The sequence below is a fragment of the Barbatula barbatula genome (genome assembly GCF_947034865.1).
Source record: "Barbatula barbatula genome assembly, chromosome: 9".
NCBI classification, from domain to species: domain Eukaryota; kingdom Metazoa; phylum Chordata; class Actinopteri; order Cypriniformes; family Nemacheilidae; genus Barbatula; species Barbatula barbatula.
The window spans coordinates 8943197-8999098 of NC_136772.1; the positions used below are offsets into that span (position 1 = coordinate 8943197).

The 55902-nt window shown below is 38.3% G+C and overlaps 5 protein-coding genes across 13 annotated transcripts; 2 read left to right on the forward strand and 3 right to left on the reverse strand.

Moving 5' to 3' along the window:
- Window positions 1-429: 429 nt before the first annotated feature.
- On the forward strand, window positions 430-7962 carry LOC306898251 (uncharacterized protein). The gene is made up of 7 exons (XM_079463571.1): window positions 430-1812; window positions 3536-3600; window positions 3686-3920; window positions 4080-6307; window positions 6388-6597; window positions 6897-6999; window positions 7079-7962. Exons 1-6 carry the CDS (start codon window positions 1491-1493, stop codon window positions 6996-6998), a joined length of 3162 nt encoding a protein of 1053 aa, XP_079319697.1. The 5' UTR covers window positions 430-1490; the 3' UTR covers window position 6999; window positions 7079-7962.
- On the reverse strand, window positions 7947-13015 carry acp6 (acid phosphatase 6, lysophosphatidic). Of its 5 annotated transcripts, XM_079463573.1 has the most exons (12): window positions 12809-12886; window positions 12596-12729; window positions 12149-12317; window positions 11825-11953; window positions 11319-11449; window positions 10638-10717; window positions 10476-10563; window positions 10236-10368; window positions 10046-10146; window positions 9862-9954; window positions 8557-8722; window positions 8013-8342 (listed from the first exon to the last, which is right to left on the reverse strand). In XM_079463573.1, the coding sequence occupies exons 2-12, from the start codon at window positions 12601-12603 to the stop codon at window positions 8208-8210; spliced, it is 1233 nt and encodes a 410-aa protein (XP_079319699.1). In that variant the 5' UTR covers window positions 12604-12729; window positions 12809-12886; the 3' UTR covers window positions 8013-8207. The 5 variants fall into 5 exon arrangements, 4 of the variants coding, with proteins under 4 accessions (XP_079319700.1, XP_079319699.1, XP_079319698.1 ...); XM_079463574.1 differs by lacking the exon at window positions 12596-12729 and having other exon boundaries at window positions 7947-8342; window positions 12809-13015; XR_013787098.1 differs by lacking the exons at window positions 12596-12729; window positions 12809-12886 and having other exon boundaries at window positions 9862-9950; window positions 12149-12440.
- A 248-nt stretch (window positions 13016-13263) lies between these two features.
- Window positions 13264-25019, reverse strand: gja5a (gap junction protein, alpha 5a). Its single transcript, XM_079464951.1, has 2 exons — window positions 24754-25019; window positions 13264-15734 (listed from the first exon to the last, which is right to left on the reverse strand). The coding sequence occupies exon 2, from the start codon at window positions 15717-15719 to the stop codon at window positions 14532-14534; it is 1188 nt and encodes a 395-aa protein (XP_079321077.1). The 5' UTR covers window positions 15720-15734; window positions 24754-25019; the 3' UTR covers window positions 13264-14531.
- Window positions 25020-34287: 9268 nt separating this feature from the next.
- On the forward strand, window positions 34288-38186 carry gja8a (gap junction protein alpha 8 paralog a). 2 transcript variants are annotated; one of them, XM_079464570.1, is made up of 2 exons: window positions 34288-34558; window positions 35646-38186. In XM_079464570.1, the coding sequence occupies exon 2, from the start codon at window positions 35659-35661 to the stop codon at window positions 37636-37638; it is 1980 nt and encodes a 659-aa protein (XP_079320696.1). In that variant the 5' UTR covers window positions 34288-34558; window positions 35646-35658; the 3' UTR covers window positions 37639-38186. The 2 variants fall into 2 exon arrangements, with proteins under 2 accessions (XP_079320696.1, XP_079320695.1); XM_079464569.1 differs by having other exon boundaries at window positions 34288-34466.
- Window positions 38187-49767: 11581 nt separating this feature from the next.
- Window positions 49768-52892, reverse strand: LOC306898269 (E3 ubiquitin-protein ligase TRIM58-like). Of its 4 annotated transcripts, none has more exons than XM_079463609.1 (11): window positions 52770-52892; window positions 52536-52660; window positions 52389-52433; window positions 52178-52282; window positions 51954-52088; window positions 51766-51870; window positions 51525-51659; window positions 51239-51290; window positions 51100-51129; window positions 50969-50995; window positions 49768-50836 (listed from the first exon to the last, which is right to left on the reverse strand). In XM_079463609.1, the coding sequence occupies exons 1-11, from the start codon at window positions 52783-52785 to the stop codon at window positions 50307-50309; spliced, it is 1305 nt and encodes a 434-aa protein (XP_079319735.1). In that variant the 5' UTR covers window positions 52786-52892; the 3' UTR covers window positions 49768-50306. The 4 variants fall into 4 exon arrangements, with proteins under 4 accessions (XP_079319735.1, XP_079319734.1, XP_079319737.1 ...); XM_079463608.1 differs by having other exon boundaries at window positions 52383-52433; XM_079463611.1 differs by having other exon boundaries at window positions 50023-50836; window positions 51100-51158.
- Between the last annotated feature and the right edge of the window lie 3010 nt (window positions 52893-55902).

Here is a 55902-nt window from a genome sequence, read left to right on the forward strand (position 1 = left end):
TGAAGTTTTAAATGGCAGGAGTGCGAAAATTGTGTTGGTTTCCTTCTAGAATTAACATTTGCAATCCTTTTTCTTTATACATTTAGTTAAAGATACGACATTTGTGCATATGTTGCACAATTACTGCATAAATGTTAACACAGAAGATACTCTGTCAACACCCAAAACATTTAGACAAACACTAGAATATTTTGCATCATATCAGTAAATATGGACGGCAGAAATGAAAATCTGTCTAAACGCGACAATAATTTTCGGGTTATTGTCCGTATAATTTTAATAAACTTGACACTAAGTAAGGTACAGCTGACGTCAGCAACCTATCATCGTAGGGGAAAAGTAGGGAAAACAAACCAATGAGTGGCAGCCGAAAGGACCAATGGCAGCGTTCGCAGTCGCCGTTCTTTAAAGAGTTCACCAATAGGTGTTGCCGAGGGGAGGGGGTGAGGCAATTTGGCGTCGAGGCGAAGTTAGGTTGACGAATGGCAACCAACAGAGGGCTACGAGTTAAAAATTGGATTATTTGATCATCTGACTGGCTTTAACGTTACACGAACGGACACGGAGCGATTGAAGGGCAAACCGTGGACGATATTGTTGATTTTAGAGGCCGTTACGCATTTGGATGGGTTTCAGGAAGACCCCCTCGTCTCGCGCGACAGATTAGCTGCGGCGTGCTGAGACCCGAGTTCAAGATATCACAAGTTGCACGCGCGAGAGGAAGACCCTCGCGAGCGATCGTTACTGGATATATTAAGATCGTTTCAATGGATCTGATATGACGTAGTTGGCGTTTCGGCGTCACGTGCTTGCCTCAAGTGTTGTTAAATTTGACAAAAGAGGCCCCTGAAGTACCTGGATAGATCATATTTTAATATTTATGATTGGCAGCCGCGCCACTGCGTATTTGACAGCGAGGGGATGCAAGCCGTTTGACACACCGACCGTTGAATTTTGTGTGATCGGTTTCACAGGACGGACAGCCGGGCACTACTATGGAAAAACTTTGAAATAGCCAGCATTTTAGCAGTCAGTTTATGTGAATTTTGTAAGTGTTCTGGATCGACTTATGGCTTTTGATAGTGGAGATTGTTCTTCGGTGTTGAACTCCCAGTCACATGGATTAGTCGCCGTTCTTGGCGTTTGGTAGGATGTGATAAAAATGTCTGGCACCAAAGATGATGGACTTGCAAAGTACTTCAGCTGCTACTCCAGTGCTTCTTATTAATAACAAAACCCATCCTGATATCTTATTTATTGTCGATTGTCGTTAATTTATTAATATTAATTACGGTTGATACTTAAACATCTAAATTGAGGATTGATGTGTCTGCTTGTACTAGAATTGATAGACTTATTTAGAGCATCCTTGATTCATAATCGTCTCAATGTCGGTGGATGAACCCAGTCTGAACGGTTCTGCTTTTTAAACTTGGAGCAAATAAGCAGCACTGAAAGTGAAACTGTCAAGGGAAAACATTCCGGTAAAAATGTCTAGCGAGTGGACCTATAACGCGCCCTGTAGTACCGATGACACCTTTCGTAATAAACTGTCAGTGCACGAGCAGCGGGAACGCGCGGGGTTTGCGAACGGTGGCGGCGCACCAGTAAAGTCTTCTGCTTTCTTCGAGATCATCGGCGGCTCTCTTTACCGCAAAAAGTTGGAGAAAGGTTTCATCCAGTACCGCGAGGTGCTGGCTGAAGATAAGCGACTTCAGTCCATAGCCACCTTTCACGAGAAGAGACAGGGAAAGTCGCACCACACCCTGGAGGACACGTACAGACTGGTGGCCGAGCACTATTGGTGGGAAGGTTTGTCATTTTCTGTATTACAATTTATTTGATTAATTTCTTTAGAAATAATTTACACACCAATTTATTTTATGTCTTGTAACGTTAGTAACTTCAACAGAAGTTGTTCGTGTTCTGGTTAAAACGTTTATCCTGCTGTATGCATCTTATCGACCTCAAAATCTGATGACTATGTTTGTTGCTTACTATCCGGTCTTTAGTTGTCTTATACTCAAAATGTGGCGCAAAGAGGACATAGAAATAACAGTAGTGGAGAAAATCGTTGGGCTCTGCATAGTCCAAATTTTGTCAAAACATTGTCTTGTGTATCGATCTACAAAGACACGTAGAAAAAGTTGAATGCAGCTGTGTCGTTGCTTGATATGTAGATTGACTCTGAGTGTCGCCTTTTACAATCTTATGCAAATTTTAAAATAAATTATAAATGTAGGAAATACAATTATTAAACTATTTGTAGAAAACGTTGCGCGATGAATCTCCATAGAACTGCTCATGTTGAAATATTTTTATTTCGTATAGGGGCATCAACTTTAAATCTGTCCATCTATTCAAATGAAACTAAGCATTTTAGGTGTTTTATGATGGTAAAGTTTAGTGCTTGCCTTAAGGTTTGTTTATTTTTAACACAATCATTGGTGTAGTAAATTGCATAAGTTTAGTAGTGTAGTATTAAACTATAACTTGGGTTATGTCCTTCATAGTTGTTCTCTATTAAGATGCTATAGGGTTCGTAGATGCAAAGTAGCATACTTTATAATCCATAAAATACAATCGCTTTACAATCAGTTCCGAAAATACGCCTTTGCATTTTACCTATGAAAGAAGCTCCTACATTTCCTCCGACATTCTACTTTGTACTGTGGTGTATGTCATTGAATTGGTGAGAGCTTTGTTTGTAAAAGTCCTGGGCTGTTAACTAATTTAGGCTATTGAACAGTCAGATTGTAGGCTCCGATGGGGTCATCGATGAACTATCACCATTGTGTAGGACACCTTATCTAAGATTAGGATAAATGAAGCTTTATTGATTATCATTACAATTATTAGAGGTGCAAAGGACATAAACCATCTTTGCAAGCATTTGGCTGCTCAGATGATTGATTCATTTTCAGATAAAAAGAAACTAACCTGCAGGTTTCTTGACATTGCAACAATTAATCTTCATCCAGATGTTTGTAGGTGGCAGTAATGATTCCAGCTCATTGTGCTCTTCATACAGTAACAACAGTCAACAGTCTCCCTGTTGTCATCTGTCTGTAAGGACTACTTCTGAATGATGTTTGACCCTGTAACCTTTCAATTATAAGCTTTAACCACTAAGCTACACCAATCCACAGACATCTGAGAGCTGATTAAAAGGTCATAAATAAGAACTTTATTATTTTAAATGACATACTTATGACAACAGGTGACGTGAAGATGCTTTACTTTCCATGTTTTTTTCTACTTAAAAAAGCCAAGGCATGCTATATTAAACCAAATAATACACAAGAACAGTTGTTGTTTTTTTGTCTCATTCACCTGAAATCTTCCAAATTTGATAACCAAGGTACTACACAGGGCATAGTAGAATGGAGCTTGTAATCTTAAAGCAAGATTATGAATAAGAGAATGATTGATATACACTGATGTTACACATTAGGATTTTTGATTTAATGTCAAATAAACAAAATCCCTATCATTTTAAAGTTTGTGAAGGTTGTTGGTTTTCTTTTCCTTTCAGGAATGTATTTTCAGGTTAGAGACTTTGTTCTCAATTGTGAAGAATGTCATTCCAAGAGGTCAGAGGTAAGAACTTCAGACAGGATTATTAGTCCTTGAATGTTTTCGATTGTTTTTCTCACACATCTATCATTTGTGTATATATCTAAAGTGTTCAGATGTGGGACTCGTTTCCAGGATGGTGGAATCGCATAGTCATGAAATTTTAAGTAAGCTAAATAGTCAACGGGAAGCAGGGCTCTTTTGTGACATTACACTGAAAACCGGTGGTGGCCACTCCTTCGTCGCTCACAAAGCCGTTCTTGCAGCAGTAAGCGAGTACTTCCAGGAGTTATTTACTGAAATGGACTCCGCCACTGACCCCCAGTCACATGTTGACCTCACAGGTATGGCTACAATGAAATCTCAAGACAAAGTTTATATCTTTTTTCAAAATCAGATCTAAGAAAAACCCTCTAAACTAGATTTATCAGTTTTTAAGGTTGATTCAAGTCATTAACCAGTTTTTCATTCTTGAATCATAATGATTTTTATTTGTATTTTAGGTTTCAGTGAGCAAAGCTTGCTTGCTTTACTAGAGTTCTCTTACACTTCTACTCTAAACCTGAATCTGGACAGTTTAACAGAGGTTTGTGCCATGGCCCATCATTTACGCATGTGGCCTGCCCTTGAGGCCTGCTCTGCTATCAAAAAAGAGCGAGAGACCTATCAGCCATGTTCCAAAATGCACTGTACTGCTGGTGATCCAAATTCAATGCCTGGGCCTTTCAGGAGAGACCTGTCTTTGACTCCACAAAGAAAGGTAGGACTGAAGAAAAGGAGAGAGGATGAACAAGAATGTGTGTCTGGGTCTTCCTGGAACACCCAAGTGCAATACAGAGAGCATATTGTTGATAAGATGTCAGAGAAATCTGGAACAGAAATATTTAATCCTCAATTGCAATGCCAAGCATCATCCAGTTTTCATGTTGAGGAAAATGGCTTTCCATGTAGTCCAAATCGCAGAATGAAGCTCATGGACTTCAAATCTCCATCCTGCAAGAAAAAGTTGTCCTCTCGACATATACTTTCAGTCATCTCATCCTCTCCATGCACCTCAACTCGTTCTTCTTCTCCATCACGCCGCCTACTTCGTTCCTCACCTGGCGCTGCCCTTGCTTTGCGCAGACTCCTGCCTAAAATTGACCTCACTAACAAGAGAAAAAGAAAGTCCTCTTCCTACCGAACATACAAGTCCCGATCTGAATTCTCAGTGACTCAGTCCCGATCTCAGGCAAGCCATGTAACCTCTGTAATGGTGAAAGAGGAGGATCTGGAGGAAGACGTATGCAACACAATCCCTCAGGATGAAGTACACAGCCCCCGTGCACAGGAGAAATACAAACTTCTCAGTTTCCTAGGCTTGCAGAGGAAGTCTCTAGTGCCTGGTCCTGAGGAACTGTCTGGTTGGGGGCAGAAGAAACGGCTTAGGAAGTTAAAAGTCAGCAATTATTCCCTCACAGCTAGACGTAAACCTCGTTCACAGGGTGTCACATTGGGACTTGGGCCCAGTTTAGGGGCATTTGCAGCAGTAAGTCCATCTTTGTCCCTCTGTGACATGAGCAGAATGGACTTATTGAACAGACCACTGAAAGCAGAGCCCCAAGACTCATGGAGCCATGAAAGTTCAAGAAAGAAGAGACGTGCTGCAGGGCAAGTTGTTCAACCAAGTACAAGGACTACACGTAGCAGGTCAATGCTCCAGACAGATTCCAGCGGAACTGATAGAATGCTCAGACGTCACAATAGAAATCATGACCAAAAGCAGCCTGCAAGAAGAGGTAGGCTACCCGTCCATGATGCTTATTCCACTTCAAAGAGGATGCTCAGGATAAAACAGGAACCTGCCGATAGTGCTATTCTACAACCTATTCAGCGGCGAAACACTGCCTGCCACCACCAGGCAGCTGTAAACCCCCCTGATGCAAGAGGTCCAGCACGTAGGGGTCGGCCACCAGCGGATCGGACTGTTAGAGCCACAACAAACTTGCAGCAAACAAAGCAGTACAAACTCGGGCGTCCCACAGTAGAAAAACCAAAAAGTTCAAAACAAATTGAAAGCAAAACAAAATGCAACTATGCTACAGGAATGGCACAAGCAAAGCACAGCAGAACTAAAAAAGGAACCCAGGTGAAAGAGAACAAAAAGTCTAAAGCACTTACCAATAGAAAAGAGAACTCTGAAGTTCAATATGGTGTTATGAACTGGGACATTTCCAATACAAACCATCAGCATCTTCAGAGCCATCCCCTTTATAAAACCATAAAGGAGGAGCCAGCAGACCCCCTGCCACTAACCCAACCATTCCCGACCTCAGATTCCTCTGATCTAGGTAAGCGTCAAAGCAAACCACCTGTCAAACTGCTGGATCAAGGGTTCCTCTTCGGTTTCTGTCGGCCAGCAAGTGGCATCAAACAGGAGGAGGAGAGTGTGGACATCTACCTAACTCGGTCAGTCTCTCATGCAAGCTGTTCCCATCGGGATTCGTCACCCAGTCTGGTGAGAAAAGAGAGGGTGAAGGCCAGGATTAAGCCTGATCGAACAGGTCTCAATGGGCCTCACTGGGCTGGACTTGGCAACAGGTCGACGCCGTTTTCTCAAAGGCTTGCTATTCAAGTGAAAAATGAGAGAGATGAAACAAATGTGTCCCAAAGATCAAGTGGTGTTCGAGTTAATAAAAACCCCAAAGTCAGCAAGAGTTCTAAGGTCAAGAAAGAACCTACAAAGACAAAGGTAATGTACATCTTTGTGTTGCACTTAGGGAAAACTAGTGGAATCGCATTTGAAGTCTTTGATCTTTTTTGTCTTTTTAGAATGTAAACAAGCTGCTTCCTCTGAGCAGTCGTCGTTCCGTCCTACTGGAATCCATCCGACGGGCACGTCTCAAACAGCTACAGGACCCTAAAGGTCAGGAGTTAAGTGGAGCACATGCTTGTCTGCAGTGCAGGGCCTCCTACAGGGACTGTGATGCTCTCATCATGCATCGTATGAGGCACATTGAAGGCAAACACTGGCCTTGTCCGGTATGTATCTCTATGAATTTTCCTTATGTTGGAACTGTGGCCTAGCAGTAGTTCTTCATTTGACACATTTTCTTGTGGTGTTATGCTTCTGTATGGGAGTTTTGGCCCAGATCGTGACATCTCCTGAACCGTTATTCTGTCTCATAATTTTTTGTTTTCCGTTTACTGTTAAGTAATAACGGCGGAAGTAATAAACAAAATCACCGCAGTAAACTAACTCGCTTTTTGCCTTTACCACTCTGGCTTTCTACTCCCATATCTTGTTTCTTCGTGTTTAATTATTTCGATTTCTCTTGCAGTTGTGCAGTAAGACTTTCTTCAGACAGAGAAATGTAAGGAATCATATAAGGACACATAATCCCAAACTTTACAAATGTTGCCAGTGTATTGCTGCTCACTGAGGTAACGTACACACATTTATACAGCCTGTAATGCACATCAATACAATATTATATAATTGACAACTTGTTTTACATTTTAGGGTAAAATCCACATGGTGTAATGAAGAGGCGCAAACCTTTTTGTTTCTTTAATTGTTAACGCTGTAAATACCAAGAATCTGTGATGTATGATAATGAGGGTCAATTTAAAAATGTAAATAATATTTTGTTTTAAATGGTCTTTTTCCCTTACAAAATAATTATTGTTATTTAAGTAACTAAGCTAAAGTTGCTTTGCAATGTGGTGAACCAGAACTTGAACCCATGGTGTTTTTCTCAGGGGGCGGAAGCTTGTTGGTCAAGGTGATATATGTATAAGGAGATTTGTGTAGAATGCTTTAAATTTGTAACTACTAATGTAATTACTACAATTGTTATTACTATTGTTATGATCATTTTTCAAAATGGCATAATCTTGAGTGCACTTAATGTTAGCTTTGTTTTGAAACCTAAGAAAGATGCGATGTACTGGGATGTACTTGAATGGAGTGGAGTTGGTGAACTGCCCTCAACGTGTGGCTGTCTGGCAATGTTTTAGAAAAAACAGTAACAGAAATGAAGTCACAGGAATTTTAAATGAAGGTTAGGTATATGGGTTAGTTATCCTAGGGATTATGAAATGGTTAACCTGCATTGGTGCAATGCCATAGGAGCCATTTTATGAGAACATCTCTTTTTGACTTCAGCTTTTCAAAATGAAACGGTGACTGTCGTTCAGATAAGGGAATCCCAAAATGTTTAATGTGATTTTCTTTTCTCCTCCTTTGGATAATTCCTTGTCAAATTTGTATGCATATCTTTCTTTAATATAAAATGCAATGAAATTATATGAAGTTTTAAATGTTGAAGTGTGTCTGAAAAGACAGTTTAAAATGTAGAACGACCAAATAGCCATATAAATAAATTTTGCATTTTAAAATTTAAACCGTGTGTGTGCTTTTTGGACTTCACAACCAAATTAAGAACAGGTCTTTTAAAACATCTCAGGAGGGAAGTTTTTATTGTATCATGATTTATTAGCATATTGTACTAAATATAAAAGATTCAAAGGCTTTAAGTTCCACTTTCTATTATAACAGCAATTTAATGTTAACATCTGATGCTGTTCAATTTCGAGAGCTTTAAGAGCTCACACTGATGGACAATATCTGTGTTTTCTGGAGGAAAATATCACTGCTTGAGCTGGTCCACAGTACTGTTGCAGAGGGCCTGGTACCTCTCATCAGGTAGAGCATGAACAGCCAGTGCCTCCTTAAACTCATTCAGCGGGCAGTACACGTCACTGCAACCTGGGATTTTTTTATCCTAGAGGTACAAACAAGAACAGCTACGAATTACGACGTCATAAAAATGGAATACATTAATGACATGACCCTAAACATACTATGCCACAAGCAGGTCTATTCTTATCAACATACTAAAGAAAACAGCATCTGCTAACTGCTACATACAGTACAACAGATTTACAGGTATTTGTAACGTGCCTTTAAATGAATGATTTCTGTGTGAACCACCTCACCTCGCCAATGTAGGAAACTTTAACATAGTGGTGTTTAGTTTGCCGGTGCTGATGCAACTCCAGTGTGATGTCAGCAGCATAAGGAGGCCATTGCATGTCAAAAACTCCCATAGCCATGAGACACGGCATCAATGTGGTGTCATGCACAGAGTACAGGAACAACTTTCTGTATCCGTAAAAAAATGAACACACACAGCATATTTAAAGATCTTTGTTCAAGTTCTTGATTTATATATCTGACCACTGTGGGGCAGCACCTCTCAAAGGTGAGTGTGTTTGCATTACAAAAGCAATACATTTTAATAAAAGGACTAAAATATTGTTGTTGATGGCTTTAAAATATAAAGCAATACTGTTAAAATTAATGACAAAGTTTAGTTTTCATAAGTCTATAATTAATGTAATAAATTGCATATGTGTTTACTCTGCTAGGACATCTTTGTGAACTTGGGAGGAATTATTAACCCAGAAGTGAGGGAAACTCAGGGTTTTCCGTTTCAGAATGTAAGGTATGTCAAACCCGAGAAAGAGGGGTAACTCAAGCCCGTTTCTGAAAGAGAGGTAACTTATACCCAATCAGTAACTATGGTAACTTACTCTGTGAACCTAACCAGGTCTGGAGCAGTTTTTCTTTGGTAAACCCAGAGTTTATTTCGATCTCCTCACCATTTAAAGCGCAATTGGTGTACATTCATTAATATAGTCATTCATGGCACACATTTCTCAATGACTAAAATGTCATATTTGCTTTTATAGAGGATTCAGTACATGAAGAGGCTGCATTAATTCATAGGAAAGTACTTTTGTCATTTCCCTGTGCATTTTCATTAAAACTGTACCGTTTTTCTTTAAATGCATTACATCAGAGCATAATTTTCTATGGACGATGAGAAATGACTAAATACAGAAATACACGCAGAAATGAAGCGATAAAGGTAATAAACAGCCGCCATGTTCTTTATTTTGGGGCAGTTTCCATGGTGAAACGTAATATCGGAGCTCTATTGATAAACCTACCCAGAGTAAATTTAACTAACTCAAATACTTGTTCTGAAACTCAAAGTTTCTCATTTCCAAGTAAACCAACTCTGAGTTCAAGGTTTAATCTAGAGTTGGTTGTACCTCCTTATTGAAACTGGCATCATTTGTTTCCAGATGATAAAACATTTGATGTTATTCATGACAATGAGACTCAGATGTCCAGTTAGCAATGTTGATGATGCTCTTGTGTTGCTCTTGCCGTTTGAGATGGTTTCTTATGTGTGTGCGATCTGTGATTTCTAGGGTGTAAGGACTTTAACTCACCTGTCTGGGTAAGAGGTAGTTCCCTGTACTTTGTCATCAATGTTGGCCAGTAGTATGTTAAAAAAAGGACCCACACACATCTGGACAATCTGCCTGAAGACAAACACATCTTAAAGCCTCCAAACATGAGCTTCTGTACATTCTTCCGCCGACATTTCAATAGCAGGATCACATATTCCTTCACCTCTTACTGGGCTCATAGATGTGACAGATCATATCTACTGCTCTCTTTTCGACTGTATTTCTCCAATGCTCAAGAGCCGTAGGAACCGGCAGGCCATGAGTCTAGGATTAATAATAAACAAAACACTACTCAACAAACCCAACAGTGCTATATCTGTACAATGCTTCCTATCACCAGAGGGCTGCTTTACCTCTCTTGCCACCATGTCATCTCTAATGAGGATGAAGTCGAGGTGTTGATGAGGATCGACCCCCAACGCGCTCTGGATGCTTCGCAGGTCTTCGGCGATGTCTGGAAGAGTGGATGATTCTTTCCAGCGAGGACTACGTGTCATGCGCCACAGCCAATCACAGAGACATGGTGTTAACCAATCACAAATCAAATTACAAATATTGATCATTTACATCACCATGGTAACAAGCAAGTTTACCCAGATAGCAACTTCAGCAGTTTGCATCCATAATAGTTGGGGTAGAGGACCTCTTTCTCTGCCTTATCAGTGAGAATGGGCACAACACCTTAAAGGGAGAAATATTAACATTTTATTGACTATTCTACCACGCTACACAGAATAATTGAGTTGCCGTTTTACCTGCTTGTTCCTGTTGGAACAGTCCTGCCACCAAACATTTAGCAGACTCAATAGTCCGTACGATGTTGGTTGAGCGAATGCTATAAAAAATAACAGAGCATCCATTTTACCGGTTCACTTTGATGATGCACGTTCATTAAGATTATTGTTATTATCAAATTTATTATATAATAATTCTATTTATTATCATTATAGTTTAGGGTGATTTATAAAAAATATGAATAAGAGAAATGTTGATCCGGATTGGTTTTACTGATGGTTTAATACTATTCTTACGTAAACTTGTTTTTACTTCTTCTGAAGAAAATGCAATTAGTTCTTGTCCTTGTAAAATGTACTATCATTAAGCTGCAGGTGGTTGCCAGGATTTTTCAAGTGTTCAGTTTGGTTTCTAGGATGTTGCTTGTTTACTGAAACTAAGAGTCCAACTATCTGGATATTGCAAGATATTGTTAGGGTTCCTTTATCAATGTTAGTCTATAGGACATTTTTGATACATTTATTATCTGAATTAGTCTGAACCTGTACACTTTTCCTCAATATTTCATAGTTTTATGATATGATTCATGCAAAAGTGATGCACGACTCCACACAGTTGAGTTTATAGTTAGAGCTAGGGGTCTATTCAAATCCCGGAGGAAAGTCATTGTGATGCTATCCAAAGTCTTGTTGTCCACTCACTAAACTTCTTTGGGACTGAAAGAAGATGTGAGGAACGGCACGTCCTCTATGTATCTTTTTCGCAGCTTCACTCCAAGATCGTACAGCTGTTGCATGCCCAGTGTGGTCAGCTGACCTGGATAAGTTCCACCCTGTAGGAGGAGTCAGAATAAGTGCCATTATTTATCTTAATATGACTGCCTGTCACTATATTCAGATAAACACAGCTAAACATGTTAATGTTTACATTATGGTATGACATTCTAATATTTACTATCAATTTACTGCATTCCAATAATGCACTCAAGAATAAAGCTGTATATATAAATGGAAACTATAAATCTACACACAGTAAAGTTAGTTAATGCCACGGAATCCTTAAAGCCAAAGTTGCCTGTCAAAAGCCAAGGATCAGACTGAAACATATTTTAACCTCATTTCACTATGGAGAATACTATCAGCAATAAAACAAACTTCCCATAGTTTAATAATGTAGCACAAATGTATGAACACAGACGCTTGCTCACTGTCAAGATTTTGGCTCTGTAGCTTTCCTCCACTGGAGATGGGGGTCTGGGTCCTCCTTGTAGGTCTGTAACCTTATAGTCTATTTCAGTGTGAGCAGGAGCTTCGAGTAGCTCAGGGACCCATTGTGCCTGGAGATGAAGAGACCATGCCGGTCAACATGATGATGCTGGTCAATTTCCATTAACTGGCAGACAGTTAATAACATAACAGTGTCTCTCTGTCAATTAATTAAAGAGTATGCGGGTAGGGTTGGGCCCCAGATGACTCTAAAATGTCTAAACAATAAAGAATTAATGTCAGATTTGTGTCACCAGCCCTCTTACCTCCAACACATCCGGAATAGATTTCAGCGGGGTTCTCGCCCCATGTCTGAATACAACCTGGATTAATTTAAGCTCGTATGGAGATACTTCGGTCTTATTCTTTTGAGACCAAAACATCGAGCCAAGGCCCACTGAACCTAAAAGACCCACACGTGCCCACATGATGCACCTGATAAGAGAAAAACACTTTAATCCCATACATATCAGACATTCACGATTTTTATAGTATTTATGAAATTAAGTACTTAAAGCATGACATTGTAATTTATTAAATTTGATTCTAGATTACAACAGAATAGAAGTCTCTCTCTCTCTATCTCTATCTCTCTCTCTCTATCTCTCTCTCTCTCTATCTCTCTCTCTCCTCTCTCTCGTTGGTATATATACGTAAACATACCTTTATATCTACATATCATCTATTAGAATTCAGAAGTTAAAAGATCTCACTTCAACATGAAAACGAGTCAGTATGTTTCCATTACTCAAGCTCAACTCCACGCAACAACTGTCACATCATCCCCTATGTCCGGTATGTCCGCCTCTCGTTTCAGCAAGTTTTTACACACTCGTGAAAAGATCAACTATTACGGAGTAAGCATGACTCAGTTGCGTAAAAATAAATGTGCTTTACATATGAGGATCTCTGCAAATGTCACCGACCTGAAGGTTTCAGCGGCGAAGTCAAATCCACTGGTTTTGAATTGCACTCATTCCGGTCGGGTAGAGTGACATTACGCCGGCTGATGGCGAGGTGCGTTGTGTGACATGTAGTTTAGTAGACTGCCAGCACAATATGCGATTCAAAGAGTAAAACTACATTTCCCGTCGTATATAGTGGCTGAACACGTTTGTAGGTCGAACTATCGCTTTTTATCAAAGTGCCGTAATGTTTCTATTTAAACGAATTCGATATATTACGGTAAATACCATTTATAGACAGGGGCTCGGTTGGCCTCTTTTGTCTAGTATGTTTTGTCGAATCTATTTGTATGCACTTCATGTTGTTACTTATGTATTTAATGTTGGTTCCACGAAAGACTGAGCATTACGCAGATGCCACGTGGTTTGGTGGTGGGGGGATTAAGTAAATAAGCATCACATGTAGTATTAGTTTTGGTATATTTTATTTAATACTCCCAGCAGATCAAAGGCAATTAGACTGTGGCTGTGCAATCATATGTGATAAATTAAGTGAAACGAAGGGCAGATGTAATCCTTTGCAAGGATAACAGTTTCAGACAAAGATTGCCCAGACCTACTTCACACTGATGGAAGGTTATATTTGACAAAACATAACCACCATTAGTAATAAAGGTGATAACACGAGCAGATCAAAATAAAGACAAACAGAAATCGTTAAGGTTTAAATGACCAGTCTTTTACCTGAACAATTAAATAGTTCTATGTTTCTTATGAGACCAGATATTGAAATATTTGCCATGACACAATATCATTTAAAACAGAAATCTATGAAAGTGCTTTGGTGAAAACCAACCTTGCTTTCCATGAATCAGAAGAATGATGTAATAAAATTGCATATTTAATGTTTGCTCTTGCCATCTGTGCTTCTGAGAACAAGATCATTCAGATATTTTACCGTCACATGCACAAAGATGTAGTATGTGTTTTGATCAACTCTCTCAAAAGGCACTTTCAGAAGTCATAATCGTCAACATCATGACAATAGCTCTAATGTTATTCACAGTTATCTGAAAGCATCTATACAGTAATATATATATATATATTTTTTTTTTTCCTACTATGTTAGTGAATGATGTTCCAGAACTAAACATTTTTTAACATTCTTCCAAATATCTTTCCTTTCGTTCAACTGAACAAAGAAATGTATACAGATGACGAACATCTTGAGGGTGAGTGACAGAATTTTTGGTTGAACTATCCCTGCTCAAAGAAGGACTTTGAGCAGGACATATATGCAGGCTTTTCTTTTTCTAAAAAGCCAATTGTCTTAAATATCTGTCTCTGCTTGGTGTCATAAGGTTATTAAAATACCAACTTTATTAGTTAGATCCATTATCCCAAACTATTTTATGCATGAAATCAACATTATATCAGTAGTTTTCTCATGTTTAATACATTCATCTACTACTGTATGTCATATCGAAAACCTTTTATTTTTAGATGACTATCTCATCCTGTAAAAATCTACATTCAATAACAATTATAACAACAGTTTCAAGGAAACCAGATTAAATGCTCTGATACAGATTCTCTCTCTCTTCTGCCAACTCTCATTATATCATCCTCTGTTTGTGGCCACTGAAATGCTCCAAACCACGACTAAAACCAAAAGGCAAGCAAACACAAGCATCTTTCCTCTATGGACTTCTCTTCCTCCGAGAACGTTCTGCTTTAACCCAGCCTAAACAGCCAGATCACCAGGTCTGACCCTGCTACTACTAGTGCCACTTGTCTTGCTAAGGCGACGCTTGTCTCTGAAAATGTCCGGGTGGGACGATGGTGTTGAGGGGGCGCTGGGCAGAGGGCTCCCACCGCTCATCTGCAGGAAGTCTTCGTGAGGCTCCAGGTTGTCATGACTGTGATGGTGCCGTTCTGTGGCCATATTGACAGAGTTCTGCTGGTGGGCTAGGCGGTTATTGAAGGGCTGGCAGCTTTGGTGGATATGATAAGGATGGTGGTGATAAGGATGCGGGGGTGATGTTGGTCCTTGACTTGACGCCAGGCACTGGTTAAAATCTGGAGGTGGGGTACAGGTTTGGCTAGGAGTTGGTACTTTAGACGTATCAGGGATTTCTATTGGAATAGTTGCTCTTCTAGGTTTGACAGGTTTGTCAGTTTTGTTCCTGACATCATTGGCCCGGTTAGCCGCATACTTTTTAATGCACTGTCTGCATTGTTTCCAGCCGATGTGGTACAGCTCCAGCACACTGAGAAAGAGCGAAACAGCAGCCACCACTAGCATAAACACTATAAAGACGTTTTTCTCAGTCGGCCGGGACATGTAACAATTCACAGGGTTTGGGCATGGTGATGTGTCACAGTGGTACAGTGCATCAAGAAAGATTCCATACAGCATGTATTGGATCACAACGAAGGTCACTTCCATGACTGAACGTATCAAAATGCTTATGATGTACGTATGAAGCAGCGCCCCACGTAGGCGGATCTTTGGCGGCGACTGTTCGTTTTTTTCTTTCTGTTCCAAATACGCCTTCTCTCCTCGTGCCTCTTCGTTTCCTGCTGTAACTTTCTCCTCGAATTCTCTCTGCCTCCGCTTCTCCTCCATGTGGACCGTGTGCATGGCATGGCCCATGTAGATGAGGGATGGAGTCGAGACGAAGACGATCTGTAGCACCCAGTAGCGTATATGAGCGATGGGGAAGGCTCGGTCATAACAGACATTGGTGCAACCAGGTTGTCGTGTGTCACACATGAAGTCAGACTGCTCGTCACCCCATGATGACTCCGCAGCCGTGCCCAGGACCAGGATGCGGAAGATGAACAGCACGGTCAACCAGACCTTCCCCACGGTCGTGGAATGCTCCTGAACTTCTTCCAGAACATTACCCAGGAGACTCCAGTCCCCCATTGCTACACAACAGCACTAGACAGACAGAGACAGATGCAGATAGACAGAAGAGAGATAGAAAGAGAGCAAATTTAATTTTTTCCCAAGAAATGTATGTTGTCTACACTTGAAGCTAATTTTAAATAGAGATCATTTGCAGGCAATATATTCAATTTTAATACAGTATTTAATTCACATTATTGTGTGCACTAACAAAATATGCTAATAGCATGCAACATCATCAAGAAAAGCACATGAGGTTTATAAAAAAGGAATAATGCAACATAATGAATATAAATGCACTATAGTGCAAATTATTTATGTTGGTAAACAACAATGAAACCTTTTGAATAATAGTTTTACTGAAGGGGGCACTCTTTCACCATTCATATGACTACACATCAAGATTAGCAAAAACTAAATCTCACTGTTTACACATCCTAACCTTGAATTCATATAGTAATAAAGAGGCCACAAAAAGTATTTGAACATCTAGAAGAAGCTGCAAGAAAACCCTTGCAAGAAGCTGAGAGTGCTATGAGAATCCTTCTTAAAACAAAAAATAAGTATACTTGCATTTATCTTTTAATTCTTAATGTTACACTTAAGAGCACTTGACTTGGACTGATGTGGAACTTACACCAAGTATTTGTACACAGTGATAATTCAACTCGAATTAAAGTAAAGTATAAGGTTTATCCAGTTCAAGTATAATTATTAATACCTAAATAAAGGCACACAGTAGTATACAGTAGCCTACTTACAGTGCACAAAAATATGTCAAAGAAAAATACGTTCACGCTGGCCGAAAGTTAATTTCCGGTCTGTGTTTGGTTAAAATATTACAATTTATTAATATATAGTAATATTTTTTTGTACTTTAATTACACAAAATTAGATTTAAATTACTCAACAGTTATTGATTCTTTGCAGAGATCAACTGGGAGTTAAGTTTGGGCCACTGAAAACTACTGGTAACATTTTATTTTAATATTCTGATGCTATATGTTTACAGTACTAAATGCATTAACAAATATGAAATATGAACAATATAATTGTTTAGTATTAACCCTTTGTTCATGTCAATACAGCAATTCATGTTAGTTCATGGTGCATTTACTCATGTTAACAGTGACGATGTTTGATTTGAATAATATGAGGGGCCGTTTAGGCCATAATTATTGAAATGACGCTTACAAACACTAGTGAAATAAAAACATCGATCGAACTTAGTGAAATTCATTCATACATATTAATGAAATGACTCTTACAAACACTAGTGAAATAAAATCATCGATCGAACTTAGTGAAATTCATTCATACATATTAATGAAATGACTCTTACAAACACTAGTGAAATAAAAACATTGATCGAACTTAGTGAAATTCATTCATACATATTAATGAAATGACTCTTACAAACACTAGTGAAATAAAAACATCGATCGAACTTAGTGAAATTCATTCATACATATTAATGAAATGACTCTTACAAACACTAGTGAAATAAAAACATCGATCGAACTTAGTGAAATTCATTCATACATATTAATGAAATGACTCTTACAAACACTAGTGAAACCATACATATGTATTACTGTAATCTTTTACAGACACATTTCAGTGTAGTTGATGAAACATTTCAGTGTAGTCGATGAAAGATTTCAGTGTAGTTGATGAGAGCATATTTCACTGGAAAAGGAAGCTGTATCCTCACTTCCGTTTAGTTTGGCGCGCGTTGATGACGTGCAGATATGCCGCGAACAGGAACCTGTCAGCTGCAATTAATTTACTGAGCAATATTTTACAATCGCCCGCGCTACCTTCGGTTTTTCCTTATACAGTTTCGTTGTCAATGCAATTTTTTTATTGTCTAAAAATATATTTTGGCTATAAAACTATAAAACTGTCCCAAAAAGCTGAAGCGTGCGGTTCCGTAATTCTTGGCGTCTGCAATTCCAATAGGAACTACACATTCGAATGAAACTTTACTCCCACTTTACCAGGATTTAAAGAGTATGTCGAGGAAATAAAACTCTGGTTTTAAGATTTCAAAATGACGCCACGGCGATGTTTTTTGGTTTAGCAAGTGTTTTGCGTTATTTTCATACACGAGTAACAATGAAGATGATATTACAGCTTTTCTAAGAAGTGCACTTAAGTGTTTAGAGGACATTCAAACAGCGAATGGTGCTACGAATATGTTGAGCCTTCACAGAGAGCTAGAGGACCAAACGAGAACCTTGCATTCATTGTTGCAAAGCTGTAAGAGCTGTGGATGAGGAGAACCCTTGTTTACTAGAACTGCAGTCCTTACGTTTTGTAATGTTGTTTTGTATACAAATAATTATTTTTTTAAATTTTATTTAACAATTATTTGTATACAAAACAACATGGCATTTCAAACGTTGTAATAGAAAATACAGTCCATGTGCATGACATAAATACAATTATAATAAAAACATAACAAAATGATAATAATAATAATATATATTTTTTAATACAAATAAAATTAACAAATAATAAATAATTAAAGGGGCTATGGTTTTTCTTGTAAGTCATATTCTAGAATGTGTCATACCATATATAAAAGGCCATATTCCATTTCCGGATCCAAATGATCTGATTGCATAGGCAAACAACAAAATAATGGGAATATAGATTTATTGTTAGCTGCAAAAGTACGATCATAACCTTTATCACCATAACGAAATGTCCAGACAGTGGTTACTTTTCACAATTCGACTTTTCAAGATGATCGCTACCGTACAACCCTGTGTAGATGCGCAATTAAGCGTAGATAGCGTGACCGCACTTATCTCAACCGCAGATTGCGTGACTCCAGCGAGACGTTGTCTGTGTCTATACTATATAGTAGACTCTATAGTGTGCGGCGGCTTATGCCCAAGCAGCTTAAAGTTCGCTGCCAGTTCATACCTAAGCCAAGGCAGTATGAGATCTGTGCATGTGAGATCTTCCTGGCAAGTGGGTCGGAGTTGTTGGAGGAACTAATAAGTAATTAATTCAGTAAATTAATTGCATCTGACAGGTTCCTGTTCGCGGCATATCTGCACGTCATCAACGCGCGCCAAACTAAACGGAAGTGAGGATACAGCTTCCTTTTCCAGTGAAATATGCTCTCATCAACTACACTGAAATCTTTCATCGACTACACTGAAATGTGTCTGTAAAAGATTACAGTAATACATATGTATGGTTTCACTAGTGTTTGTAAGAGTCATTTCATTAATATGTATGAATGAATTTCACTAAGTTCGATCGATGATTTTATTTCACTAGTGTTTGTAAGAGTCATTTCATTAATATGTGTGAATGAATTTCACTAAGTTCGATCGATGATTTTATTTCACTAGTGTTTGTAAGAGTCATTTCATTAATATGTATGAATGAATTTCACTAAGTTCGATCGATGTTTTTATTTCACTAGTGTTTGTAAGAGTCATTTCATTAATATGTGTGAATGAATTTCACTAAGTTCGATCGATGTTTTTATTTCACTAGTGTTTGTAAGAGTCATTTCATTAATATGTGTGAATGAATTTCACTAAGTTCGATCGATGTTTTTATTTCACTAGTGTTTGTAAGAGTCATTTCATTAATATGTGTGAATGAATTTCACTAAGTTCGATCGATGATTTTATTTCACTAGTGTTTATAAGAGTCATTTCAATAATTATGGCCTAAACGGCCCCTCATAGAATAATGTTTTTAGTAAATGCTGAAATAAACCAGAACCAAGATTAATAAATGCTCTAGAAGTATTGTTCACTGTTAGTTCATGTTAGCTAATTAACTAACTGTTAACAAATAGCACCTTATTGTAAAGTGTTACCAAACTACTAACCTCAGTTTTATTGATAGTACACTTTTAAGTGTACTTTCACAAATTAAAAATGTGCTACAGATATTAAACTAGTTAAACAAACGACAATTTTTAGTTGTAAATAGTTGTATACTTAAAGTAAAAAGTGGGCCAATTTAGTCCCAAGTATAGTATATAGTAAATTAACACTATAGAACATTGATTTCAGAGACTTAAATAATTGCATGATGTAAACTTGAAATATACGTGTACTTTACTGAAGTAAACTTAATAAAGTGAACTTTAAAAATTTTCTTTGTAATGGAACCCAGAATTTATTTCTTCAAAATTAATTATGTCTTCCAGCCATTGCATTTAGTTTATTAAGGTAGCCTATTGAATACATTGGCACTGTGTTTACTGTAAAAACACTTGATATATCGTTCTAAAGAAGATAAAACTTCTATAAGGTGTATTTACAGTAGAGCCGTGGAGCAGAGCACTATGAACTTGAATAACGTGGTGACTGTTCTAATTTTGGTGTGGCCTGCCCCAGTTTTTGGGGCGGGGTTAGTGACAGTGGCCTTGGCAGGGCAGAGCGGGGCCAGGGGATGCCAGGGGCCCTTTTTGTATGACCCAGTAGAGCCTAGATCATATTAAACCACAATGCAGAATGTCCACAACATCTCTCTACTACATCACGTGTACTCTGTGGGTGTATTCTTGATCCTGTATTTGTGATTTAGTGGATAGGGCACTGCATAAACTTCTCATGCAAAAAAATAGAAGGGGTCAGATAAAGTTCCTTTATGTGTAAAATAGAATTATCAAATAAACAACAAGTCTTTGAATTGCGATTTATGTGTACTTTGTGTTTTGACTGCGCCCTTTTGCCATCCTGCATCCTGTAATAGGTCTTGCTGATGTCTGGAATGGCCAAATATGGAATCTTACCAGCAGACAATTTGAACTGATGCCCTCAGTCTTTCTGAACAGATGTAGAATAGTCAAAATGTGTCATCCATCACTAGTAAAGAGTATTTATTGAAAGTTAAAGAAAATACATTTAAGATTTGAGTACTGATGAAATAAATGATTGGGACCTTTGATTGAATTGTCTTCTAAAGACATTTTCTATCCAACCCTTAGAAGATGTTTATTAAACCATTAGGCCTATTTAATATGTTTATTAGGTCCCATTCCTTACTGAGACTGTTGAAATCAGTGATTTCAGGTTGGTGCAATCCATGGCATTTTTGGGATTCATGCATTTATTAGTTTTAAGTTTCTGACAACAGATGTTCTGGAAATGGCTGTCAATCAATGATGTGAACCCAGTAAACCAGTGTGAGCGTATTAATGTCGGTAAAAGTCATTTGGACTGGCATCGGTGGGAACGGAATCTTAAACATTTAACAAAACAGAAGGAGGACGGAAATATCCATCTGATTCACTGACTGAGCAATCTCAGTCGCCAGTGCTCTCTCTCTCCTTCTGTATCTCTGCCTTTTCCTTTTCTTCTTCTCTTAGGAAGCAATTTTAAACAATATGATTTCCTCCATTCTTGCCACTTTAAAGGAAACAAGTCTCTGAAGGTCTTCAAGTCCCAGGGTGTTTTCTTTCCCAAAAGAGAGAAAGAGAACCACAGGAGAATAGAATTTACCTGCACACTGTAAGTGCCCCTTAAAACCCTAAAAGCCCTTATCATGAGATATTATAAGAGGTCAAAGTCAAACTACAGACTGCAGTATTTCTTAAAGATACTGAAACAATAGGACTGCAGTGCACACACAAATTTTGCCGAGATGAATGACAGACAGGAAGAACTTTCACCTGCTCTTATATGATTTTCTGCTTGTTATAGGAAAGACTTAACATTACATGCTGACCCCAAAGGACATCTAATATGAATGATAGTACAGTATTGTTACTGGGTTAAATATAGGCATGTTTTTCTCCCAACACACAATGTATTACATTATGTATTATGCAACCATATAAGCAAATCATTTGCAAGAAGTAACTAAACAACTTGAAACTGTGCGTAGATTGGCCAAGATGCCAAAGTGTGCCACCAAGTAAAAAGTAGAATTTATATGTGAAATCTATATATGCTAAAACATTAAACGAAAAAAGAAAATAAACAATTTCAATTGATTTACTAATCCTTTTTGAAATTGCTTGTTAGATATTATGACAGCTTCCCTCAACCTTCATGGTTGCTTATTTGTAGGAATACAGTGGATGTTCTTTATGACTCTAAGCCACTGTCAAACTTTCAATAACAAAATAAACTTTAGAATAACATAGAACCTCGCACTCTCATCCGCACTAGTTTAACAAGCCGGGAACATTGCCACAGCACCTTTGAAACATTCTAGTTGCACTTCACATACTAGGTGCCAGGCAGTGTTGGCAAGCAATGGCATGCTGGTTTTTCTCACAGTGATCATGTCGCTGCTGGCACCCTGATACCCACACCATAAGAGGCTCTGCAATGGCCGTGCATGAGCCCTACCCCCTACCTTTTAATAAATATTTATTTAAGCCCTTTCCCCTCAACCTGATGTCAGGGACTACCAGAATTATCATGACACCGAGTAGTCCGATCTGTGTCCCAACATAACCACAAATGTATCTAGGTAGAATGCAAAGACAAACATAGAGGCATATTTAAGCAATGTCAAATAAGCAAGAGCGTTGTTGTCATTAATCTCAGCCTGATTTGGTATCACAGGTAATCGCAGTTGTGCTGATATTGTGTACAACGGCACGACTTCAAGTAGGGCTCTCAAACGATTAATCTAAAGCAGAATAAAAGTTTGTGTTTACGTAATATATGTCTGTGTACTGTGCATATTCATTTTGTATTTCTAAACACATACACATATGGTACATGCATATATACGTAAGAAAAATATGAAATATAAAAACGTATAAGTGTTTATATCATTTGTATTATGGTAACCATAAATAAATAAATTTAGATTTTTCTTAAATATATATGCATGTATGTGTATGTTTATACATAAAAAATGTATATGCACAGTAGACATATATTATGTAAACACAAACTTTTATTCGCATTACTCATTAGTCACAAATAGTAAAATCAACATAGAAAACCATTTAGAAATGTACTGGTAACCTTTGCCTGTGCATTTTCTATTCATTTTAATGCCATTTGCATTTACCGTATACAATGTAAATGCAGGGCTCAAGTCGAAATACAGATGAATCGGCTGTAAAAAATAAATATGGAAAATTCCTTCATATTATTATAGTACATTGTGCCCTTTTTTATGAATGTTTTCATATTTTGTTCATAATGAGGCCATTAAGTATCCAACAAAAGTTGTAATTCAGTTTTTAGTTCAAGTATATTTATATTTTAATAGGCCTACTGATTGCAGCAATGTAGCTTTAATTAAACATATTAAATAATTATACATGACATAAATAGATTCTAAGAGACTTAAGTTTCTTGAGAAACTAAGAGGGGGAAATATAAATTAACCTTCAATTTGAACAAAAAAGCTTCCCAATAACTGGACAAAGCAAAGTATGACCTCTTCTAGTTTAAAGGGATAGTTCACCCGAAAGGACTCTCTAGTTTTCCAAACTGTATGAATTCCTTTGTTTGGTTGAACACAGAGAAAGATATTGGACGAATGCTTGTATTACCAAACAGTCCTTGGACCCCATTGACTACCATAGTAGGAAAAAAGCAATGTTAGTCAAAAGTGCCCCAGAACTGCTTTACTACATTTCTTCAAAATATCTTCTTTTGTGTTCAATAAAACAAAAAATATATAAAGTAATTTTCCTACTTTGGTAGTCAATGGGGTCCAATAACTGGTTATAAGCATTCTTCCAAATATCTTTGTTCATCAGAATGAAGAAATTGATACAGATTTGGAACAACTCGAGTAAATGGAGACAGAATTTGTATCTCTTTAAGCCTAAACATGAGCTTGCACATGTTTTGAACTTGCATGCCATGCTAACCACATACTTTAAAAACAAAGGACAGAACAGCTGTTTAAGCCAAACATTCCTGGACTAACACAGGCAAGCCTGAATGTTTAATTCAATGTAAAGGTCATGTATCTTTGATTATTTGGAGTGAGTATGAACACCCCACACTCTGTAGAACCCCATAATAAGCACACAGACACCTGCACATATCAACATTCACCAAAGAGTGTAATTCCCATTAAAGTAAAACATGGAGACAATGCCTCTGTTAAGATGATGTTGTGTTACCTTACATGGCGGTCCTATTTCTCTCTTCACTGTCACAACAACTGCAATAATCTGTGCGTCAAAGTCATTTTAAGACAGGACAGGCGCCACTTGACATTACATATAGGGCTTTTGCCTTCTGGAAATATGTTATGAGCTCATCTTATGAGATATGTTAAAACCTCAACATTACAAGGTTCAAATACATTTAAATGTTATAATTTATAATCATTTATAATTATTGTGCTATATCTAAATGTAAAATATTTGTTTAAGCACGAGAGACTGATTTCATACATCCACGAAATTACTTTAAACCCGTTAGTTAAAAGCAATAGCTAAAAATGGCAGAAGAAAATAAATGCATTTTGTTAATGATATTGAAACAATGGAGTGTTTAAACGTCTGAATGCTTTTTATATACTGTATTTCTTGGTCTTTTGCAGATCAACCAAAACTCAGATGAACTAGCATACACTTTTGTTCTAATAATTGTGCCATAAAGTCAGAGTCCTTTGTAATGACAAAACCATGCGTAACGTTATTCGGAAGATGTCATGCCATCGGAGAGGCTGCATATTCTCCAGAAACAATGATGTCATGATGAAATGAACGGTGAACGTATCTTCAAAATGTACACATTTTATCATATTACTATTTATGTCAAATATAAAATCCGTATATCACCCTTGAAACAAATTAAAATTTAAAATCAAGTTTTATGTCATTAATATGACCTAAATATTTTCTCAGAAAAAAATCTCAATGAAACATTTATCTAATTTAATGTAAAAAGAAACACTTTTGGATATTATACATATTTTGAAAATATTCATCCTCCTTTAGAAATAGCATAATAACTCTTTTAATCTCTAACCCCTTTATTTGGGACAATAGTATTATATTATTTTTTCATATTCAGTCATGAAAGCAGAGCTTGCTCTCTGAGTTACCTAAATACAATTAGAGTGTATGAAAATGAATCACCTGTCTTACTGCAGACTTGTCTCACGGTGTCTCTGAGTCTTCTGAGATCCTCTTCAGATGAATAAATAGGCTCTTATTCTGCGGCCGGGGGGTCCTGTAGATGTTTGACAGTGGGGATACACTGAGCAGCAGGGACGTATGGCAGCGTATCTCTATAGATGAGATTCTGTCGAGACATTCATGTATAGCACATGCCCCCTCGTGCCTGTCCCACTTTTGGAATTGAGCACAAGTGTGGGACACTTTGAGAAACACCGGCCCATCTCAGGGAGTGTACCAATCCTCCCTGCCACACTTCCTCCCCCCCCCCTTTCCTTCTTCACTCCCTCTCTCTTTTTGCCCCTCCGACCCAGTACACACACATAGCCACCACATGCACTTGGTAACACTCTATTTCGGTGGGAAGAATACCACAGTGTAAAGAGAGGAAGTTAGATTGTAATACAACACAATGGGTGTTCTTCCCAGGTTGTGCACTGGTGCTGTGTGATGGGTTGCGCTCGTGTCACATTATGTGTTTTAGCCAAAAAAGTGGGTTTTACCGCCTACGCTGATCAATAAACCTTTTCATGCACTTTCACACGTACACAAACAACCTCAATATGGTGGGCAGATTAGATCATAATATGATATTTGATTTTGTTATTCATGTTTTGTTTCAACATATGACTTTTTTTCAGACTGACTGTATACCACGTCTAACTATATCCATGGTTTAGAATATCATAGAAACAAAAATGATGCAAATTGCAAATTTGCCAAAAATATCATATTAGTATTGATTACAACAAATAAATAAAATTACCTGGTCGCATGGTTCCTTTCATCCTTTTTTAAGTTTTCTATTATTTTCTTCAATCCACAGCTCTTGCTTTCCTGTATCTCAGTGAGGATGAAACTATAAGAAATCTCTCCAACATTACGGTCATTATTTTTATGCTGTTCATTCGCTGAGAGCTGGAAGATGTATGTCAGCTTTATATAATGAAAATCTTTTAGATTTAATTCCTCCTTGCTCATGGGTCTGTGTGTGTTTGGCTGTGTGAATGTAACTCTATGTCTGTGGAGAATCCTTTAGATTTGATTCCTCCTTGCTGCAGGGTGCATGTGTGTATGTATATAACAAGTCTTTTTTAGAATGGGTTGCTCTTGCTGGGTGTGTGTATTCCCAAAGAAAGTAATTTACTGTTAATTGGGTGCAAGGGAGAGTTAATATGAATCATTGCTCTCTACAGTCTTTTGAAAGTCTCTGGTTTAAAAAATGAATAACAATTAAGTGTGCTACTAAGGTTTTTTTACTGCCACATACACTAATAAATGCATGATTTGATTTCCATCACAATAATCTGTGTCATTTCAAAACACTTTCCATATTTTAAATTGAACCCTAAATGACATCGACCTCTTAACTGGATAGTTTTCATCACCCTCTATTCCAAGCAATTCAAGCAAAGATTTACAGACGTTTTAAAAAGCTCCACCCCAACACCCAACAGAAACATCAATACTTTCCAAACTGCCAGTGAAGAAAGACGATTGGCAGACGTTGTTCCAAAAGAAAATATGAAGTAGATATTCTGTTTATCTTCAGTGGAGCTGAAATAAAAGTTTCATTATTTAATTTGTCAGCGACAAATACTTGTACAAATACAGGAAAGGGCTTATGTGTGCTGTGAGAAGTCATCCTTAACACCAACTACCCTAGATATGATGACATGCGTATAAAGCATGTGGGTCTATGTATGGCTATAGGGTTATATATGTGTGCTTTAGTTAATTTGATTAGCGGTTGCACTGATTTCATTATGGAGTCGGAGATCACTCAGCATCTGTGGCAGGCCCTGCAGTTTAATGTGACCTGATAATTGACCTTATGGGCTAGGATATGGGGTTTTACCTGATAAAAAAACAGTGGGGTGTGGTAGATTGTTGAAAAGGGATCAAACCATTCTTGTTCATTTTGGTTTGAACTGTAAAATGCAGGAAGGCTGTGAAATTTGCCTGTGAAATTACACTGCATAAATGATAAAACAAGACTACAAAAAGTGGATGTGTTTCACCTAAAGTAAAACTGACACAGAAAATCTACTTTCTACAAAAATTCTGTTTCCGAACATTTGAAATGGTCTTAATTCTTGAGAATTTTTTTAGAGACAATACTCTTCACGACGCTATAGAACCATTTATGGCAAAATTGTTCTATAAGGACCCTTTAACATGTGATAATCTTTGTTTCACCAAAAAATCTTTGTAGTGGAAAAAAGTTTTCTAGACCATAAAATTAAGAAATAAGTATTTTTTTATAAATCCTTCACGTAAATAGTACTCTGGGAAGCCAAAAATGGTTATTTTATGGCATTGCTGTGAAGAACATTATAGCACCTTAAATTTAAGAATGCACTTTATATGGATTATACAGTATACAGCATGTATAGATTATAAATGAAATTATAAAGAGTGAAGAAGACAAAAAGTGGGTGGGAAAAAGCGTTTTTCATTGTGTAACAGTCACTCTTACATTCTTTATACTCTTGGCAAACATCATCTTATCATTTGACCTTATTTCTTACACCTCTCACATTTTCTTTAAAGAAAATGAATACTCTCTCTGCTCTCTGCTCTCTGCTCTCTGCTCTCTCTCTCTGCTCTCTGCTCTCTGCTCTCTGCTCTCTGCTCTCTCTCTTATGGTCTCATATATATTGTGTTTTGATTGACAGTTTTTCTGTCTTTTCCCACAGTCTAACTCATTGTCACCATTCACAACTTTCTCCGGTTTATTCTGTTTCTCATTCTCCCTCCTCTCGCTTTTTCTTAATATTCTGCTTCATCCATTGTTTTAGCATCATCTGAGCATTGGCACCAGTGTAAACTTCCTGTCAGGTTAAAGAGAACAATTAATCATTTCCTTCTTTGACCTTAACAAATATGTTTTGCCTGTATATGTCCTTGTTTATTCATAGTAGGTTTTACAATATACGAGGTGAGAGAACATTTACACATGTGAAGAAGGGGTCTTAAATGTTTACAGTTGGCTCTTATTGTTTTGACTGACCATTTTTGAAGCATTTCTCTCAGTCACAAAACAGTTTCATGTTTTTCGGTTCATTCTAACTGATAATTAGGTGATGCGGTTAATTATTACAAACCAACTAAGAAATATAAAAAAACATAAAATATGAATAAGAGTGGAAGCAATAGCATTTTTACAAATTCTTGGATTTGTAGATCATTAAAATCATTATCAAAATGGATGGTTTGATAGGTTTGGGGTATTTATTTGTTAATTTATTTGTAATAAAAACTACAATTATAGGTTTCAATTTCAGAAGAGAATAAGAGAATTTAGAGAATAACTTTTAAATTTCTTCCCTTCATAATTGTAATCTGTTCTACATTTGGATTGGATTGGATTCAATCTATTGTCATTACACACATACAAGTACAGTGCAACAAAATGTATTGAGTTCTGTATTGAATGCATCTGTTTTAATGTAACAGTAATGATTCAGCAATGACTCAAACAATGCACCAGCACACTGGATTTGAAATACAGCTCCCACCCATATCGGCATCTTACTTTTGAACCCTTTGTGCCACTGAACTTCCATAGGAAATCACTCTGCGTTCAATAGACGTTTCAAATTTCAATTTGAGGAAACGGAAGCTTGTATCTGCCGGGTACGTTTGCCTGCTGTCGCTCATGTCTCCTGTCCCACTTTCTTGTAAGTTCCCAGCACAACTTTCTCACCTCTTTCATATACAGTATAGTGTTTCTCATCTAGTTGTCTCATCTGTCATCATTTACTCACCCTCTTGTCATTTAAAGCCTTTATGAATTTCTTTCTTCTGCAGAACACAAAAGAAGATATTTGGAAGAATTTTGATAACCGAACAACGGCGGTACCCATTTACGTCTAATGTATGGACAAAACACCAATGCAAGTCAATGGGGACCGCTGTTGTTTGTTTACCAACATTCTTCAAAATATCTTCTTCATCTTCTTCTGTGTAAAGCAGAAGAAAGAATATCATACAGTTTAAAAAGACAAGAGAGTTATTACAGAATTTTCATTTTTGGGTAAACTATCCTTTGTCAGTGAAATAATTTGCCACACAAAACACATTGTGGTCAGCACAAACCCATTACATCATGCAAGTTCAGGGCCACTTATATTGTATATAGTCCCAATAGAACTTATGATAAGTCTTGTATATTCTTATGATTTTTTTTTGTGCTTTTGAATTGAATTCTTGCCAGCCAAATAAAAAGCTATTGTTGTTACATCTTCACATATTCAAGAAGGTCAGTAAAGTACATAGGTTAGACAGACTTCTGTATCCGCAGTGGTGAGGGTGTGTCAGTTCAGTTTGGAGAAATAATGGAGAAGGCCACGTCTTTAACCACCATCCAAAATCAATATTTATTCCTCTCCCAAACACAATTGCTGCTGGGCAGTGCAAGCCCTCACACCCATCGATGTGTTCTTTTCGACCACCGCCAGTCGCCTGACACAATGACCCCATGGCCCAGTTACCTGCTATACACCCATAAACTTTAAGAGCTTTCTAATCTCAACATGGCGCACATAATCATTCAAACACATACTGATTCAGAATCAATGTTGGCGTAGGCTAATGTCCGCTTGGGGTGAGTGAAAAAAAAGCAAATAAACAGCCCAGGTTGGTGTTTTAGGTGGGGACAGTGTGTGTGTGTGTGTGGATGGGTGGGAAGTGAAGAGAATGCTGTTGTATATTCTGGTAAAATAATTAAACAATCTTTGGAAAGCGCAAAAAAACGGTTCCCACAGGATGTGAGATTAATTTTGGCAATAATAGGGAGAAATTTAGAAACACAGCAGAGGTGTGAACAGGGTTGAGGGGTTCATAGGAAGGAAGGGTTGTTGGGTTTCATAATGTCAGAGTTTAACAGTTTACAAAATACATCACAGGCAGACTTATTTCCTTAATGTCCCGACACAGGACAAATATGACTTGTGTCTGAACCCTTGTACACTTGTGTGGTTGCTTTCTTTTATCTGTCCATGTCTTTACCCTTTACTTTATTTGAATCACCAAGTTTTAGTGTCCTCATATAGTCTTTTTAGTGATGAAGACCCAATGAAGGCTATTAATTTTGTTGAAGGGGATTAATCATTTTAGACAGAGTGAAAAAGCTGTTTGTCTGTATAATGATGTGTTGCTAGAGAATGTTTTGGAAATGTAGATTTTAAACTTAATTTTAAGCATACTTTTCCTCAGGGCTGGATAGCATGAGCATTGACATTCACTGAAATATATAAACTAGTCTACACTGCTTTTGAATGGATACTTAACCTAATAATTATTTTACAGATTTGTTTGGTTTTGAATGTTTACTCAAGCAATTTCAAACTCTTTCTGTGGAACAACCCAAAACATTTTATAGATATGTCATGACAGGGATTAGGGCAGAACCTACAGGCAAGCAGACGAAGGGTTAAATAAACATATTAACACAAAACAAAAACCCACGATGGGGAAAAATAGGACAAATCAAGACAAGAACTAAAACCAAAAACCTCCCTCAAGGGGGACAAAACAAAACAAGGTCTTTAGAATGATAAATAACAAGTCCACAGCAAACAGGAACAAGGTATCCGGAACACAAGAGCAAGGTAAGGCGCGGCGAAGTAAACATACACTGGAGAAACAAGAAACAATGAACCAACAAGGCACAGAGAACTGGAGCTAAATAAAGGGAAACCCTAATGAGGGAAAGATTACACAGGGAGAGTGACGGGCAGGTGACTCGGATGACACACTAAAGGGAAGGTAACGGGAGGATTACACAGGGCAGGTGACGGGAATGAAACACCAATGACTCCTAAAACCAAGACAAGGAGAAGCAGGATCATGACAGGACCAGCCTTTAAACAACGCCCCAGGTGTTCTCCAAGGGAGAACACTAACATGACAAGACCGACAGACATGAGGACAGACACAATAAACAAAGAACAGAACAGACTGGGACAGAGCTGACATGATGACGAAGGGGTTGGACAACAATATAAATATTAACGGGAGGGTGAAAGGGCAGGTAAAACTTGGGAACATTACACTTGGGCGGGACAGGAGGCGGGATTTAGGAGGAATGGGAACATGCTTCCTTGAGCGGGGCGGAGGGGTGGGGCAGGGCGGGAAGAGTTGGGCGAGGTATTGGGCCTTTCCTGGAGCTGTGAGGACTGGCAGGACAGGAAGGGAAAGACATGGCTGGGGAAGCTGGGCTGCCGACTGGACTGCCGGCTACACAAGGCTGGGCGCCGGCTGGAACACCGGCTGGACTGGGCTGAGCGTCGGCTGGGAGGCCGGGTAGGATGCCGGTGGCTGGGCAGCGCTCTCTGGCGGCTGGGCAGTGCACTGGGAACCCCACTGGATCGACGGCGGGACACGACTGGTTACCGGTTAAAACACCAGCTGGATAGGGTTGGGTACTGGCTGGATGGCCGGCTGGACAGGACTGGGTACCAGCTGGAATGCCGGCTGCTGGGCAGGACTGGGCGCCTGCTGGAATGTCAGCTTGATCGCCAGCTGGACTGCGGGCTGGACTTCGGACTGGATTACCAGCTGCTGGACAAGATGATGCAACCCCTCCTCGGCTTCTTCTTAGACCGGCCCACTGGACGTGTGGCCTGCTGCAGAGAAGCAGTAGGGGGCATGCCTGCCACGGAGGCTAGCTGGTGGTGGAGAAACTGCAGGGCGTGTGGGCGATGACCACAAACCCGATCTGCAGGCACGACCCTCCGGGATCGCGGTCAGCAGAGATGGAGAGCTGGACTGGACTGAGACCCTGGGCTCCGGCCGGTTCATGATGCATCTTACCTTGTCCTCGAAGCCCAGCGGTCTCAGCATTCTCATCTCCGCCCACGAAAATGAGCCTGTTGGCTCTGCCTCCCCCAGGACCATCTCCTCTGCAGCATCCAGGAACTTGCTGGCAAACCAAATGACATCGGAGTCACCCTGGCAAAGTCCACAAAGGAGGTGAGCCTGGCAGCACAGATGAAAGAAAGTCATTCAGCTTTGAAACAACAGAAGAATATTCAAAGTAATAACAGAATTAAAAAAGAAAGTTATTTTACTTTTGGACCAACTACTTACCCTATTCTAAATAAATATTAAAACTTTGTCCGATGCAGCATTACAAAGTTCTCCAAAGCAAAATAATTTGTTGTACAATACGCGTATGAGACTGCTCTACAATTCATTCAAGAATTCTGTCTTCATTTACTCACCCTCAAATTGTTCCAAATTTGTATAAATGTCATTGTTTTGATTAACACAGACAAAGATATTTGGAAGAATGCTTGTAACTAAACAGTTTATGGCCACCGTTGAATACCATAGTAGGAAAAATGTATTTGGGCTATACATTTCTTTGTTCTGTTGAACACAAAAGAAAACATTTTGAAGGATGTAGGAAAGCAAACACTTCTGGCACACTTTTGACTACCATTGTAATTTTTCCTACTATGGTAGTCAATGGGGGCCAAGAACTGTTTGGTTACAGACATTCTTCAAAATATCAGAACATCAGAACAAAGAACTTTATACAGATTTGGAATGACGACAGAATTTTTATTTTAAGATGAACTGTCCCTTTAATATAGTTGGGCCTACTTTTAAAGTTTGTGTGCTTAAATGCCCCATCTCATGTTTGATAGAGTTCATTTTGCTAACTTAAAGTAAGCCGATTTCAGCTAATCTAGTCTTTTTAAAGTGAGCAGGAAATGTATTGCGGACAGATTAGCGTTTGAAAATTGTCTTATAGCTTCATGAGTGTCTGCTGCATTGGCACAATGTGAGCTCACGCCTGACTTCACATTCTCCATAGACTCAGTGCTCTAGAATGACATCATGTCTTTCTGTATCATCCTACCACTATTCAACGGCAGCCCGATGCGGCTTATCCGGCTGGTGTCCACTGTATCAACACACAAACTCCCACGATCTACCAGATTCTAACTTTATTAGTAGTAGAATTTATGAATCATTCAAAAAAGGGTGTCAGTATCACCTTTTAATGGTTGAAAATGTGTATTTGTTCTGTGATTGCTAATGTATTTTTATCATATGGCCTCAAAGTTGACTATAGGGACTGCAGCTAAAAGTCTCAAACTGACTGCAAAACATGATCGTTGGATGTCGTTGGATGTTAAAAACACACAGGCTATTATGATTTCATTTCTAGACTGTGTCCAATGGAATGTTAATTTAGATTTTTATATTGCCCAAATAAATAAATAAGGACAACATGAAGCTGTTCAGTCTTCCATAAAGTGGCTCGCCGTTAATTGTACCGTTCCCTCTATCTTGATGTTTGCTCCCAATGTACACAGCAGCCAGTCAAATGTGTATGAGAGAGATATTGTGCAGAATAGGGAAATGAATTGCGTAACTTGGAATAAACGCTCTGTCTGTTTTGCATAAAACATTGGCCATTGACTGTCAGTCATGTTTTTTTCCTTACTGAAGAAAAGCGTAGCACAAACTGTTTCCCCTGACAACAATAATTCAACAGTTTAGATAAGTGCTAAACAATCCTGAACTTTAAATAAACAGCTCCCAAGTCTGATAGGACTTTGCCAACTTTTTCATGTGCTCTTTTCGTCAGTGCTGCCTTTAAGAGCATAAGCTTCAATGGTAGACTATTGCATAGAAACATTAAAAGCATGTAAAATGTGCAAATGTTCATTGTTTATATTTTACTATTTTTAAGACCTTGCTGTATACTGTTCATAAGATTTGACAAATTGTTAGCCCTTAAACTAACTGCGTCACAAGCTTTTATCACATTATACCTAGACTCCCTATATTCACTTTCCTGGCCTTAAATTGTTTGCCCTTGCATATTAAAAGAATTCTAGGTGTGAACCAACATTGACAAGAATGTGTCTGGCCAATGATTCAGCGGTACAGGAAGCTTTTTAACAGGGTATTGTTGGAGTTTATCCATGTGTGTATGTGTGTACGAGCTTCCTGCTCGAAATCATAAATATGCCATTACACTACACTTTTACCCCTTTATCACAAAACCATTAAACTTACGTCCAACACCCAGCTTTCCTGCATGGTTGCGTTTGACCACATATTTTATTATCACCATTTCCTAAAGCTGTCTGCATCTCGAAGTATCACTGTTGTCACCCATAACTAATTATTTTGGTTTAAAGGCACAACACTTACGAAACTTAAAACAGACAACGTGACTAGAGTGACTGTAGATTGTGACATACTGTATGTATAGCAGAACTAATTACTGATTTATAATGAAAAAATACATTTATTGACTTTCATATGTTTCTTCATACAGTATGTGTCATGTAGAGCAGGTCATTGCTGTGGACCTCAAGCCACAGTTTTTCCCCATGTTCTCTGGGTTGAGGCCTGTGGATGGTGTCCTGTGGCCCCTCTGGCTCCGGGTCTGTTGATCCTATTGTATTCTGCATCAACACTCGTGGTCTGGTGCATAAAGGGCATCTGGTTAGCAGCTTATACTCTACGGCAGGCATGAAAAGCAGCCATCATAGCCCATCTGCTCACATCTGCTCAGTGGTGCGTCAAGGACGAGGACTGAGTCTGACTGACTCGGGGAGAGAAGTTCAATTTGGCCCGCAGGGCACCAGGAGCAGGGGACTGCAGTGACCGATCCGTACTGCACTGGACCCGCCACTGTAAAGGTGACTGTTCGGGGTCAGATCACCTTGGCTCTGCCCTTTAATTGAAATATATTCTTTCAGCATCTTATGATAGCTTATATCCTCGGAATGATGTAAGTGAGCGGTATTTTTTAATGGTCACACTGAAGATATGTTTTTGGAAATTATATAACTGAGCTATACAGATATTTTTTGGTCAGTTCTGTCACTGTCTATTTTCTTATTGTTTAATGTTTGGTGAGTAGAGTAGATTAGGTTAGATTTGATAAGCAACTAATAAGCAACACTACTGGTCAAAAGTTTTAAAACACTTGTGTGAAATGTTTCTCATTATCTTACAAAGAGTTTAATCTTATAGTGAATGATTAAATGTATGAAATTGGGTTTGTAGACTATGTAGATATAAACTTTTTACATTTCAAACTGAAAGCTAATTGAATAAAAAATGTGTTTGAAATGGATGAATTTGACTGAATATTTGTATAAAGTAATATTGTTGAAAAAGCATCAAGTAAGAAGATGCTTGATAAAATGCCAAGAAAACAATTCTGCAAATTTTTGTCACAAAGGATCTTTTAATTGCAACATATTCTCATAGTTCCCTTTGATGTGCTTCCTATGGTATTTCTAAAATGTGGAAAGAAATGAATAAATAAGCGAGTAAGTGTTCTTAAACTTTTGACCAGTAGTGTATATTCACAAAGTATTATCATATCGCTAAAATATTCATATCGCTTATTGCTCCCTGAATTCTTTGTCCCTGAAGTCGCTTTGGGTAAAAGCGTCTGCTAAATGACTAAATGTAATATGCAAAGTCCAAATAATGTTTAAATTAATTTGCAGATGCTTTTATCTAATAAATAATTTCAATTGGCACATTTGCACATTATCACTTGGGGCAACAGTCTGTTTTTTAATTTACAAAACTTTTACATAGCCGATTGAAAAAATTGTATCTAACTAAAAGGTTTTGAGTGAAATCCTGTTTTGAGTAAGAGTTTAAGATTTTTACAGTGGATTCAAAGGCTAAATTTATTTAAAAGTGTGTGTTCCCTGGAGAAAAACTTTTGTTTTTTCTTTACAATAATTTTAAAGAACAGTTAGACAAGCTTTTCTGTAAAATACAGATTTATGCTAAATGAAATTTTTTACATATACTGTAATTTTTTACAAATTCCCATTTCTCTTTCCTGTACACAGCTAATACATAACCATGGGAGACTGGAGCTTCTTGGGTAATATTTTAGAGGAAGTGAATGAACACTCTACTGTGATTGGTCGCGTCTGGCTCACGGTGCTATTTATTTTCCGCATTTTGATTCTGGGCACAGCAGCCGAATTCGTCTGGGGAGATGAGCAATCCGATTACGTCTGTAACACTCAACAGCCAGGCTGTGAAAATGTGTGTTATGACGAGGCCTTTCCAATTTCCCACATTCGTCTCTGGGTGTTACAGATCATTTTTGTATCCACCCCTTCGCTTGTATATGTTGGCCACGCTGTCCATTACATTCACATGTTAGAAAAACGCAAGGAACGTGAAGAAGCTGAGATTAGCCATCAACAGGAATTATCTGAGGAGCATCTCCCACTAGCAGCTGATCAGGGAAGCGTCCGCACCACCAAGGAGACCAACACGAAGAGTAGCAAGAAGTTCAGGCTTGAGGGCACTCTGCTTTGCACCTACATATGCCATATCATCTTTAAAGCTCTGTTTGAAGTAGGCTTCGTGGTTGGACAATATTTTTTGTACGGTTTTCGCATTCTACCCCTGTACAAATGCAGTCGCTGGCCGTGCCCCAATACGGTGGACTGCTACGTCTCCAGGCCAACCGAGAAGACCATCTTTATAATCTTCATGCTTGCTGTGGCTTGCGTGTCACTGGTTCTCAACTTTGTGGAGATCAGCCACCTTGGCTTGAAGAAGATCCGATTTGCATTTCGTCAGTCAGCTCCAACACACCTGGAGTCTCTTGGCCCACCTGAGAGGAGTCTACCATTTCTCTTAACTCCATCTTTACAAAAATCCAAAGGCTATAAGCATCTTGAAGAAGAGAAGAGAGATGAGGTTGCGCATGTATATCCACTAGCTGAAGTTGGTATGGAGAAAGGCCAGTTCTTCTCACCTCAAGTGGAGAAAGAACAGAAAAGGAGTCAACAGGGAGTTATGCCAACAGCGCCCCCTGTTGATGAGACGGTGATATGTGATGAAACCCAGCCATCCTTCTTTCAACTCACAGAGCTGACACATGAGGATCCACGGGAGGGAGATGAGGTTGACAGCTTGAAGACTACGACTGCATTACATGAACTATTGGAGGAACGATCAGAAGAGGAGAGCATGGAGGAAACATATTTAATATCACTTGAAGATAGTTTGGATGTAGGAGAATCGTTGAGCGGAGAGGTGAAAGAGAAAAGGTTCGTGAGACAGAGTAGTTTAGTTGAGAAGGATCTTACATGGGAGGAAAACTCTTTAAAAGCTAAAGAGATGGAGATTTTACAGGAAATTGAAAAAACAGGGGAGAGGGTTTTACCTGTTTTAGAGGAGGTAGGACCTGGTGCACTTTGTGCGATAGAGCCGTTTTTAAATGAAGAAAATTTGAAGGAGATGCAATCTGTAGAAAATGAAAAGGCCGCTAATCTTGATGTGTCAGATATACATGAAAGCACACAAGAACCACAGGCTTTAGGGGAGGTTGTCGGGTCAGAGGAATTAGGAAATATATGTGAAATAGATAAAGATAACGCACATAAGGATGTAGATAATGAAGATGGGGTAGACACAAAAGTGGAAGGAGATGATGTGAATACAGGTAAGGAATCAGATATTTTAATTAATACAGATGAGGTTAAAACTCTTGAGATTGCAGGCTACACGGGTGAAACGAAAGCTTTAGATGAAGTGGACTTAGAACAGGTGAAAATTTTGGGAAAGAATGAGATGGAGGATCCAGAAGAAGTCAAAGATTCTAGTGTGTGGGACAGATCAATGAAAGATGGTTTTGTTAAAATCTCTGGGAAGGAGGAGAGTTCACAGAGTTCAAAAGCTTTAGAGGCAATAGATGAGATGATGGAGGTTCCACTTGTAGCTCTGGAACTCGACACAACAGAGAGGCTTGAAGAAGCAAGATCTTTAAGTCGTCTTAGCAAAGGGAGCAGTAGAGCCAGATCAGATGATCTAACAATATGACTGACCAAACTTAACCAAAGAATGAATGGAGGACGTTCTTTGGATTCCAATATTTCCCAAGTGCCACATCATCAAAACATCCCACTGTTTTTTTCTAGATAACATATTTTACAGTTCAAGTAAATTAACATAATTTGAAAAATTCCCCTCAAATTTCATTTAATAACGATTTAATGCAGGATGGTTATTCTTGTTTGTTGTTTTAATTATTATGTTTAATTATAAGTTTGCTATTTATTGTTATATACAGATGTTATGATCATGGGCCGTATAAGTTATTGTTTTATTGTTAAAAATATTTTGTTACTGCTATCAATGAAACATTCAACTTTATACTATATAATTCTTGGTTAATGCAAACCCAAAGCATTATCGAAATGGAGCAGACTCTGTATTTACATGGGATGTATCATTAAATGTGGAAAAACATACAAATATATTTTATTCTGTGTGTAAATTCTCACCTTCTTGACAGCTAAAATGATCGTTTACTGGATTATGTCTTAATTTATCCGAAGTGTCCAAATAAAAAACAACCAATGACCTTCTCTTCGTCTTAATTTTTTTTTAAATTACAATAGATGAGGTTTGAATTGTTTTACCTTTACAGTAACAAATCTGACCACAAATTGATTATTAAAGTGGCCATAACACACAGTGCTTCCGCATATCTCATGTAAATCTTGAGTACTTACAGAACAGTATCCTACCCTCAAATAGACGTAGAGTCTTTAGTTTGATCACATTTATAAAAGACAGATACAGCTATACGTTTATTTCCGATTATTATAAACACGCTACGAGTGTGGGGGGACCTAAAGCACGTGCGCATCGTTTAGGGTTGGGAACGCTGCTCCATCTATCAGTTCGCAACGATGTCCAAATCCAGCGTTATATCTACCGTTTATATTACATTTATCACCCAAATACAGTGGACAGACAAACACACGTAGGGCGTTAAATGTGATCAAATGAACAAGTGAAAGTGACTTGTGCGCATCCTTCTTCTCCCGCTCTCCTTGGTTGATGCGTGGGCGTGCTGCGTGCTTTTCCGGGAAAATAGTCCAATAAGGGACTAAGAAAAGTTGTTACTTAACAATTTTTCATGTTCTAGAAAAGCTTTCCGAAACCTGTACGAACGCTGGGGGGTGTATCGAGCAGAGAAATACTACATTATACGTCAGACTCGTTTTTTGAAAAGTTAACCATGTCAAGCATGACAAGACAACACGTTAAACATTGTAAGTCAGAATGCATGAAACACCGTTGCAGGGCCACTTTAAATAAACCATGACCTCTAGTGGTCAACAGTACAATTAAACAAGTGAATAGGTGTAAAGTGAAAGTGAAACGTGAAGTTTCCCAAATATGTAGTAAACAAGTCTGTGCATATATTAAGCCAGTGGTTTATAACTATATGACAGATTGATCTCAATAGACCAGTTATAAATGTAACAAACCTGCTAATAAAAAAAACTAAAGAAATTAAAGGTTTCAATTAAAATATCACTGTGAACCATTAGCTTTTGGCATTAAAAACATTACAAAATTGTAGTGTTTTGGGCATTATTCCAAAAGGATTAATATGCCAGATCAGGAGAACTGTGTGCGTTTCAATGATTTTAACACAAGCGTGAGTTTATTCGCAGTTTATAATTCAGACGCACTTTAATACCTGTCAACAACCGTCCAAGTTCAGAAATATTTGAAAAGGCACTTCAATTTACAGCCACTCCCTTCACGTGATCTCTGAACTCATCGAGAGAGAGAGAGAGAGAGAGAGAGAGAGAGAGATTTGTACTTAGATGATGAAGAGGTAATTGCTCCTGAGTTGCCTACTTTGAAAGCTTTTGTGAGCAGCAGAAACTTGCACTGCGCAGGACCTACAAAGAGTCTGCTCTGTCAATTTGCAATCGTGTTCCTCCGTGCATTCATGATCGAGTTCCAAAGGTTAGGGTTTCGAGCAACCGTCGCGTCCCCCGTGCAATACCACTGAGATGAGATTATGATAAAGTAAAATCTCTTTGCTGACATAATTCAGTAAACATGTAAGGGTTAGTTTGTGTGAATTGGGCTTTACTGTAAACATTTGACAGTTAGTCAGACTAGTCACACAGCATACGCCCTAAAATAAGTTTTACGCACTTATGTTTTCTACTGCAGTTAATCGGCCCTTTAAAACTATGAGCATTTTCAAGACAGTGTGTTTTCAGGTGTCAATTGAAGGAAGATCAAATTATTTCAAAGCTTTTATTGATTTCTTACAATTGAATGATAGAATGATAAAAAATTCAGATTAAAATCAAGAAAACATCAAACAGCAACAAGGTAAAAGTGTACTAAACACTTTATTTTGTGTACAAAAGTGCTCTATTTTCTTTAGTACATCTACTTATGGTGTTTAAAAATAGCACAGTTGAGTATGCCTATATTAAGTTTATACTAAAAAGTACTACAATCAAATTTTTGTATATTAAGTATGAATAAGTGTGAAAATAAAGCACTTTAAATAGATTTAAGTGTATTTTGGTGCACCTTTTTACCTTGGCTTCCAAAAACGTTGCTGTCCTTTTCGGGGAAACATAACTTGTTTTTCTTGTTCCATCAACAGCTACACGGTTCAGATATAATCAGGAATTCTCTGTTTGGCTTTACTCTTTATGTTATTGACAGATAGATAATGTGTCAGTAGCAAAGTCCTATACAGTAGGGCATGTTAAGACCCATAACAAGAAAACAGTCAAATAAATCCCACCTGTTTCCAGGTCTGTGACAACATCTGTTGAAGGTTCAAAATTGAAACCTAAAATGACAAGAAGCAAATAAAAGTTAAATAGGGGAATGAACAAGCAAAAAAAGGCATGCTACAAATAAAAAGACAGTATATCATACCTTTTCCGTACGTAGTGCTCTCATGATAAATTCTAAATAGGAAACACATTAATCAGCTGCCCTTTCTTCCACTGACAGTAGAGATTCAGCAGCTCAACTCTAGAACATCCATCTTGACAAACTGAGGACTAAACAAAAAATCTATTCAATTAACGTAGATATTCAAATTATTACTTTATATATAAATTAAGCACAGTTCAGGAGGGATGCACCGATATGTACATTTTGGCGGATAAAGATAAATAACTGATCGTTCTTGAACATTGAAAGCCAATAATATATTGGCCAAGATGTAGAACCTATATTTTATGAGACTAAAAACAATTTTTCCCCCTGAAAATCATGTACCAAGCCTACAATAGTTAAAGATTCTTTAACTTGTAAACTTTCCTGGTATAATGTGTCCTTAATAAACAAAATAAAGATGCTCTTCCAGAGCAACCCAGAAAGGTGTTCTCAATTGCCATAAGTCTAACAGGTCTCAAGAAAGAAAGCATTCAGACAGCTGTCGATTTAAACAATATGTATTTGTTCCAATCATTTACACATTCACAAATATCTTTAAATACTATATCAACAATGTTTTGCTAATAGAAGTGTATCATCATGACCAAAATACTGTATTGGATTTTATCTGTGAGCAGCGTCCAGCTGAAGTGGTTCAACCAGAGGAAATGATTAATAATTTATCAGCTATAGATATCAGCCTAAATGTTATTATTGCAGATACCGATAACATTCTGACCTTAGGAAATGACTGCAAAACATGAATCCACCACAATAGTAAGGTGATGTCCCAATACTTTTGTCCATTTGTGTGTGTGATTCATTCTGTTAAAGCAGTCTCTAGTGAATCTGCACCTATCCTCAGTGTAGATGTTGTAAATTTTTAGCTCTTATTTTTTAGTTTGATGGTGGTCAGGTTTCCATTGAGGTAAAAACAAAACGCATGATGTGATCCTATTAGAATATTTTGGTCTTTCATTTCACTTATAACAGTAAGGGTGGTTGGATATAAAATGTAACCATGCTACAACTCCTATTAAATCTGTCACCGCTTATTTGCAATGATTTTTATTGCCATGTGCCACAACATGAATTTGAATTGTGAGTGTAGTTTCCACTTCATATTTGACTTGATCCTATGTCTATCATACATTGTCTTTGTTTTTCGGCTTTAAACATCTCAGCTCCTTGGACCACATTGAGATAAAATATTGGACAATCCACAAAAGACAAATCTTTAACCAAAAGGTGCTGTAGGGATAGTCCAGAGACCTACGAAACATAATCTAGAGTTATTTATATAGTGTCCAGAAAAGTTTGATGATTCATGTGAATATCTTATGTCCAAAGTAAGTCTGGATCTGATCTAGTCATTGTAACATCAGCTCCGTCATCGTCGACAACAACTGCTCTGATCCAATTACCTGGACAATATCACATAATCATCAGTTTTCTGTGTGACATCGTTCCTTCTCAGATGTAGTGTTACAGTCATAAGTATTTTTTTACATTTAAAAACACACACTAAATGGGTTTAATCTCCTACCGGCTTGATCTATTTTTGGGACAAAGTAAAACTAGTAAAAAATGTACATCTGTTGCTGTGATTCTTTCCAACTGTGCTGCTAGGACTATTGAAATTTGTTAACTGGTGTCCTAGGTGATACACTCCTGTGTAGACACATATATATATATCTGTAAAACTGTTCTTTGATTTCACACCAATAACATTTCTTACAATGTTTCTTTTCATATAGACTCAACTTCTAGACATATTTAGGAATTTGAAACACATACTTTATTGTTGCAATTTATTCTTTGAGCCCATTTTAAGCCTTTTCATCCTATTCCCCTTTTAAAAAGAAGACAAATGTGACATAGGCAATATAGCTCGACTACGCCACCCAATTGAAGAGCTGGGACTCGATTAAATAAGTAACTGCAAGTTATTTTAGTTTGGTGGGAGCAACACAACAGATTCACCAAGACAACAAATTCAGTAAAAATATATATTTATTATAAACTAATTCAATAAAAAATATAGCTGCAAGCAGCAATTATCGGCTTTCGAGAAGTTTAGGCAAGTAAACGTCGACCAGTCTCAGGGATGGCAAACTAACATGTCCACAATCGACAATACAACCCCACACCCAGAAAAATGAGTCAGAGGGTCAGCATTGGCTCATACAGACCCAGGCATGCTCAAACACACATGCACATATAGGACATACATTACATTTTCTCATATCAAGTCATTCGGACAATTCAGTAGCGAGACTCACATTATCAGGATAAATTAGTCAAATCCATTTCAGAAATGGCCCTAACACACATCCTCAATGAATGATAAGCCTTAAGACCCAGAATTTTGATTTAGGTGATCAGTAACGGTCTATGCAGACTACGCATGCTTACAAAGACATGTATGAAAAGCCCATTTGAATGAATATTTCACCTTTTGGACTTTTATGAAGGCATGCCTCTTCCGATGAGCATCAGATGTTGCATGCTTGTTTTGAGTCATAATATGTATAATACTACTTAATTGCAAGTCAGTTGGATTATTTATTAAGGAGTAGCAACCTTTAACATACATTATTCATGTTAATATAATAAAGGACCCTGTAATGGTCACACAACAAAAAAAACTCAACATGTTTTTGATCATTATTGACCTAGAGAGTCCAGAGAATTGTACTATGGTGGAAATTTTGAAATTGCTTGAAAATCAAAGAACTAGTTTGCAAAAAGTACGTTTTTAACATCATCAGCAATAACTTCTGAACCGTTTGATTGACATCAATAGATCAAGAGGCAAATTTGTTCATAATGAGAAGAGCTATCATATGATATCAATAGTTTGTATGTATGTCAAATGTCACGTGAAACAAAATTGTTTAAGTAATGAAATACGCGTCAATTTTGCCATTTCTACTGGTCTAGCGCCACCTAGTGTCCAAACGCCACCTTCTTTTGTAGGTGACCTCGGAGTGATGGTCTACACATATGTTCCAAGCCCCATGATGATGTGTTAATCCGTTCTGGATTTATGGCCATTTTAATGTTATAGGCTCCGCCCAGTTCAGTTTTTGGCCTTCCCTACCGTGTATGAATACAAATTACAACTTTTTTTCAATGATTATTTACATTCACACTCCACAGAAGTCATCTGCATTGGTTTGGTTCCAATCGGTTGAAAAACCAAGGACTAGTTCGCGAAAGTAGGTTTTTGACATCATCAGCGATAACTTACGAACCGTTTCATCGACAGAAGTGTGTCCAAAGGCAAAGTTGTTCAGAATGAGAGGAGCTATCATATGATGTAAATAGTTTGAGTATATGTCAAATGTCACGTGATACACAATTGTTTAAGCACTGCAAAAACGTTTTTTCGCCCCCCAGTGGCCGAATGAGTTCATATTTCTTAAAGACCTTCGGGACCACGAGTCGAACAAGCCCAGCGGGTGTCGTTTCGATCGGCCCCCGTTAACCCTGTCTAATGAGTGCTCCAATTTCATTGGCCGATGGCCGCCATGTTTTTTGAGAAACACCAAAGTCCTTTTATACAGTCAGGGTGCATGACACAAAGACACACCATACCAAATAATAAGTCGATCGGGCCAACGGTTGCGTAGTTATAGCCCTTTTCAAGTTCTTTGCTATTATAGCGCCACCAGTGGCCAAACACAGAGTCTTTTTTATTGTGACCCCGGACTGAGGGTCTTCACATGTGGTCTAAGCCCTGTGAAGATATCTCAAACCGTTCTCTAGGTATAGCCATTTTAGTGAAATAGGCAACTTTCGGTTCAGACGTTTTAGAGCCCCCTAGCGACCCTGAGTCGATTTCAACGAATATTTACATTCACACTCAACAGAATTCATCAGCGTTGGTTTGGTTCCGATCAGGCAAAAATCCAGGGACTAGTTCATTTTTGTTTTTTTAATAAAATGCAAATTAGCGGGGAAATTTGCATACCGGAAATGAAATCAGAGATTTGGCTGGGTCACTGTATCGGAGTAACCTGCACAGATACAACCAACTGACAAAGTCTCGAGTTTCTAAGACTTGCGGTTTGGGCGACGCGTTTTATGGCGGAATAATAATAATATCCTTACAAAAACAATAGGTTTTCAGCCCTTCGGGCTCGTAACCCTAATAAAAATCACTATAAAAACAATAGGTTTTTAGCACTTCGTGCTCGTGCCCATGCACACACACAAACTCTCAATCAGGCTCTTAAAACTATTAATCAAAGTAAAAGCTGGACATCAGTGTTATGTCCTCATAGTAACAATGAGGAGGCGTATGGACAAACAAGAATACTTTATTTAAAACAAAGAAAGTAGCAGAATAGTATAGCGCATGTAGTCGCAGGTGTAACACTTCTCAATCTCCATCTCCATCTCATACTCATAGAAGCAACCTCTACTGCCACCTACAGGTCAACATGCACATAAGAACACAACATATTCCCTCATTACTTAAAGCAAACTGTCTACACAGTTTTTAACGAACAACAACACAAAAATCCAATAACAAAGTTACTAAAGTACCAAGTATACACTTTGAAATAACACAATTACTTGCAATTAGACTAGGAAAATTAAGCATCATAAGTATTATTAGAATGTAGCATTCATATGAAAATCTATTATAAACTTTATAAACATGTAATGCAAGATGATTACGTAATGTAATCTTCCATCCAACGAGGATGTCGGTTTACACGTGTAGAAACCCTTTGCAAAACTTCAGGAGCTTGAGGCTCTGGAGGAGGAAGAAACTGAAAGGACAAGTCCACAGCATCTGTGTCAGTAGCCTCCAAAACAGGTGCAACAGTACGAGCCAGATGAGAAGCATGCCATTTCTTCCCGTCGGATAATAGGTAAGTACACACCCCCAGTTTACGCACAATTTGGAGAGGCTTACCAAATTTCTGATGTGCTTTCGGAACATAAGTAGGAATGCGCACACGCACCCAATCCCCCACTTTAAAATCAGGAGCACGAGCTGCACGTTTAGAATCAGTGTATGCTTTCATTTTCTGTTGTTTCAAAGAGACTCGCTGAAAAAGAGCAGGAGGATCCGTCTGCGGCAGGGAAGGAGGAAGAACATTAAGACGCGTTCGCATCTTTCGACCATGAAGCAACTCAAACGGGGATAACCCCGTAGCAGAATGAGGTGTAGCACGATCGACTTGGAGAAATTCCATGACTGTAGGTTTCCACGGCTTTAATTCCAGAACAGCAGACTGAATGCAGCTTTTCAACACGCGATGAAACCGTTTCACAGCTCCATTCACAGCTGGGTGGTACAATGAAGTACGTACGTGGTGAATATCTCTCTCTTTCAGAAATGTTGAAAAGTCAACAGAGGTGAACTGAGTCCCGTTATCCGATACGACAGTAAGTGGATTGCCATATCTGCTAAACACAGAAGACAGCAAGGGGATAACATTCTGAGTAGTGACGGAAGCGGTGAAAGCCTTTGAATGAGAAAAGCACAGTTAAAGCCTGGTGATCTGTGCGCAGGAGAAATTTACGATCCCACAAGTAAGTTCGCCACTTTTCAACGGCCCAAACACAAGCAAGTGCTTCCCTTTCAATGGTCGAGTACTTGCGTTCAGTTGATGACAATGTCCGGGACGCAAAAGCAACAATGCGCTCTGTTTTATCCTCGTGAACCTGAGCAAGAACAGCTCCCAGGCCATAGGCAGAGGCATCCGTAGATAATACCGTAGGCAAATCTGGGTCTAATAATGCGAGAGCAGGGCTGTGAACAAGCAATTTTTTAACAGCCTCAAAGCATTTCTGCGCCTCCTCCGACCAGGCGAAATCGGAGCCCTGTCTGATGCAAGCCCGCAGAGGCTCCACGAACGTGGCGAAATTTGGAATGAACTTACTATATCAGGATAGTAGACCGAGGAAAGAGCGGAGTTGTGTTGCATCTGTTGGTGCAGGTGCATTAAGAATGGCAGAAAGATGATCCTCATCAGGTTGAATTCCTTGCGCATTCACCGTATGACCAAGGAAACGCAGACTGGATATGTTGAACTGACACTTCGATTGATTCAATTTCAGTCCAGCATTCTGCAAGCGTTGAACAACAGCTTTGAGTGTGTGGTCATGTTCGTTTTGTGTACGTCCCCAGACAACGATATCGTCAAGGTAATTGGCAACATTCGGAACCCCTTGTAAAACTGTTCCCAACATTTTTTGAAAGGCTGAGGGTGCTGAAGCGAGGCCATATGGTACAAGACAAAATCTGAAAAGTCCTTTGTGAGTAATAAAGGCAGTCAGATCTCGGCTGTTGTCATACAAATGGCAACTGAAAATAGGCACTCTCCAAATCGATAGTGGAAAATACACTCGCTCCCCGTAACAAAGACAATAGTTTATCAATGTGAGGTAAAGGGTAACTATCCGTAACCACAGCCTTATTGGGTTCTCGCAAATCCACACACATACGAATGGCACCCGATTTCTTTTGTACCACTACTATAGGAGAGACCCACGGCGAAGCATCCACACTCTCGATGACGCCTAACTCAAGAAGGCGATGGATTTCCTCAGTGACGGCATCTCTAACTGAAAAAGGTAAGCGGCAGAGTTTCTGGCGCACAGGGGCAACAGCTGAAGAAATTTTAACTCTGTGCACAAAGCCTTTTGCACAACCGACATCTGCTGAAGGCGTCAAAGCAGACAATCGCAGGACAGGAGTAGAAATCTGCTTGGGCAGCACAGAATTGCCTTCGAAACGGAGATGTAAGCCATTAATAAGATCCATACCCAGCAAAGCCGTACCTGATTCAACCACAAAGAATGAAGTAGAGCAGGTGATGTCATCCCTAGAGACAGTGACAGGTAAACATCCAAGTACAGGAATCGGATCACAAGAGTACGTCACCAGTTTCAATGACGGAGGCAGAAGGGCGTCTTTCTTGAAGTGAGTTTCATACAAAATTTTCGGTAAGGTAGAAACAGACGATCCAGTATCCACAGTAAGCTCGACTGGCACAGAAGTAGTCGCAGTCGTAATGACAGCAGTGCACCGAATTTTATCCGTCAACGAATCAAGCATATAAAGAATCTGCACTTCAGGCAAGTCAATTTCACACACTGAGCGAGCTTGTCCCGAACGACACACCCGCGAATAATGTCCCGTCTTTTGACAGTGATTACACTGTGCTGATGCAGCAGGAAAACTACGATCGTTCGTGAGGTGTTTCGTAGACCCACATCGATAACACTCACGTGCCGACGAACCAGGTGCAGAAGATGAAGACTTTGAAGAACGCGCTGTAGACGGCGGTTTTGGAGGCGGTCTACGGTGATAACGCACAGCTGCAGACGGAGACTTGGCATGTATCACTTGCACAGGTACTGAACGATGACTTGATAACGCTTTGGCTTGTTCACCAGCAGCTTCTGTTTGCGAAGACATAGTAATGGCTTTTTCAAGAGTCAAGTCCGTTTCCAATAGCAACCTCTCACGAATCCGATGACTGTTCACATTCTCCACTAGCTGATCACGCAACATGTCATCCAGCGTAACTGAAAAGTCACAAGTAACCGCTAAATCCCGTAGAGCTGCTACGTACTGAATAATGGATTCTCCCGGTGCTTGAAATCATTTCCTGAAAGCATGGCGCTCAGCCACGATGTTCCGTCGGGGAGTAAAGTGAAGTTTCAAGGCCGCAATCGCATCTTCCATAGAATCCCCTTGATTCGGCAAAGTATAAAACAATCGCTGACCTTCAGTCCCCAAACAATGTAGAAGCAATGCTCGCCTGCGTGCAACCGGCCATCCGTCTCCAGAAGAATCAACCACCAGTAAATAATTCTGGAACATCAGGAGCCATGTGTCAAAAGGGATAGCTGGATCTCCAGGACATGGCAAAAACGGCGTGGGAAACGAAGAAACAGAAGCCATCCTCATCACAAAAAAATAATCCTCGTCGCCAATTTGTTATGTCCTTAGTAAGTAACAATGAGGAGGCGTATGGACAAACTGGAATACTTTATTTAAAACAGAGAAGTAGCAGAATAGTATAGCGCATGTAGTCGCAGGTGTAACACTTCTCACTCTCCGTCTCATACTCATAGAAGCAACCTCTACTGCCACCTACAGGTCAACATGCACATAAGAACACAGCAATCAGGCAACACGTTCAAGTCCACTGGAAGTCCATAGATACACAGTCCATAAGTGGTCCGTCTCTCTCTCTCAAGTCCGTCTCACGCTAGGCAGTGACGTATACGCAGCAGGCCACCTGTCAATCACCGCAGTGACCAACACTCACACAACAGGAAGAAAGCCGCCAGTATCTCCACCACAGTAGATATCAAACACAGCATAAGCACAGCACCACTAAAAGCTATCAATCGTTCAATAATCAAGTAAAGCACTACAATCCGTGAATAAGTTATATGTAATGGTAAGACTACAGTGGACAGCCTGACGCTCTCCAATTTAGATGAGACCGTGACGTGGATCTTAACTTCGGACGAGGCAAGACAGCATAACTTAGCTAGAACGTCACTCAAACATTAAACTGGGAGCAGACGAATCTAACTCCCAGTCTCGTTGAACAGCGCTCCACAAACCACAGGACCAGAACGGACAAGGCGGGGCTCGGGCAGCACAGCGCAACCGAGGACGGCAGAATTTCCATCACAGCAGAGGGTGACAGTAAGCTTAGCACAGCAGCGGACGACAGCAATGCAACAGAGGAGGAGACGAACCCACACAGAGTCGACAGCGCAACCGGCACATCAGCAAAACTTCAGGCTTCGACACAAGCAGACAATTATCCGTGCGATGATCGTGGTAACAACATAAACAATCCAGCAATGACGTGGGGACAGAGTTGCAACAACAGAGTTCGCGGGGCCACAGACACACACCGCCTCAGTTCCTTCGCTTTTTTAAGTATTATTTTTTTTTATTTAGTATTAGTCTAAAAAACGAAATATAATATCGAAAACACTCGAAATGTCAACTAAACAATAACAGAAAATCTTCCCAAACACATATCAAGCTTATTTAAAAACCTCAAAAGCATAAAAACTCATTCATTTGTGCAGAACTGCGGAAAAACTGCAGAAAAAGTGTCGGTGTTGAACCCTCTCACCGGGAAAAGTGTGGTTGTTAAAACACCCCATCCCCCACGGGTGCGACACCCCCGCGAGAACATGCGTCAGTTACTTATCTCTATTTGAAGATTCTGAAATAAAATCTTTATGGTTATGAACGTAACCAGAGACCTGAAACAGAAACTGAAACCATAGTCTACTGGTTTTTATATGTCACGTGATTTACAAGAAGAGGAGCTTTTGCAACCCAGGCTCATTGGAAGAGTCAATGGAATTATGCAAGATTTTCAATTCCTTTTTTTTCTCATTTGTTTGCTCTAAACAACGTAAAATGAAGTATTTCAATGTAGTTTTCCCCAGACAAATAGGCATTGTTTTTATGTTTTATTTAGTCAGTAAATAATCAAAACTAAACCCACAACACAGTTTTTATATGAAAGAGTTTAATGAATTAACAGAAGAATAAAACAACTCTTTTCGTCAATGTATATTGCTATCAACAGCTTTACAGGAAACGATTTAGCACAAACTACTACGTCAATGGTTATTTACAGCACTAGAAAGTGGGGTACTGAGTCAAGAGACTGAATTTATATTTGAATAAAATATAAATTATATGAATTTATAGAAGATGCAGAGTTCCAATCTAAAATGGGATGTGTTTGGATGTATTCCTATAAAATCACCAACTCTCTGTCTGTCTCAATGGTGCCAAACATTGGGTAAATGTTTTCAGTCCCACTAAAATCTGTGATAAATGTGTAAATATGTCTTCGTTTTTCTGCATCATAGAAGGAGACCTGACCCTCATCTATGTCCAGGAAAACTCCTAGTTTAGAGGGTGTTGGCAGGTATAGTTTAGTGGCTGGTTCAGTCAGAGCTATTACAGTCCCCAGTTGCAGACGCAGATTCCAGTACCCCATTTTTGTGGTCATAGTGACATATCCATTCCGGAGGGCTGACTGTTTCACAACTCCCACCCGCCACTCATGTTTCTTCCTTACATCCACCTCCCAGTAATGACGACCTGTGTTATAACCCTCTTTGGCTTGAACACAAGTCCAGCCATCATATTTAGAAAGCTGCCGTTCAAACCCGTTCCAGTTATTGTTTTGTTTGCTGAATTTACGTGCTATCACAGATTTTCGGTTTTCAGAGACCTGGAGATCTGGGTTGGCTGTGTTTGGATCCAGAACTACAGAAGCTATAAAAAATATATAAAGGGAAATGTTTTTAAGAAAAAGAACAACTTGACGCTGTATTGTACAAAGGTATGATTTGATGTTGAAAGTCTTATATCCATCAATTATATTAATTATATCAAGTTGAGATATACCTGTTGACTTTGTGATCCAATCCCAAACTGTAAAAATGAAAAGTCACATTGAATTAACCTGTGATGGCAAATTGACGTTATATATCAAAATTTAGGAAAAATTTAAGTAAATGCTTGACTAGTAAAATAACCTGAGTTGGGAACGGGTAGTCCAACTGCAGCTGGAAAAAAACTAACTTTTTAACACAACCTTTGAAAGCAAATAATATTTAAGTATAAAATATTATAACATCTCAAAAATGAAACACTGTTGTTACATAGAAGTCTCACCTGTATTTTTGGATATTTGTTTTTTCTTCATCCACAGCCTTGGGGAGGAATCCTTCAATTCAAAGGAGAAACTTTTAGCATATACTTAAAATGTCAAATTGCCCAATTTATTTTTTAACTAAAATAGTGTGAATGAAAATAGAATATGACTTGAAATCTCATGGGAAAATTATTTCTACCGTAGCAGTGGATGAGAATGATTGCCAACCCATGAGCTGTCTCTGTCATATAGTTATACATATCCTTTTGAATGCTTTAAAAAATATGAACCTTTACAGCCTTTTACCTCAGAGCTTTGTGACTGTAGTACAGTCCATATCATCCAGTCCATTACAGGAAGTATACTGGACTCTCCCTTCTTGCACTGTTTGTAGAGATCCTTCAGTGTTTCTTGATATTCCTTTGTTGGACATACTGAGTTCTAGATAAAACAAACAGAAACATTTTGATAAAATATTTTAAATTAAACGTAACATTGTGACTATGACAGGAATCTAAAACATGATCACAGTGCATGGTACAAATACCTCTTTTGCTTCTTTTAGTTTCTGAGCCCAGTCAGATAATAGTTTTTTAGCTTTGGTCAATTTCATTTCACTCTCCAGCCTGCTCTTCTCAGAAGGTGAATGTTTCTACATCAAATTAAAAACAGAACTAAACAAAGTAGATCCAAACATAGATTAAAACAACTACTTGTGAATATGCAGAACCACACCTCTAACAGTTTAACTTTCTCTTCATTTGTCTGTGTAGTCTCAAGCTCATCAGCCCAATGTAAAATATAATAATGCTGTTCTTCCTCTGTTCCTTTATTTTTCATCTTTCCAAACATCTGGGAGGACTTCTTAAACTGTGGAAGTTGCAAGATTTCAATTAAGATTTGAAACATTATTTAATAACTTATTTCAAACTTTAGAATAATTAAAAGGCCTTGTTTACTTGTAGGACTCTGTTTAGTTCAACAGCCAGTTCTCTTATGATGTCCTTTGCCTCGTCAAGAGACAGAATGTCTTTCTCATTGCTACTTGCACATTTGTTAAATTCCTGCAAAAGGAGTTTTACTTCCTTGATCAGTAAGTAGTTGCTCAGCTATTGTTAATAATCCTTCACATGTATTAAATGCACAATATTTTATATAACGTACATTCACCTGGGGACAGACTTCATCAAATTTTGCCAATAGTTTAGCAAACCCCTGTGTTGAAAGAAAAAACGGTGAATGCAAAGCAGTAAAAACTCCTACTGAACGCTTTTAGTTTGGAGAAAATGAAACTACTGTCTACAGTTTGTTTATTACCTGAAAGATCTGATCTCCCAGAGACGGTTTGATAAGTGGGCATGAACTACAAACATTTTGACATTTTTTTCTGTGTGTTTTCCTCACACTTCTTTCACTTAAAGTAATACCAGAGTTTTGAGCTCCTGCAAAAATGATAGAATAAAACATTTACACATTACAAGAGATAATGCTGCTATGGATTTAAGCATTTAAAAGAGTAAGGCTAAGATTAAAAAAGAAAAAATGTACTACCGGCTGCACATGCCATATTTCTTGATTATTTCTATAATCCAAAGAGGGCACTTGCGATCTTTGACCATCACTGCAGTCGAAAGAACTGATGTTGTTGTTATTCGAGAAGGAAATTGTTATACTAGACACACTCCCTACTGGGAGGAGCTTGAGTATTCACTTCGGTTCTCTTCAGCAAATTACCAGAAAAAGTCAAATATCACCAATCAAACCGGACCAAAGTAAAACAAGTGTTTATATAAATTTAGCCTTGAACTTTTTTACATAAATGATTAATAATACTCTTCACTACATGTCACACACACGGAATGCAGTCAGAAAGAGAAAGTGAAAATAGCTCAAAACAGTCAGAAACTGATGTTGGCAGGATAAAAGGCTACAGACAGACACAGTATCTCAAAAATAAAATAAACAAAAATCAATATAAAATGACAATAAACATTTATTTTTATACAATACTCAAAGTACGTATATATAAAAGCACATATGCAAATGTGATATATATATAGCAAGTGTGTGTAAAATCGTAACTAACAATAAAGATATTTTGCTTTCTGTAATGTTCTGCACATTAATTTATTTCATGACAGGAAGCGTGGTTTTAACTCTTCATAAGGTAGATGGCCTGTGAGAAGAAAGTTGTCTTTTGCTTCATTGATCTGGTGCTCATTAGACCCAACGGCAACAGTTCAAAAGTCTAACTGTGATGTATGCAAAAAAAATCCTGTTGAGTTTTTAATACAATTGAGCTTTCTAAAATATAATGCAACGAATACACTCACGTTAGCGTTTCATTCCCATCACCTGTCGCCACTTTCCCCATGTAATTACTCCTCGTTAGTGTCTGGCTTTATATAGCCCCAGTTTCCCTCTGTTCAGTGTTCAGTGCATTACTTAATACTTGCATATGCTTAGGATGTTCCTGTACACTTGTTCCTGTACACTTGTTCCTGTACACTTGTTCCTGTACACTTGTTCCTGTACACTTGTTCCTGTACACTTGTTCCTGTACACTTGTTCCTGTACACTTGTTCCTGTACACTTGTTCCTGTACACTTGTTCCTGTACACTTGTTCCTGTACACTTGTTCCTGTACACTTGTTCCTGTACACTTGTTCCTGTACACTTGTTCTAAGCAATTATAAGCAAGACAAGTTATTGTCAACTTAAAAGGTTTAAAAGAATAGTTCACATAAAAATATAAATTCTTTACTCCCTTATTTAAATGCATGAATAAAGTTTTGTATAAAAATGTATACAAAATGCATAATGAACTAAAATGTTGAAACTTGCACTTTGATCATGTTTGTAAGTTCTCACGTAATCTTTTTGTAATATTCCCCAAAAATTTTGTAATTCTGTAGCATAAAATCAAACACTAACACTTTTCTTCTCCACCTCCACTTCATCCTCTACATTTATTGATGCAGCTTTTGTCCTGTCCTCTGCTTCTTTCTCAGCTTGCATCTGTAGTAGCATATCTTCTTTCTCCTTCAGCTCATTTATGGTTTGTATAAGCTTGTTTTTGTCTCGTGGGCTGTGGTTTTCAGAAGATTCAGAAGTATATCCTGTTGTTTCTGGGATTCTAGGATTGGGATATGGTCAGTGTTCAGACCAGAGGACAGTAAGTTTATTGAAGTTGCTTCCTTATGAACTTACTTTCATGCTCTGTTTTTCTAATACTTGCTTTTGCAAGACTTGGTTTGCTCTCTATGTCCATAGAGTCTTTGCGCGATCTGCATTCTAGCTCGGTACTGCTATATTCTAATCCTAATTCACCATTCTCAGTCTCTTCTCTCTTTATCTTTACTTATTTTCTTTGTCCTTCTACCACCTTTAAATTCACATCACATTCTCTCACGGAAGTCATGCTAACTCGATCATATTTAGAGGTTAGCATTAAAACATGAGCACTGTCCTGTACATCATTACTTGTTTAGGTTTTTAACATAACCAGCAAGGATAACGGTTGGGGTTTTGGGTCTTGGTATGTTGGTAGTCTCATCAATCCTATAAACATCATCATTAGCAGCAGCAGCATTGCCTTCCACATTCTCTTTATCAATACTGTCATTAGTGTCAGGGATAACTGTGGATGTTGACGGGCTGTCTGCTGTGGTGTTACTGTCTTCATTGCGTTTTTTTTGCTTTCTTCAAAGTTAGGTTATCTGTCTGTTCTAGGCTTATTTTCCTCCTGTAGGAGAGAGGTTCAAATTATGTATGCAAAAATGTTATAGCTATTTGACGCCATTAAAGCTTTACAAAACAAATACAGTTAGCAACCAAAGGAAAGCAAAGAGAAGCAAGGCAAAGCAGGAGATTGGCATTTGAGAGAATGAAAAGAAGAATGATAAAGAGATAATGGTTTACCTTGTAAAATGGGAGAGGGACATGACGTCTGTAATGACTGGCATCTCTGGGGCGGTTAGAGGCTATGAAAATCAGATGACTGAAATAAACTATGTTAATATCAAACATAACTTTGTGATTTATGACAGGAATGTTCTTCTATATTACATAATTTATGTTTCAAATCTTTATTGAATTCTTGCAATTTCCACAGTTTAAGAAGTCCTCCCAGATGTTTGGAAAGATGAAAAATAAAGGAAAGGAGGAAGAACAGCATTACTATATTTTACATTGGGCTGATGAGCTAGAGACTAAGCAGAAAAATGAAGAGTAAGTTAAACTGTGAGAGGTGTGGTTCTGCATTTTAACAAGTAGTTGTTTGACTGGGCTCGAAAAACTAAAAGAAGTAAAAGAGGTATTTGTACCATACACTGTGATCATATTTTAGATAAGCACATTCCTGTCATGAGTCACAAAGATATGATTGATATTAAAATAGTTGATTTCGGTCCTCTTCCACAATCTGGTAAAGCCCAGTTTTGTGATCATATTGGTTTTGCCATAATAAACCTGTATTATTTATACTCGTACTGTATTTGTATGTGCAGCACAAGGAAGTAAAATATCTTTATTGTTATTTTACACACAATTGCTATATATATCACATTTGCATATGTGCTTTTATATATATGTACCTTGTGTATTGTGTACAAATAAATGTTTATTGTCATTTTATATTGATTTTTGTTTATTTTATTTTTGAGATACTGTGTCTGTCTGTAGC

Excerpts from the sequence above, each read along its gene's own strand:
- acp6 (XM_079463572.1), bottom strand. The coding sequence starts at position 12,346 with ATGGGATTAAAGTGTTTTTCTCTTATCAGGTGCATCATGTGGGCACGT. Across the intron at positions 11,450-11,824 it reads ACAGAGCCAAAATCTTGACA|GGTGGAACTTATCCAGGTCA; the intron begins GTGAGCAAGCGT and ends CTCCTCCTACAG. Across the intron at positions 10,718-11,318 it reads TTCAGTCCCAAAGAAGTTTA|CATTCGCTCAACCAACATCG; the intron begins GTGAGTGGACAA and ends TATTTTTTATAG.
- gja5a (XM_079464951.1), bottom strand. The coding sequence starts at position 15,719 with ATGGGGGACTGGAGTCTCCTGGGTAATGTTCTGGAAGAAGTTCAGGAG.
- gja8a (XM_079464570.1), top strand. The coding sequence starts at position 35,659 with ATGGGAGACTGGAGCTTCTTGGGTAATATTTTAGAGGAAGTGAATGAA.
- LOC306898251 (XM_079463571.1), top strand. The coding sequence starts at position 1,491 with ATGTCTAGCGAGTGGACCTATAACGCGCCCTGTAGTACCGATGACACC. Across the intron at positions 3,601-3,685 it reads GTCATTCCAAGAGGTCAGAG|TGTTCAGATGTGGGACTCGT; the intron begins GTAAGAACTTCA and ends ATATATCTAAAG. Across the intron at positions 3,921-4,079 it reads GTCACATGTTGACCTCACAG|GTTTCAGTGAGCAAAGCTTG; the intron begins GTATGGCTACAA and ends TTTGTATTTTAG.
- LOC306898269 (XM_079463608.1), bottom strand. Across the intron at positions 52,283-52,382 it reads AAGTCTGTCCCCAGGTGAAT|GAATTTAACAAATGTGCAAG; the intron begins GTACGTTATATA and ends CTCCTTTTGCAG. Across the intron at positions 50,837-50,968 it reads TTGGATCACAAAGTCAACAG|CTTCTGTAGTTCTGGATCCA; the intron begins GTATATCTCAAC and ends TATTTTTTATAG.